Source organism: Mastacembelus armatus, chromosome 7, assembly GCF_900324485.2.
Source record: "Mastacembelus armatus chromosome 7, fMasArm1.2, whole genome shotgun sequence".
NCBI lineage: Eukaryota > Metazoa > Chordata > Actinopteri > Synbranchiformes > Mastacembelidae > Mastacembelus > Mastacembelus armatus.
The window spans coordinates 3,122,748-3,183,695 of NC_046639.1; the positions used below are offsets into that span (position 1 = coordinate 3,122,748).

The following is a 60,948-nucleotide window of genomic DNA, read 5'->3' on the forward strand; positions in this document are numbered from 1 at the left end:
TTGTTTAATGTATTAAATATGAAACTAAGCTAGTTTATATATTTTATGTTATTATCCAATAGAAAACCCTCCATATTTATAAAGTTTCCCCCTTTTTGATGCTGTTTACCTGCGTTTTTTCATCAGTAACCATTCATTCTATTCCAAAATTACCTACGTAAAGACTAGATTGATTTGTATTGTTAGTATTTGTATTGTCTTGTCCACTATTCCCACATTTGTTTGAATTTGCCTTCACACCCACAAAAGATTCAGAGCATCATACATGCATCTGCTGTAAGAGTTCAGCTATTTACTGCAGCTGTGCTAAAGGGTAATTGCACAGACTTTAAGTGATGCCACTGTTATAATAAGGACAAATTAATATGTGATATATGGATATTTGTCAGCAAACAACCTCTGGGCCTCCCTTCATGATGAGCTTCAGCACTATAGCGTCCTAGACTTTTGCTTAGTCATGATCAGAGTGAGTCGACATGTACAGTAGCTTTTCACTGTGTAACGGTTATGATGTGCTGAATCAAATCGATTTTAAAAGTTGCATTTCTAGCTTTCCCCTTTTTTTGGTATTTAGAGCTCAAGTGAGCCCAACCCCATAGTCACATTGTTTTAGAAAAGTTCATCAACAGGATGCACCAATGCAGAAGTCAAGGATTTGGTGTTTCATAACTCTTGAGATTGTTCGAGTTGCTGGACAACTTCCCATTTGTAAAAGACAGCTGGAGAGAAGATTGTGTAAACAGGCTGCAGAAAAGTCAACTATAGTCTAATCTGTATTCAATTATATTGAAGTAACATCTACCTTATGATCTTGTCTCTCTCTTTCAATGATTCTGTCTTCTTAGCTCAGTTTTTCTCTCTCTTTCTCTCTGTCTTTGAGAGAACCGTACAGCAGAGAGTGGGTAATTACTTTGTGCTCCAGCCCTAAAATAACACGACTGGCCCATTTACAGTGTGGGCCTCATTACACAGCTTTGCTGAACAGAGGCAGAAATACTAGATCAGTCAAAATAGCGATAGAAAGAGGAGATGTATGGAAGGGCAACATTTAGACAACAGGTGTTGATTTAACTTGTCTGAGAGAAAAGTCCAGGTGGCACAGTAGAGCAGGGTGTATGCCATGTTCTGTCCTCTTCTGCTAATATGGGTTCAAACCAGAAGTTGTTCTCAGTTCTTTTTGTTTTTCCATTTTGTTACCAACTTGTATCCACTATACAAAAGAAATGTAATTGACTCATGCTCATCTCTTTGAGTTTTTTCTAAAGCATCACTCTCACGTACACATATGTACCCATTTGACCCATAGCCTCTAGTGTGGTCAGGGTTGGGTCCATGCCAAAGAAGCCTGTTTATGCAAGACTCTTCAAAGAGAGTCAGTGAAAGAACCCTCTGTACAAGGGAAGGGAAGTGTAAATACAAGGTTGGTGTTGGCATAACACATGCTCAAAGCATATATATATATATATATATATATATATATACATGCATATAAAGACCTTTGGCTTTTTGAAATTGAAATGAAATAGAAAATGAAGTAAAGTTCTACTGGTAAATCAAGATGTATGCTCAGATTTAGTCTGTCCCTCAAAAACCGAAGCATGAACCCTAAATTCCTAGAAACCTAGAGTGTTCTGGTGTAGATGTGATGTTGTTTGACTTGCTGTTATGGTTGGACACTGCATCCCAAATTAGACTCACCCTCCTTTTTTTCTCCCTACTGACTATGGCTTGACAGGAAAAGCCTGCCAAGGCTTTCTGTGAGTATGTATTACATGTAATACATATTTGCAGCTGAGTGCATGTTGATTTATATGTGAACCTGCATGTGCGTACAGTATTTATATACAAAAAGTTAAGTGAAAGATCTTTTGCAGGGTACTAGACAAAAGGTTTTCTAAGTCTTTAAGTTTTAAAGCAGCCAATGGGGTCATGTGGCAGTGAGAGGGGAGGTTTGACAGCACGGCTGATCAGACAAGACAGAACATGGTTCTCACACTTACTCACACACACCTGACTAACTGACTGGGACCTGGCAGTGGGCCAAAGGAAATTTCTTGGGGAACTTTCAAAACACGTCTTAACATAATTTTATAAATGTGCTTTTGTGTCAACCTGTTGAACCCTCATGTAGATGACACTGGGGTAGAAACAGAAAAAAACTGTTGAGGGTTTTGCAGAAGGAACAAGAGAAAAGTTGTGTATGAAAGGAGGGGAAAACAGCAGAAGGAGTGGGATGGCAGAGATGGGGGGAGGCGTGATGGTTGAAAGGAGAGGGGGCGCTGTGTGTCTGTTTCAGTCATTGGCACAGCTTGGCCTTCTAAAGCTTCAGGCCACTCTCAGGGAGCCAAGTCTCCCCTGACCAATCCCCTCCCAAAGCACTGCCAGCTCCCTGTGGTGGTGTAGCTACATGTTCAATTATGCTCTGGAGCCTGCCTGTCTTTACCTATGCCTCATAGGAAAACATCCCTAGCCTCTGTGTATGTGTCTCAATGTGTGTGTGCTGAGAGAGGGAGTAATGAAGAGCTCACAGTGTAAATTTAAGAGCAGGAAAATTCACGTGCGTTCAGGTGTCATCAGAAATCGAACAATACCCAATTGCAGTTGCTCCTGCTGTTCTGTTTCAGTCAAACGATTTATGTTCCTATGGTACTGTATGAATTTTTATGTTGGTTTAGTCATTGGATACAGTATATGGGATTATGCAAAAAAATGTTCCTATGCTGTAATAGTTTCCAGCTAATTAAAATGGAACTCCAGGAGTTTTCACATACGTGGCAGTGCAGCATCTACAGTACAGTATTTTGGTATGTGAGTACTAAAAAACAAATAAAATGAAGATAGCCGCCTGAGTCTAGATCATCTGTCATCTAGAACATGTTCTCTTTAAAAACACCCCATGTCCACCTCTTACATCTGTTAGAGTTTTTTTTGGAAAGAATCACAAAGGTCTAGAGAAATTTTCATTAAACTGACCTGCATGTGTGTGTGTGTTTGTGTATGTGCTCATGTGTCTATAGGAGTGTGGCTACATTCCTGTGGGCATGTAAGTGTGTGCATGTGTGTGCCGGCTTGCTTTGCTTGTGAATCTGGAAGCATCCTTAAGGGAAGAGGGAGCAATTATCACTCCCAATAAAACAACAACAAACAAACGATCATTGTTCTGTGCCTCACCTTGTTGCACCACACCCTTCCATAAAACCTGATTTCACTAGGACAACTGACAGAAAATGTGCTGCGCTGTGCTGCCTAACCACTCTCCCTCCATAGCATTTATGGGGTTAGCACGCTGGTTCCACGTGTACCTGTTGGTGTGCTCATGTCAATTACATACATGCACACACATGCAGAGCCGTCCATGTATAAAGCATATACATGTACTGTACACACACATCCCAGAGCTGTGATTTCAATAAACACCATGGGGTAGCTTTCTCGTACTTACATCTTGTTCTCTGCACAAAAAGTGAAATACAGTGTCATTTTAGAAAAGGTGTGTACACCTTGTAACTAGTATATTCATTGCCACAACTGGACAGTGAGTAGAAATTGACACATTTATTTTTTATGTACTCTTTGTCTGAAGTTTGGTTAAACTATGCCTTAAGTGTTTCATTGACTTGGCATAGCTCCCTCATAGTAATAATTTGCTAAGCAAGTGATTTACCTGTCATTCAAAATTAAGCTGTGTTGTGTTGCATCCATTTGTACAGTACATACACAGAAAGTGACAGTATTTATTACAGTATTTATTTGAAATAGTGTAAGAAATTGTGCGAGATATGATAAAAAAGAGCACTTGGAGTTGCCTCCACACGCCATGTTATCAATGTTGGACTGTGGCTTTTGGATATTTACAGAAATGGTGCGATGCTGCCTTTATAATTCTGAAGTTCGAATGCTGTGGCAAGTGGTGGTTGTCAAAATCATACACTTGTGATGATGCATATTGGTGCCTTTATTCCAAGGCCACCCGCTCAAACACTGATCATTCTCCCCTTCAAAATGACCAATTATAATATATTATAATGTCGTCAGTGCTTAAAAAAAAAAGTAATAAATGGGAATAAATTTAGCTTATTGCCTTTTTCTTCTTCCTCCACCATCTGTCTTTTCATTCCTCTGTCTTCCTTCATTTCCCAGTTTAGCTAATTTGTTAGAACTTCAAGTGTGATCTCAGGAGACTACAAATGTGCACCCTGATGGAGATTTGTTTAAATTGCAGAACGGCAAAATGTCCCTTCGGAGTGTGTGTGTGTATTTTTGAAACACATTGTGTGTACGAGTGCGCCTTGCATGGATGCCGTGCCTTACATACATGCATGTGTGTGTTGTGTCTGTGGACTATCCCTGCAGACTACTGTTTATGTATTATTACCCCAGTAAGCCCAGTCACTGGGGAGCTACATTTGTAAACATCGTGCCTGGAGAGGCCTACATCATGTGTGTCTGGAGATGTTGTGTGCACACATTTGAACAAGAAATCTCAAGAGGTAATTTCACTTAGTTTCCTTTTCCACTTTATCAACATATACAAGTAAGTGTATGTGCATGTGATAGAGCTGAATAGTGTATTTTACTGCCTTCAAGCTAGAAGTGTAGAGTAAAAGGATAAATTTTAAATTTTACATCACGTCTGATTTTTATGGAGCCTTAAAATGTAAATATCATCATTGGCTTTCTGTGAGCTGTGATGTGATCAGAGAAACATAGTACATGGGTCTTAAAGGGTATATTGATACCTTATAAAACCCTAAATCAACATTTTAGCTTCCATGATGCTAATAGGATGGTAGAGATAAATGGGAACAGAGCAGGTTTATGGTAAATCACTTCAGACAAGTCAAATGTGTCCAGCTGATTTCCAGTGATTTATAAAATACAGCAGCGTACTGTATGTCTGGGAGGTTTTCCCTGTCTTTGCGTGCCTGAAGTGTTGAACTGGGCTCCTGCCGGTTTGTTTGGAGCTGTCCAGTCAGGCGTGTGGGTTGGACCCAAACTGACATCAAAGACATGACACTGCCACCATTCAGACTCATGGCCTACTTATCTCTCACTTTGTCTCCGTTTGTCTCTCTGCTACAGACTGTCACACAGAGCAAACAGCAAAACAAAAACAGAAAAAGAAATCATTCAAACATGTCCTTAATGTAGTGAAGTTTAAATGATAGTTAACAATGTAATAAGTTCTGATTTAAAATTGTTTCTTGGCGTTTTTTCACCGTTATGTGAGCAAATGACATATTTTCACAGACCTGACATTTTTCAATAAAAAGTATATTTACTATGCCTTAATGGAAGTTCTAACTGAAGCCTTAGTGACTAAGTTTACAGCAGTCTTACTCTGATAGCCCCATCTTCTGCTTCAAGTTGCTTATATCTATTCATCGGAACAATTTTTTATTCTTGTGACCAAACTCTGGGAAAAAGAACTGGAGCATCGTTCTTTGATAAACCCAATTTCTTCAGCATATGTGATTCTTTTTGTAAATGTTTTTTTTCTCCAGTTTTTTAGTAATATATTGGATCATGTCTTACAAGACTTGCACAGTGTAACACACTTTAGCTGGGCCACACAGTGATCATACATTTCCACTGCACTCCCACAGCAGGGCATAACCTCACTGACCTGCAATATTATGGTTTTGCTTGGGAGCCAGGCCACACAGCGACAGTCTCCACCCTCAGCTGGGCTGTGCCACTGCCCTAAACTGATGTGACCAGGAGACCAGAGAGAGATAGAGAGAGTGCCATTATTAAAGCTCTCACTTTCTTTTAGTATAATAACGTATCAAAAGATAATACATAACAATGGGACAGTGTGAAAGGCTTGAAAATGTATTTCTCACCCAGGAGAAAATAATCAACCAAATGTGCAGCTCCCTTTACCTGTATGCAGCTTTATCGTGAGTTTTAAATGTTTAGCTGTCCAGTAAGCAGCTTTAGGTCACTCTCACCACTTTCATAGCTTCACTTTTAGCAGCAAGCGGCTGTTGCCAGTGATAAAGATGTAAAAATCTACCATAGACCAGCTGTTCAAGACTACAATTAGTAACTGGCTGCTGACAAGTGAAGCAGCAGCTAAATAGACAGATAGAAAAACAAAATCATATTTTGAAACTGTAAGTTCTGCTCTTACTAACAAATATCCTCACTCATTTCTGATCTGTTCTTCTTTCCCTAGCTATATTTAGTTGCTCTGTAAAGAGACTTAAAATGTTCTTGTTGCTGCGTCAAATTAAAGGTATTCTAGCAGTTTGAGGCCCTTTATTGTGAAGGAGCTACAGGAAGCAACACCTTATATGCTTTCAGAGTAAAAATAAAAAAATAATAAATTGGTATGTACAGCATGCTGCATGATGTTTTGTGCACTCACTGGAGCTGTGAGCACCAGGTGCTTATTTCTGTTTAGATAAACCTACTGTAAATTTCCAATGTAGCATCAAGGTAGCTGTCACTACATTTCAATTGTGAAAAACATATAATGTTTTGTGCGATTCCCACACCTTAAGCTGTGGTAGTAGTTGCTTGCAGAACAACAACATGATTCTAAATGTTGACAGGAATCAAACACTAGAAAGAATGAACATCGAAATTGTCATATCAAAGGTGAGGAAGCAGACGTGTTGCTTGAGTGATCGTTTCACCGTCATCACAATGCACAAGACTGAAGAAGAAACAGTTAATGACAATGAGCGAATGATCTGTTTCACCCTGTCCTCTCTCTTACTCCCCGTCTGTCCCCGTGTCTATCAGCCCACAGAAGAGTCATGCAGCCTGTGACACTGACCAGCATTAGTGTGGAGGTGTGCGGAGCAGCACACACACTCCCAGATCTCAGACAGTTCCCACAGCAGGGTAGAGACCAGGCTGTTTATTTAACTTATTACCCTAGGGGATGGGAGCCCAGAGTTGTGTGAGCAAAGGGGAGACACATTACTTTTGGTAAAACAGCATTGTACACACATATGTGGACACCAACACACACTGCTTTAAATGTTTGTATTAAAAAGTTTAGTTTCATATTAAAACCAGTGAGGCCTATTGGCTACCGGGATGCTTGTCACTCCCGGACACAGATAGAGTCCTTTTATTTCTTCTTTGTCCCAAAACAGTTTTACTCTTTGGAGAATTTCATACAAAGTAAGCAAAGAGAGCATGAGTGACAGAAGTGAAGCTTGTTTTGCTAGTGAAGCCTCAATAAATTAGTCAGCATGAGTAAAAAAGTTACTCACTTTATTGAATAAATTCACTTCTATATTTTAACATCAGTTCCATAATTCAACATCATATTTTGTTTATGTAAAATGTTTGACAGCGCACAAACATTTTTCTGAATACTAATACTAATGTAATCATCCACACAGCTGGCATGAATGAATAAAACTATATGGCCTCTGTGGTGAGAGACAGTTGGTAAGGTTATTGCTGTTGCAAGTTTTTTTTTTTTACTCTCCAGCGATTATATCACATGGTCAATAGTTTTCATACTAATGTGATCTGAGGAGATCTCTATCTCTATATACTTTCAACAATTTAAAATGCGCTTCTTTCAGAGGAGTTCCTAGTTTATTAAATTGATGTGGTGATTCAGATAATAAAGTTGTTATTGTTGTCAGTATAAAATGTGTATCCTAGTTCTACCTGCTGTGGTCTTTGTTATATATCTGATGGCATTCACACTTGTGTTGTGGTAAGTGTGACTTTCACCTAGTAAGATTGTTGTCATGACTTTTACATGAAAGGGAGAGATTAGATTAGATTAATGGATATGGGTTCATGCCTGAACCTGTACACATGTAGCAGTTGAGGAACAATATTGTTCATTTAGAACCACGTTTCTAAGCACCTAGTGATTGAAAGGCAGATGTTCACTCTCTGTGCTCTTATTAGTCTCTACTAACTTCTAAAGGAACAGAAAGCAGAGCAAAGTTATAAAGTTTTTGAGAAATGTCTAAGTGCAATCAAATTGTGCCAAATTGTCCAAATATGTCCAGTACTTCTTTGGGTATCAGGTTTCTACTCCTTTTCTTGCTAGCCATTCTTTATTTTGATTTTCAAAATAAGAGGTCGCAGTATTGCTTCCTGTTACGCAGCACTTGCTGGGCATTGAGCAGAAGGACAGCTCCAGAGCCCATTGGCCGATTTGCATGATTGACACCTCTTTCGATGTCAAATAGACAGTAAGCCTAGCCAATCACAGGAGGCACTTCTTTGCTTGTCGCATTAGCATGTGTTTCATGGAATTTGTAGCAACACGTTTTAGGTCTTGCACCTTCGGCTTGTTTTTGATATGTGGCCATTTAACTGCTTGTTGTTTGAATTGTGTTTAGTTTTCCTAAAATTGGTTTTGATGAGATTTTAGCAGACTTTCTGCTGGTTATGTGGATGTATAGCACGTGTATATTGCTACAAACATCTCGTGTCAAAACAAATACGCAAACTTAAACAACTGAAAATTATTACATTTCAAATTACTTTGAAATGTAATTTTCAGTAATTCAGTCAAAGTAATTTGAAATGTAAGTAATTTGGGTTCGGTGGGGTCAGGTGCAACACAACGTCCTGCATGATGTACGAAACATTACTGTTATAAAGTATTGTTGTTAATGTTGTGGGTGGCATTGTGGGGCAGTGGTTTTCTCTGGTTACTGCTCTTGCAGTTTGGAGTTTGTGTAACTGGTGAGTCTAAATCTCCTGTATGTGTGAATGTGAGTGTGAGTGTTGGCCTGTCCTGTCTCTGTGTGACAAGCCTGTGATAGTCTGATGATCTGTCCAGGTAATATCCCACCTTTCGGTCAGTTTCATCTGGGTTTAACTGCATCCGTGTTGTGAAGGTGTTCTATAGTATCAGGATTGTTCACAAATAAATACGATCTCAGAAAGAAGTTACCCACACCGATTCCCACCTGTTCTGGGCGTGGGAATGTAATTTTATTTAGTCACACTAGTCCCTCTGCCAGAACACAAGCACACTGAAATGCACAATTAAAAAGTATGACACACATACAGAGAAAGAGAGAGCCAGACACAGAAAATTGTAGGCTACTCACTGGAGCTCCTTCAGCCTGTAATCCTTTCAAACCTAACCAAACTTCTGCTGCACTCTGACAAGTGCATACAAGGTAGTTTGGGCATCATAGACTCTCATGTTGTTGCAATACTTACAAGTCTCTTTTCGAGAATCCCAATGGGTCTTATGGGTGTTAATGGGTCCCTCTGAGGCCTCTCGGGGACTGTTTAGATGTGGGTGTGTTACTGGCCATATAGGTGTAGCGTTTGTCTGTTGAATTTGTTGAGCCTAATTCTGCTCGTTCAGACACGGTGTACCAGGTATGATGTTTCTGTGTGTGTTTGAGGAAGGGGAGGATGAGGAGAGAAGTATATGGTGCATAAATATACTGACTGGATAACAGTGAAAAGCCTCAGGCCAGCACTGACAAACACAGCTGCTTACTGACACAGTAAATCTACTGGAGGACTCTGCTCTTCTCAGCCAGTCTTCAAACACACACAAACACACACAAACACACACACACACAGTTGAAACTGTGCATGCTTGAGGGTCTGAGCAGTGCCACTGGGCTGTCTCAGGTTGGATAATAACTCTTGGCCTGTCAGAGCAGAGTGCGAGCTGTCCAAAAAGCTGTCAACATCCCACTTACCCTAAAACCAGTGCGACTGTGGCCTGTGCTTACGGGATCTTTTCAGGCAGTTTTCCTGACACACTTTAGCTGACACTGACACATGAAATCACATGGAGTCGCTTTTTACTGTAACTGAAAGAACAAAAGGTAGTTAGCAAAGTTGTTTTCTTATTTTAGTTAGACTTGTGAAGCTGATTCTATACAGGATAAGCAGACTTTATGTCTATCTTTATAGAAATAGATATATACAGACATATAGAATTTTCCTGGGCAGAGGGTCATTAGGAAAATATAATCACTCTGACTGGAGATAACAATAAAACCCTGCAGGTTTGCATAACAGTCTAATCTGTGATGTAACCTAATAATAACAATAATAATATCAGCTGCAAGCTTTTTTTGACCAAATAGTTCCAGGAACTATGGAACCAGAGGAAAAAAACGCTCAGAATTAATAGGCTCCTTTGCACATTCCTGTTAGTTTCCACTGCTTCTGAAGAACTGTGAAGAGCAGGCAAAGAGCATGATGGTGCCTGAAGCATCATTTTCACACACAAGAAAACAACACAGATTCAGGCGGCTCTTTGTTTCTTATTGCCTCACTCTGATGCTTGAATAAACAGAAAGATCACATACAGAAGAGCAAACGCTGAAGTAGTGGATCTTCTGAGTGTTTCTTGGTATTTATTTCTGATTTAGAACATAATTATATTAGCAAGTAAAGTGTTATTTCAATTATTCACCTGATTTTCTCATTTCTGCACCTTCTAGTATTCACGCACTTGTGTCTTTTTTGGCCAGCTTCAACTCTACTTCTTCTCTGGCCCATTGCAATATATCAGTATATCATTAATGCCAACAGTGGAATAGTGTGACATCCAAGTATGTGCACGTGCATGTGCCTCCTTGTGTGCATTCACAAGATTAACTAAACAAGGACCCACTCAGAGAAGAACAGCTCCATTGTGGTATAATCCGAAACTCCACAGAGAACCTTCAACTTTTAGACTAAACTTCAGAGTTGGTGCTACCACTCCCACAATCAACCAATGAAAAGGTACAAGAGGAAGAAAGGAGAGGAACGCTCTTCTTCCCTCATCCATCTGTTCACCGTTTCATCGAGGACGTAGGTGTACATTTGGAACAACTAACTGATAAAATCTTTCACTTTTCATGTAAAGTAACTGCTGCTTAATGCTTGTAAGAACTCATATTCTTGATGTGTGTGTGTGTTCACTTGTGCGCTCATGAGTTATTGTCATTAACTGATGTAACAACATTATGTCTTTTCCAAGCCTGCCCCCTCCCCTTCTCTGTATGTTTTTCCTTCACCACCCTCCCTCCGGTCTCAGTCAGGCCCAGATGAAAATATGAACTCAGAGAGAGAAGTTAATCTCCCACACAAACACAGAGCGGAGGCTGTAACTCAATACAGCCTGCTTTGTGGGAGGCCAACTTGTCCTCATCTTGAAGAATTAATACAAGTTGTCCACTTATGAGGAATGAGATTAAAATGCAGTTGGCTCTTATTAAACTCCAGAATGAACACGGGGATCAGGGTGTGAGAAGATGAAAGTGTGTGTGTGTGTGTGTGTGTGCGTGTGCGTGTGTGCATGTGCGTGTATGCATGCCCTTTACATTAGGCACAGTGTGTGTGTGCAGGGAGGGGCTTGAGATTCCCAAGTAGGCCTTATTGGAGATGATTACTCTCATAAAACCTCTAAACCTCTGCTCTCTAAATTGCCCCCACCTCCCCACACCCCACCCATCTGCAGTCTAAACACACTTAATCAAGCGCAGGTGTGTCTTGATGTATTTACAGACGCCTCGCTGGCAGACAATTTTCCACAGCAAAACAAAAAACATTTGACCATCTTTTCATCTTCTTTGCTTTCTGGATGAAGGGAGCAGATGACAAATCTGACTGAAAAAATAAATGAGTAGAAATATGTCACATATTGGTTTTCTTTTATTTTGCCTGTTAATTCTTCTCTCCTCTCAGTCATTCTCTTCTCTTCCCTCTGTCAGTCCTGTGTCTTAATTCACTGCTGGATCAGCCACTGTTGGGGATCTGTGGGTTAATACGGTTACCAGGATAACAATCTCCCCCTGCATGATCGATGGGCAAAGTGTGTGTATGTGTTGAGTGATTGAGCAAGTGGATGAGTGAGTGAGAGATAAAGTAAGCGTCGGCTGTGTAAAAGTGTGTGTGTGTGTGTGTGTGTGTGTGTGTGTGTGTGTGTGTGTGTGTGTGTGTGGTCTGCAAGCGAAAGTGTGGAAGCGGAGGGGGCTGTGGTATCCGTCAGAGGAGAACAATGGCTTTTAAATGAATCTGGGAGCTCGTAAATCACACAAAGAGAGTGCCCAAATGCAGCGTTGATTGCCTGGACGTCAGAGTCAGCGGACGACAGGAAGGAACGAATGAACGAGAGCCCCAGCGAGACACCTTGTTAACGCCTGAACAAAACGCCTCCATTAGGAACCAATGGCCTACTTATGCAAATGAGTCCACATACGCACCGTTTCTCTCCTCAAAGTTCTGTCCTTGGGAGGCACATGCAGTCAGTCAGTCAGGACAAATGTAAATAAATCAAAGGACAACACTTTTCCATTACATATTTTTCAGTGTGAGGTATAAAGAACTTTCAGGACTTTGTAGTTGTACCTGTTCTGGCATAACACTGTTGCCAAATACTGCTGAGCTCATCAAATATTTAAAAAAAAGCTCTGTACACATTTAAGTGTAAGACAAAGATGTTGGCAAACTTGCAATCTCTAAATATATATTTTTCTTAATCTTGCGTTTATATTGCATTTATAAAGTTATAATTTTACTGCCACTGGTAACGTCTGTAGCTGTTACTGCATGTGTTAATGCTAAGCAATTGTAAATCATTAGAGCCAGGCCTCATTATGGTTAGTGCAAGTGTTGCCTCAGAGAGAGAGATGAGTGGTAGGCAGAGTGTAATTACAGGTATGTGGGGAGACAACATGCAATTAGAGATGTAGAGGAGGCACTTTGCACACTTTTTCAGCTTGTTGTATATTTACCTCTACTCTCCCCAGTGGTGGAAAGCAACTAAATACATTTATGCAACAAAGATATGTAAATATGAATTTAGTTGTATTTACTTTACACTTGTACACTGCATTTTTAGGAAATATTGTTGGTAGTTTTGTTACATTGCCTTTGTCAGCTATAATTACTAATTATTTTACAGTTTAAGGTTTTACATAAAAAAAAAAAAACATAGGATAAGTTCAAATCAGATGGTCTTTGACCTGTGCCCGTTTAGATGGCAAAAAATAAAAAGTTTCAGCTATCGATCACCTGAAGAATTGATTTATTTGTTTATTTGATTGATGGTTTTATTTAAATCATTGAGTTACCTTTATCCAACATTTTAAGAAAATCTTGTCCAAGCATTTAGTAGCTTCTGTAAAAGTGCTTTTACTTTATTTTATTACTTTCTCTTTGTTTTACTTTTGTACTCTAAATCTCTTGATGCTTCTTTGAGTACTTTTAGTTAATTATTCCTCCTCACTTTTTCCCAGGCTAGTTGTGTACTGTGGCAGTCAAATAACAACTGGCAGTGACCTGGGGTCACTGTTAGAGTTGAAGTCAGGTCAGCTCATTTGGCCACCCAGAGCATCACAGCTGACTATCCAAGGTTAGAGATGAGAGGTCAAGGGTCAGAGCTTCTTGATTGGTACTCTCACCTGTCACAGGAAAGGAAACAACAGAAACAGTGGAAGAGGGAAGGACTGAGAAAGTGAAAACACAAAATTTAACAGGTGTCTTAGATCATGGTCTTTTTTTCTCCTCACTTTGTGTCTTTTTTTGGCTTTTTGTTTAGATTACATATAACAAGGCAAGAAAACAAACAAAAGCTCCACAACAGTTAGAGCCGTATAGCCTTTCTTTCTTTCTTCCTTTCTTGATTTTTCTCTTGCTCTTACTCGCTCCCTCTCCCTCCCTTGCTGTAACCATAATAGTGTGTAATGTGCTGGCTGATTAGGACTTTGACGGCGAGGTGCAGACCAACCACCCAGACACTGAGGTTAGGTAGTCTGGGTTTTGTGGCCAGACTGTTTGGCTGGGAATACCCTTCTGTTAGTTAAATCTAGTTTGGCCACAAGTGACATTCCCACATATGCACACTGAATGAACACACCTGCTTCACATAAACAATGAGACAACAAGGTTACAAAAGAAACTGAAACATGCATTTCTGATTTTGAGCTGTGTATTTTGAGATGTTGTATGTCGAATTGACTCTGGGAGGTCGTATGGGAGCAGGACACACAGAAGGTATGCTAAAAAACAAAAGAACATTCAAACCTTAGTGACATATTCCTGTGGCTACTGAAACAGAGGGATGCGACAGCTGCTCTGACCAGGACTGCAGTAAAAGAAATGTACAAGGTTATAAAACAGACTGTGTATCAAGGGAACGTGACCACCACTAAACACAAGAAAGACAGGTGGAAGTCTGTGCGTTGAAATTGGTTGAGAGAACCTACACAACAGTTTGTTCTCGCAAATCAACATTCCCTGTGTTTTTCTCTGACGTATGCAGTCCACATAAACATACAGCCCCGCAGAGAGACATGTAAATACAGAGATAATATTTACAATACTTAGGGTATTTAGTGACGGGTTACAGGAGGCATGACTGACCCCCTCAGTCATAATTAAGAGCCTAGAAGAGCAGAGCCTTTGGGCCTTAGGCCAGCCAGGGGCCCTGCCCAGACACACTCCCTCAGACTGCAGTGTTTATGTTTCATTAGAGCACAATTATACGTCGCATCCCTCTCTCACGCCGGCTCTCACTCTCTGACTTTCCCTGATTCTTTCATGTGTGTCTTGAGCATGTGTGCGTTAATGCTTTTTTTTGTGCTGCAGGATCTAAACAGAACAGTGTGTGCCCAGCTCCTGTGAGCGACAATATTTGTTCTCCCCCATCCTTATCACAGGTCAAACAAGCTGCTGAGAGGCCCCTCACTCTGCTGTACATACAGAACAGAAGGGGGAGGGAGGGAGGGAGGGAGAAAGAGACCAGAAGGAAATAGTATAGAATTCATTAGAAAAAGAAAATATTATGAGAGAATTATTGATGAAAGGATGTGGCAGGTACTGTTGCAGGAGGGTGAACTATATGATGGGGGGAAAGGAAGAGGAGGTGGTGTGGCTTCCAGTAAGAGGAGGATAGCTCAAAGGAAATCGAGCAGAGGTTTGCCACCAGCACAAGAGAGAGGAAGAAGGAACGGGTGAAAATGTAGAAGGTTCCTACTCGGATCCAGTTTTGCAAACTCGTAGTTGTCCCACACGTACAAATCTTGGTGCCAAAAACAGCTTGTTACAGCTTGTTACATTACCCCTGAAATCAACCTGTTCTGTTAATGTTGGACCCATGGCCCACAGCTGTAGGGTTCTAGCTCTAGTACCTACAATGTTAGAAAGCTAAAATCTTAATAGTCTTTCAGAAGGACCATACTCAACATCGGGGTGAAAGGCAAAGGGTCAAGAATCCACGCTCCCAATTTAAGAATTTGATTTTAATGTCAGAGATGTGGAGGGAGGGGGTTTCAGACACTGTTCAAAGTGCTGACATGCACTTCGTTTTTATTTTTCCCTCTTGTTTTTGGCCTTTTCCATGAATAGTTTACCCACAGTTCACCCACAATTAATAATAATTAAGAATAAGGAGTAAGAAGAGAAACTGATGGCAAACACAAAGAAGAGGGGAGAACCAGCTAGTTTTTCAGTCTCTGTCTTTACCTCAGGATAGAGGAGTAATTAGCTGCTTTCTATCAATAATTAGTGATTCATGGTTGTTTACTTCTCCACCACCACCATCAAACACATGCATGGACACAAATTGTGGAGTCATTTGGTCTAGACGGTCAGTTAGGGTGAACACACTGGTGCAAACTACATACCACAGAGCCACCTAACATTACCACACTGGCAACACAACGTGCAGACTGTAGGTAAATCACTTACATCCATTCAAAGCTGTGTATTCATTTGCTTTTAAAGTAATGGTAGTAAAGGTCAAGACATTTGCCTCAAAGAGGCCACAGACCCTAGTGAGGTTTATCGTGTGAGTCAATGACCACAGGTGGCAGAGGCAAAATGCAAAAAGTAACGTTGCTTATTATAATACCCTGCAGGTTTGCATAACAGTCTAATCTGTGATGTAACCTACAGTGGGGAGTCTGTGTGAAAGAGGCGGCAGAGGATAGGAGACCGTGATTTCCAGTCCTGCGAGTGCTGTCGTACAGATTATCTAAGCAGCAGGAGGTGTTTCCATGAACATCCATGACCTTTTCTTTGCTGCTGTCTGCCTCCTTCTCATTCTTCTGGTCTCAATCTCATATGATCTGGTTTGTTGTCCCATTTATTTTCATCTTGCTTTCCCCTCTCCTGCTCCTGGTTTCCCCCTCTTTTACCATTTCCTGTGAGAACAGGAAAGCCCCTTCAGCCAAACAGCCCAGGCCCATCCATCCAGTACTCTCTCACTCACTCTCACTCTCTCTCTCTTTCTGACGTGGTTCAGTGGACTGTGTAAACACACTGGGTGGACTACAGCTGGTGTAAAGGGAGAGCACTGGGACAAAGTGTGTTTCTGTGTGTGTGCGTAGGTGTGTACATATTTATGTGAGAGGATGCAGGCATACGTGTGGTAGAAAAAGGAGTGGTGAGGCATTGACCAAATGAAGGAATTGTGTGTGTGTGTGTGTGTGTGTGTGTGTGTGTCTGTGTCCGTGCGTGCATGACTGAGTGTATCTGGATCGGGGGTGTTAAAGGCATGGGATGCCAAGGGACTTTGACTCTGGTGCGGAGACTCACTAAGTCTGGACTTATGGGGATATCGAATGGCTCATTAAGTTGGTGTGTGTGTGTGTGTGTCTGTTCGTACAGTTGTGGATGGCAGACACAGGAAAGCAGGAGTTGGCCTGAGACCTACCCAATCTAAGAATGCATTAAATCAAAGTTGTACTGTTGACCGTGGCTGTGTATTTTTAGCATAATGTGTTGGATTATGTGTGACTGGCGACACGCCTCTACTGTACAGTCCCACAAATTTTGTGTTTGTGAAAGGAAATACCTTGACAGGTTTTTGGAACACCCAGCTGTACACCCCCTCTCCTTCTCCCACTTTGCTCCCACTCGCTTTCTTCATCTCCTCTCTTCCTTTGGTGTAGTTTTTGGTGTTATTTTACACTCATACACCCTTCCTCTGGCTTAGAGCAACACCCTCCCCAACACCAGTGTTGTGTAACTGCCATTTGGTGATCAGAAAACTTAACATTTTGAAGATGAACTGAGGAATAATTGTAAATCTCATTCTGTGATGCTACTGGTGCTCTTATGTCACTGGTTATGTCACTGTCACATCCTGAAATCAATCAATCAATCAATCAATCAATTAAGTTTACCTAAATATATAAAGGTGATTGTTAGTATCATTATTAGCAGACATTTGAAAAAGACATTAAATGTACCGGTAAATTTAACTTGGGCTACACATGCAAACACTTATAAACATGTCCTTACTGGTTGCACACCCACACCCTTTTCTCTCATTTCCCTCACCTTCCCTCCCACCTTTATTATTCCGATTTTCACACAATCAGCATTGACAGTTTAACATCACAGAGCGACAGATTGTCCCGGAATGATGAGAGGTGCCGTTACACAGACGACGCACAGGCAGGAAGTGCTGCTCAAGGGCCACAGGAAGCAGGAAGCAACCAAGGATGAGTCGTACAAGTCACTTATGGTTACTTAGGAAGTTGTCATAAGCAAATGCAGAACTGAAAAAGTAAGAAAACAAAAATACAGATTAAAATTGTGGGCATGATGAAGGCAAGGAGTGTGTGTTGACAAGCAGTGTAACAGGCGGGGAGAGACAGAGGAGCTGAGAGTGAGTCTATAACTAGTTTTGTGCTGAAAGGTCAAAGTCAGGCCTCGGATTTGAAATTGAAATGAGGTGTTGGTTTGGCACCGTTCCCACCTCAGTACTCTATGGAAAGAGAGTTTTTTTTTTTTTTTTTTTGTATGTGTGTAACACCATCTGTGTCCACATTTGTCCCCATTTCCTACAGTTTTATATACAGTATTGCATATTTGGATTTCTCAAGTATTATATGTAGTATACTGTTTATATTGCTATCAAAGGATTGAATATTACTTCCCTTCACTGGTATTACATGAGGATATGCAGGTCTAACAGACCCAGTAAGATGACAAATTAATATGGGAATCTGTGCATTTTGGTGTGTTAAAGAATATTGCTGGAGATAATGTAAACATTATTTATTAGTAACAGGCTTTCTGTAAAAACATGATTAGTGGAGACTGTAAGCAGAGGGGATACAGCTTTTTATTGTGAAGGTTACTGCTGTTTTTCATAACTGAAATAAGTTCTTCTGGCTGAGGTGGCTTAAGGTAGACCTGTCTTTACCATAATGCACTGCAGGACATCTGGAGCAAAATTTGAATAGACCCTCTCCAAATGATTTAAGAATCATCCTCAACAATTTAGACTAGATGGCTCAAATGCATGATAAATCACCTCCGTCATTCTCATAGTACATGACTCTGTACTCTGCATAGATGAAAGAAGTCTCTGTTCATTCATACCTTTTAAGCGTGCAAGCTAGTTTTATCACCCGGTAATTCAAAGGCTTTCTTCTTCTGCCAGTTCTCCTCCATGATTTAGCAGACATAAACAGCTTGTAATTGGATCAAACTGAGGCTAATTTCCCAAAGAGAATAATTCACACAAACACATTATTCACACAAGAAATTGTAAATGATTCGCCAATACCATTTCTTGATTATTAACATTTTTGGTGGGCCTCTCAGACTTGACTGTGTGTTCTACCCTGTGAATGAAGACGAACACAGAGGTACAGCTGAGTGAAACTAAGGTGCTGTTGAGGGGTGGATGGAGAGCACAGAGTAAAATGGGAAAGCAGGGCAATGGCTGCCTGCCAGAGCCCAGTGCCAGGTGCAGAATGTAGGATAGAGAGGTGTCCTTACTCAGCTCCCCCACGGAGGGCACTAACCCATACTGAGCATCCACTGTCCCAGTAGCCTCTACTGCTGTGAGGCCACTTTTCCTCATCACTCACCTCAGCTATTTCTCAAATCTTGCCCTCAATTGCTCCCTGTTTCCCTCCCAGTAGAAAACAACTCTGCACCAAACAGAAGAAAGAGACTGTGTCAATTAAATGGTATGTGCTGTACACCACAAATCACACACACATGTTCTGCACTCACAAGCCAACCCATCTCTGTCTCTCTCTATATATTAGAGAGAGCTACTGAGTTTTTCGGCTCATGTGTGTTGTGACAGTGTGAAAGGCACAGGAAGGAAACGCTGTGCTTCCTCTGATGCTCCTGCTGCTGTGGACCAGAGGAGATAAGAACACACACACACACACACACACACACACACATGCAGATTCACACAGAGCCATGAGGAAACAATCACAACACAGATCCATGCTGCCTATGCTAACACCCCCTCCCTCTCCACCAGCCCTGCAGAGCTTCCAAGTTTGGCCTTAATAAACCCCCTGCATACACCCCACCTCCACCTTCACCTCACACATTTTGATTTGTTCTTATCTCAACAATTTGCACTCCTCAGTCCAATTCAAAATGTTTGATTTGGCAGTGCTACATGAACACTGGAGGCTGTTATGTTCAAGTAGTCAAATAATCAGTGCTCAAATTAACACTACATTATTTGGGTTCATTTTTCAAAGCAGTCATCCCGTCTGCTCTGCTATAACATCCCAACTGAAATAGTCGATTGCATTTTTCTGTCTAGTCTGTGCCTTTTCTAGTGATGTGTATGCACTGAATTACATAAAGAAGTAAAGGACTTCCTTGAAAGTGTATATGCTGTACTTTCCAGGGTGAGGCTGCTGCTGAAAGTGTCTGTGTTGTTTTCTAGGTGTGAGGGTGTGTACCTATATGTGTGTCTGTGTCCGCTGACGTAAGCCCCTCTATCTGATGATGCCCTTCTAATCCCCACAGTGATGTGTCATGAATATGGAGTTTAAGACTCAAATCCTGAGGGATACACAGGCTATAGATAGCTTGGTTTCTCTCTCTCTCTATGTCTGTCTTCCTCTCTCTCTCTCTCTCTCTCTCTCTCTCTCTCTCTCTCTCTCTCTCTCTCTCTCAGACACACACACACACACACACACACACACCTTTAGTAAGAGCCCACTCTAGCGCACACAGAATACACACTGCTGCTGACCCCTATGATGTTGAAAGGGCAATACAGGGAAACGCCAGAAAAAGTGTGATTAAAACAAATGATCCAAATAAATAAATAAAATTTCAGTGGATAGAGGAAATAGCTAAGGAATGCAGAAAATAAAGAAGGTTGCTGTTTATATGTTACATGTAAAGGATAACTGTTATATTACAATTGGACTCATATTTGTAGCTTTGGCCTCCAATTTTTATTGGGAACTAGAACTAGAACTAATTGTCAAGTTAGTGGCTGAGATCTGTTAATATCAACCCTGTCTTCTAGGAAGATGGGGAATATAAATTGCATCTAAAGTGTTTTCCCAATTACAAACTAAAGATATAAATATTGTCTAGATTATGATCATAGGCCAGGTTCTTTTTTTATTTGATAGAATCAATGCATGATGTGCCACACAGCAGTCACAGGTAGGTGATGGGTGTAGACTGTGGGTGTAGATAGCACAGGGCTTTGACACCAGTGTTGAGTTTGCATTCATTTGGGGTTAAGGCAACAATAGCATGGAGGCTCATGGTTTTACTTGAATAATAATAAACATGTCTCTTTCCTCAGGTTACTACAGATTATTTTTTATATTCCTGCAGTGCTTGAACAAAGGTTTAGCTGTGTTGTAGGTGTTGTGAATGGCTATCGAATAGCAATATCTGATATTTTAGTGGAATACAAATGAAATGTGTAGCAAATGAACATTTTGCTGATATGTTTGGCTTTTTACTCAGCAGATGAATAAGTAACACCATTTTCCCATTATGTTAATAGAGCTTGAATATAACCAAAACGAATTTACTGTTGCCAATTAGTTGTAAATAAATATACTGTGTTATGGAAAGGGGAGCCAAAAAGAACTCCACTGGGACATTAAGTACTGGCACACAAATGATACAGGTTTTAACCAAATCAACTATGTGGGTAAAATAATTATCCAGGCTGTAAGTTTTAAGTTGTACAGTTTCTGATCATTGTCAACTTAGTCAATATATTTACTTATAAACCTTAGCATGGTTATGTTGACAGAGCAAATTTTATTGTGGTTCTCAGTAACAGTCGCACACACAGTGCAGAGAACTAATCTAAAGGTCAAACCAGACAAACCTATAGTCAAATAGAAGCAAACATGGATATATATACTGTAGTTTGTATGTGCAAGCAAGAGCTGGACACCTACAGTATTTATACAAGTGAGATCATTAATGTCTGCAGTGTTACTTATTGTGTTGTGTGCTTACACATGGATTATTCCAGACAGGTGCACTTGCTTTAGGTTTTATCTCCACATAAGGTGTTTTAGTTCATCCAGCTAAGTGATGTGCTTGTTCACAATCTGTCTGATCATCTGACTGTGTGTTTTGCCCTGTTAGATTTTTCTGTAGTGATGTTGCCTTGTTCCCAGAACTCAGCAATTATTATTCATTTTGTAGGGATGATTTCATAACCAGTAGTTAATAATGACAACAAATAGGAAAATAAGATCAAAATTGAAATAAACCTGAATTATCCTGGAATACCAAGTGGAACAGTATTATAATGTACTGTGTGGGACCATATGCGCGTGTGATTGTGATTAAATTGCAATTAAAACTGTTTATGTAGCAAATAGCTGAAATTACCAGCTTGTGTAAATTTGCTTATGTATGCATGTGGTAAATGTGTAGTATGCACTGGTATGTTGGCTTAGAGGTACTGGAAGCTCTTTATGTTTTATTGAAAGCACTAATCTGGAAGTGTGCTTCCTCAGGTTATTGTGGCCTGGAACACACACAGATACGTACTGTAGGTGATAAGAGACACAACGTGAGTATAATCACAGTCTCTGTCTTACTATTACACAGCCACAAATGTATCCCACCATGCGCCCAAAGCTTGCCAACGCATATGGCTTGTGGATAATAAACCGAGCAGCCAGCAACATGTCTCCTGTGCTACCAAGCTAGGCAAGCCAAAGGAATGCGTATCCCTACAGTTCACGCCCTCCCTGTATCTGCGTCGTCTTTCTTTTTTCTTCCTCTGTCTTTTCCTGCTTGACTCTGAGGCATTGAGTGAAGGACCCTCTGTTAAAGTGAAGAGGTATGTGTCTGAGTGTATGTTGGCACCCGAGTTTGTGTTTGTGTGTTTGAGGTGTGCCAAAGAAACCAGTCAGACGAGTCTGTGAAGAGCTTGCCCTTGGGATGGAGGGAAGAAGGGAAGTGAAGAGAGGGGAAGTGGGATAGAGAGACGGAGGGAGTGTGGATGAAAAGAGAAAATAAACAGTTATGTGAAGGAGAGAGAGAAAAAGGGGAGAAGTGATTGGGTGGAAGAGAGAGCTGGATTTAGAAAAGCTCTTTGCTTGCTGGAGTTTGCAATAGCTCTCCCCTGATCTCTGGGTCTGAAATGCCAAATGTTAATGACCAAACACACCTACCTTGTTTTTTCTGTCATCCCACTTGCTCGTCTCTTCCCAGGCCTCCCACCTCTCTGTCTCAATGTGGTGCAGTGGAACAGCCAGCAAGGCCTGCGGCAGGAGTGCTAAGCCCAGGCCTGGATTGGGAGCGCGGCTGCTCTCGGTTGAGTGGGATCCAGGCCCCCTGAGGGCTGCTGGGAGGGAGCAGAGGGTGGAGGGCGGAGGGGTGGAGGGGAGGAATGAGGTAGGGAGGAGAGCAGAGGCAGCTAGCAGTACAGTTCTGGATCACCTTCAAAGAGCTCCAGTCCCAATGGAGAGACTGGATTCCTCTGTGAAAAGGGGGAAAGGGGGGGAGAGAGAAAGGGGAAGAGGGAGAGAGAAAGGGCGAAAGAGTTGGGAGTCAAGAGACGAGGGGAAAGTGTGAAAACAGAAAGGAAAGAAGAGGTTTGGGTTGTAACTTCTTTCTAGTTTTTTTTTCCCTCACTGTTTTTTCCCCTCTCCGCAGCATGCATGCACTTGCCCTTCATACAGTAGGTTATACTCAGATGATCTATCTGTGTGCTGGGGCAAGGAGACATGGGAAATCTGGCCCGCACAAAGACGTTGTCATGCCTCCCTGGAGCTTGCTTTAGGGGCCTGTATGTATGTATATATGCCTGTGTCTGCACGTAACAAGGATGAGAAAGAGTTTGCTCTCTCAGACTCCCCACCTTTCTGAAGGTTTTTCCTAAGGCAGGCATACACACATGGTCCCGAATGTACCTCTAAAAATCCAAGGACCTTGCACAGTGCCATCTAGGCATCTCATTCTCGTGCATGTGGTGGTCGACTTCCAAGCTCTGCACTTACAGGCCTAAGCTTCTTATACAAAGCAAAAAACTTGACAATTTAGGCAACCTCATATGTCTGCTGCAGGAGTCATGTATATTCGCTCTTGGTGAATTCGAGGCAAATAGTATATTTTGTATTTTATAGTTGTGTACCAGTGTGTATTTCTGTGTGCATCAGTGACAGACCTTCATCCTGAGACTGGGTCAGCAGTTTGTTTAACATCAATTAGAGGCTCTGTGTTCCTCAACGCAAGCGTGAAGGGAGAATTAATGTGCAGTGGCACATTCCCACCAGCGTATTGTTACGCACAGGCCCTCAGGTGGAACAGTCCATGTGCGTTTGTGCATGTGGAGTCTCCGTGCATGTATGTGCAAGTGCTCATAGGTAAATGATTCAAATTCAGAAAGTACTTTTACTTTTCCCCCTCTCTGTCGTCCTCTTGCTTTGCTCTCCTCTTCTTTTTCAAGGACTACGTCTGACCACAGCCATTTTCCTTAGGCTGTGCTTTGCCTAGCAAAACACGACACATAGTTTCCATAGAACATGCGTCTAATGCGAGAGAAAATATATAGATACCAGGGAAAGTCTCTTGTAAAGACAACAGAGTCTGAAGATTTCCTGCTCTGCTCACACACCAAGTCTGAACAGCACATGTTCAGTGGCTTCAGTGCAGACTTTTCTCTGAAAGGCATCTAGGAGACGACTATTTGTACAATTGAGACTGAAATGGTTCCAATAACATCTTGAAAACAACATTAAATACAGGGCATGGTTATAACAAGTAAAACTCCAAATGAAACTCCACATTGCTTTGCTTAGTGGTGGTAGTCTGTGCTTTTATTATCATGCTTTTGGTTCAGCCTTTATAAAAATAATCAGAATGATTCAGAGTGATCACAATTTGAACTCTCCATCCTTTTGAAGCTGGTGAAACAGATCATTAGAGATGCAATGGCATTATTTCAGGCCAGAGCCCAGCCCGGTACAAGAGTTTTTTTAAACCTGAAGACCATGAAGCCTGAATTCAATTTAAAAGTCAACCAAAAAGTCAAACCACTTTGTTGTGAGAAAAACACAATGACTAAAATGTAGACCTAAAGTTCTCAAGTGCAGAGTTTCCTGACATTTGCAGGACTTGAAATGTTCTGCCTTACACATTTTTTTTGCTTTGTAACTATCTATCCAAAACTAGCAAGTGAGCAAGTTGCAACCTGACTTGACATTGCTCTTGGTGTGTGTGTGTGTGTGTGTGTGTGTGTGTGTGTGTGTGTGTGTGTGTGTGTGTCTGTGTGTGTGAGTGAGTAAGTGAGTGAGTGATGAGGATAAATTTATCAACATGCACTGTATTCAGTCTGTCATTGTAGTTCTAATACTGAAACCTCTTTTTAATAGTAGCATTGCCTGATTGGTCGTATTTATATTTTAGGTCTGAGGCTGAAAATGAGCCTGAGCTCAGCGCAAATCCCCTCAGGTTGTTGGCCTTTGGCCAAGCTTCAGACCTTGAATACCTCCATGTACTCTATGTTTAGAGAGGATCATATCGTGGTATTATATTATTATGTTATTAACATCTCTGTCTAAAAACAGTCAGTGTTGTGCTCATCAAATCATTTTGAAGTGTGAACACATCCAGACATGGTAATAGAGTCATTATATTCTTTGAAAACTACTTCCCAGAAAGATATGCATCATTCATGATCATTCAACATTATTATGTTAGAAGTGATTAGAACATGCCTAACCCTCTTAGGGATTATTGGATTGAATCCATGCCAGAAAATGTACCACACACAAGCACAACATTGCCAGAATCCTTCAATTTGGCAGTCTTTTTGTTGCTTTTTTCTTTACTTTGATTACAATCTTTGCATAAATATGGAATATAGTTTCATAGCTTTTGTGTTATTTGATGGGGGATGTCATTGGGCCTCTTCCTGAGAAAGGTTTTCTGGCTTTGCCAAGGTATGCCCTCCTCCCTGTCTCTCATGTGGAGCAAGGCTCTATACTTGCTTGTAAATAGTGAGATAAGTGTGGTTTACCCGTAGCTGGGGTGTGAGGTGCACTCAGCACCGCCCTGACATGTCTCTGCCAAAGCCCAATAGGGGTGTAATTACCTGAGACTGGGTCAGCACTTTATCCTGGGTAAAAATACCTGCCTACTTATAGAAGGGGAATAGAAAGGGCAGCTCCACGCAAAGGGAAGCCTGTCTTCACACATCCAGTCAGCTGCCCTAGTAGTTTTTCAGCTAATCCTTCAGTAAAGTCATTTAGCCACAATCATGTTAATGGTTAATGTACTGTATTGTTGTTAATGGGGAGTCCCAGACACAACCTTTCCATCTTCTTCACCCTGACCTACAAAACACGTCTACCACACGTCCAATTTTCCACTCCCTGCTGCTAACTGCAGCCGACTTTCAGCCCAGTACCTTTCCACACTCACTGTATTCCCCTACTCCGCCCCTTTCACACCACATCTGTCTCTCTGCCCTCCGAGTCAAGGGCAGAGAGGGCCAAGCAGACATGCAGAGGACAGCTCTGCACCAATCAGCAGACAGAGAGAGCTTGTGTCAATTAAATGGTATGTGCTTATGCCGCAAATCACAGACACATGTTCTTTTTTCCCCCTCCCACCCTGTGGCTGTTGCCTCTCTTCTCCACCACCTAATGCAGCATAATCATCCTCATTACCTAATGAGACCCTACTGTACACACAAACTCTCCTCTTTCTCTTTCTCCTCTTACATATGTGTATAGAGCAGCCCCATGCTCATAAAACACTGTACTGAATGCAGCCATCTGAACCTCTTCTACACTACCAACAGTGTGGCTCTCATTGCCACAACACTGTAAAGCCTCTAATACCACAGTAATACTATTGTACTGTATATTATCAACAGGACAGTGAGCACTGAATTAGGCTGGCAGCTGGGGAGGCGAGAAACCCCTCATTAGCTCCCTTCAATGTATCTACTTCCCCTAATCTTTTGCAATAACATAATCTCTTTAAAAGTTTTAGAGCCTAAATTCAATCTGCCTAAAACATGACACATGATTGAGGTCAGTCCCAGTAAATTCCAAACTGTTGGCTCCCCTCTGTACATTGAGCTATCTAAGCTTCAGTACAGTATGTGCAGGTATTGCTTTTATGTTTTCACTGTGCAGAATGTCACCCATCCCTAAGTCATACCCTGAAACATACAGCATGTATGCCTTTCAGACACTTTTTACCACCAGCTGTACACTTGTGCCTCTGATCCCAGTGCAGTTTGTACCCTTTTCACAGCCTCTGTTCTATCTAACCATGGTAATAGAGCACTGTTCTACTCTTTTTATTTTTTTGATGTTTTTCCATAGTGTCTCTTGCCTCCAAACCACTTACAGATGTTGGCAGCGGGGAGCGTTGTGGCAACTCCAAACGAGGAAATCTAAATAGAGATCAGGCTGTAAAATAAAAAAGAAGGCCCGAAGAAAGAGAAAACAAGGGGGAAAGCAAAGTAGCAAATGCGAGAACGAATGAATGGTTGAGACAGAAAGCAGAAAGCAGTGATTGAGCATTTAGTATAGAATTAGTAGTGTTGGGGCTAAATTACTTACTGGGCATGTAAGTGCACAGAATTGCCTCTTCTTGTTTGTTTCCCAAACAACAGATTGATATACAAAAACTTCTGTAAATGCAAAGTTTTAGTCTCAGTGTCTCGGTGTTGTTGAGTTTGAAGATAAAGCTAGAACAAGCTTATTATCAGGCAAAAAGTACAGGTTTTCAGCATACAACTGCAGCTTTTTAATAGCTGCAGCTTTGGTAATGACTCCTCTAAAAATTCTTTATACCACAAAACCACAACCCTCATATTCTCCTTTCCACTTGTGGGTCCCTTGGTAGGTTTTTCTATTAAATACCAGGTGTAATATATAAGAATAACGCTCCCCAATAGGGATTCACCTACTAGGATGGGTGTGAGGTGGGTTTGGCCAGGCGCAGTAGTAGTGCCTCCCTCCAGCTGTTTTACAGGAAGTAGCCTTGTCCCAGTGGATCAGAGAGGAAATGTGTTGAAATGCCACATCCCGCTCTGAGCTCAAGTCAGAGGTCAGTACAGCTAATGCTTATTATGCCCAGACACCTCCTAGGGAGAAACAGAACAGAGAGAGAAGTGGCAGTATGTTTGTAGTCATGGCCAGTGATGCACAGTGATTGTAAAGATGAGTGACCTGTCTCTCCCATTTCTCCTCTCCCCCCCTCCTCTTCCTCTCTTCCCCCTGCACTTTATTTATTAATGGATCCATTCAATTATTTACCTCACATCTTAGGGCGACAACAGGCCAGAGCACAGTACACAGGGTGGCGATGATACAGTACACATACACAGTGCACAGTGCTCATGCTAGGCAGTCCAGGCACTCTGTAGTTAATTGACTGATGTGTTAGACATCTGCCGTGTCCTGGTTAATAATAAACAATCCTTAAAGATTTTTTAACCTAAATAATTGGCTGAAATTTGTGGATTTGATAAAGGGATTATTTTTTGGGGTAATGCTTTAGTTTATTAAATGTCAGGCTCTGTTTATAGAAAGTTGTGAAAAAGTCCATCATTGATTCCCACGGCCCAAGATGAAATTGCTCGTTTTGTCCAAACCTCGGTCCCAATCTCAAAGATATTGAGTCTATGTTATAAAAAATGAAATGTGACACAACTGCATTTTGTGTAACTGCAACAAATAAATGTTCACATTTTTGTTTAATAATGACTTGAATAATTGATTCATTACGTTTTCATTACTTTTCTTATGCAAGTGGGATCATTTTTACAGCACAAAATGAATCAGATTCAGGCTTTGTTCTCCCAAGATAATCCTGCATTATTTCACTTTGGGGTTCTGTAACTACATAACTAAACACATCTACTTTGCTTAAGCCTAAATTTGAGATAGTTGTACTGATTGTTTCTATTTTATGCCACAGAGAGAAATATTGTATTTGTTAGTTTGTGTAAAAGATGGTAAATCATTATAGATTATAAAGAACAGAATGTAAAGTATTTCAAATCAGCCTTCCTGACTACCTAAAACACTAAAACGCTTGGTACAGATGAAAGAATTGTAATACAATATCATATATACTAGTATGTCACTCACACATCTTTTTGCCTTATGTTCACTTTTACTTTAAGTACATTTTGCTAATAATACTTCTGTACTTTTAATTAAGTGCCATTGTGAATGTAATTCAGTACTTTTATGTAGCAGTATTGCTGCTTTTTTTGAATGAAGGATCTGGAGGATTTCTTTGGCAGGGATTTTCAGTAAAAGTCAGCAGTATTTAATGACAACAAGCTGCTTTCACATGTGCTGATGAAATATGGTCTGCATACATCAAAAGTCACTATAGCGTTGTGTTTGCAGTAGAGGTTGATGGTTCAAACGTATCACTGACCGCTCGTTGTCTGCTCTTATCTTCTCCCTCTGGCCTTATTCCTGCAGCAGCCAGACATGGATCAATCCCACCCGGAATTTGGTTTCACATCCCGGAAGCAGAGATGTACACATGGGTCACTTTCATCGACTCACTGTGGCTATGGCCATAGGTATCTATCATACAGACCACTGAACGGTTATGACCATGAAGATACAACGTCATCACAAGGAGAAGCAGCGGTGGATGAGGTCGCCAGAAGGCAGTGACTGCTTCTCACCTCTAATTTTGATTTAATTACAGAACATGGACTTATAGCAACTTGTAATTGCACACTTTGTGTCAAGTATTGGGAAATAATTGATTACACGTAAAATTATATATTTTGCCTGTTACCATCAAAAGTCAGCATGCAAAACAAGTCACTACAAACTTTGTACTTAAATACAGGTTGGTTTGCATGTCATACATATGCATATTGTGTGCATGTGTGTTTGGGTGTATAAGGCGGCATGCAAAGGTCACATACTGTAATAGAATATATTCATCTGTTTGCACTAGTTCATGTGTTGTTATTGTTATTGGTGTGGTGTGATTATCTGAGACTGTGTACCTGTGTGTTTTGTGTGTGTGTGTGTGTGCGGGTGTGTGTGTGTGTGTGTGTGTTTGTGTGTACATGGTGAAACAGGCTGAAGATAAATAACAGATGCTGATGCTGTCTGGATCTTAACTGTCAAGACTGAGCTTGGCTGAGAATTGAAGGAGAGAAGATGAAGGGAACGATGGAGAGTGGGATGAGGGAGCGACAAGGAGAAGAAGATAGTGAAGATTGATTGCCATTGACTCAGGTCCAATGCGCGGAAAACTGTGAGATTCCAACACCCAGTCTGAAACATGCACACACACACACGCATTTATGAGATATTGTGAATACAAAACGCAAGTAAATGTTTGCAGTGCCAATAATATAAAGAAAGTCACAAATAGACAATGACTAATTAGAGCAATGCATTTCTTTCCTTCCCTTTTCTCCTTCTGTCTGTATTGGTCAGTGAACACTACACACCCACATAGACACTGGTTAGTGCTTTGAGTGTGTGTTTCATGGGAAAAGCCTCTTTTAATTTCCTGGAAAATCACTGTGATTGAGAGTAGCGGGGAAATCACTTCCAATGAAAGTCACTGAACTGCCAGTGTGTCTATGGCATGGTATGCTTGTGTATATGCCTCATACCAAAATGGAATAGGATCCACAACTGGCATGAGCTGAAACCATAGAAAAACTTAATCAACATAACTAATTATGACCCTGTGGATCAAGCAAATAGAGTGGAATTAGAAAAACAATCATCTCCTGCTTTGTTTCCAAATGATAAAAGATGCAGCTGAGTTGTGTGTCTGAATGTAAAGAGCAGGGAGAAACGTGCACACAGACCTAAGAGGTGTTGAAATACCTGCAGCAGGGTTGAGACTAACACTTGGAGAGTTTTTGAAAGCCACTGGCCTGTTGTAGTTGACTAGAGTTTAAAAATGCTGGGAGGTCCAGTCAAAGAAACAGAAGCAGGCCAGGTTTGGGGCTGCCACCCCTGGGCCCTTCAGTGCTGCTGTTGCTGCTGCTGATACAAGGAGGTGTAGGTGGAGGCTGGCAGAGCGGGCTGAATGCAGATAGGATCTCTGTGGGGGGGCATGAATGTGTGATCGGAGACTAAAATCATTACAGTATGCCTGGTCACTGTGTCCTTGGCTCTTCCGCTGAGCTGAGGCTGATGCTTTCCTCTACTTTTCCCCCTCTGCCTTTTTCCTCCCCCACTCTCTCTTTTCTTTTACTATTTTCCACAATACATTTCTGTGCGAAGCGCTACATGCTAATTCCTCCCCAGAAGAAAAACATGCTCTTTTTATGTTACAAAAATTTAGATGTTTCTGCAGGTGAGAATCTGGGGATGAAAAGAAAAGGGAATATAATATCTGCAACATGTAATTTAATAGACAGGTCAGCAATGACACAATCATAGTGCAGCAAAATGTTACAGACACTACTTCAGTAGATCCATTTGTCTGCATTGATTTACAAATAAGTTTGTAAAAATATTATTAGTTTCCACTTTTTTCAAATGATGAAATATGAATTTATGTAATTTATTAATTTATGTAGAATTTAGATGTAGAATTAGAGATTTTGTAGTGAAATTGTTGGTAGCTGTTTTAGATATTTTATTTGTTTGAGCACTCTGAGATTTTGGTAATTGGTTTAAGGTTCTTCCTCTTTCATTTCTGTGTGACCAGCAGAGTGTCTGCATGTGTTGACTTCATAATAGACCACAATGCACAAAGTCAGCTTTCTTCTCAAGCCTCAAACATCCACACAGCACACTTATATGAAAATCTGAAGAACAAGGTGAAAAGGATCCCCTATGGACAACTAAACACTTTGGGTTTTTTTAGGTTATTATCATTACAGTAAATATAAAGGAGTCTTTCTCCTGGTTCACCCCAGCTGCTCTCATGCCCCCAGGCTGCAGCGACGGATCAGAGAGAGAGAGAGAGAGACACACACAGAGAGAGAGAGAGAGAGAGAGAGAATGTAAACTAGACTCGCCCTCCATGGGTCTCATTGGTTGATTCTCTGCCTAGCGGTTTTGTCCTTGAGAATGTGCAGACACGGGGCAGATAATGTTCTGACACCAGAAACTCTAGACCGGGACCAGATCAACACTTACTCTCTCCTTCGTCTACTTCTCTGCTTCTGTTGTCACACTATCTGCACTTGCAGTTTTTGTGCGTCGGAATCGCGAATGTGTTTTCGTTCTTTAGGCTGTACCGGTACTTGAAAAGCCAATCAATAGATAAAATCCCTGAACTTGCTCTATTCTACTGTGCATATCTGCATACAGCGGTGATTAGAGACAAAGCAGCAGACACATAGCAATAATAAATTCCATTAATGTTATTCATTTAAATATGACGCCCCCAGGCGCGCGCAGAGGATTATTTTGAAAGCGAGGTCTGGTTCAGACAACAGGGTCAGACTTTTAAAGACTCAAACTAAGTAACAACCAACCGCATTTAGCCCTTTACTATATTCAAAGCCATGCACACTAAAAACTTATTTTACCACTTTCCGTAAATCTGAGGTTTTCATCTATTCCCCGTCATGTTGCAAGGTCAAAGATCTCCTTTTACCGTGCGCTCCTGTGACGGCGGGGTTTCTGCAGAAGTCAGCATGCCAGCAAAGGCCAGCAGCATGTACAGGAATCTCCCTGCAGCGCAACATAAACGGCTGGACTCGGTGATCTAATCACTGTAGGCCAACAGGCTGTGATCCAACGTTTCCATATCGTTCTTAGGTCTGAACATTAAAGAAAAGCCAAGGACAAATGAAATGTAAACAGTTTAGAGGTCGGTGCGAATTGGTTTTTACTAGACAGAATCATTTTTCCTGCGTGTTTGAGTACCTTGGCTACAATCAACAAACTTTTCCTTTTAGTTTTAAGTGAGTGAGTGTGTTCTCTCTGCAGTGTGTGGGATTATTAATTACTGTAATGTTAGTATGACTCACTCTGCGTCTGGTTTTGTCATCGTATCACAGATCTTTCCTATGGCGGGAGAAGAAAAAGTCTGAGAGGTAATTATTGCCATTTCAATGACTTTAATAAGCAAAATAGGAAACAATTTCTTCCAAAAACAACAAAAAATAAGACAAAACAGAAACCAGCCTGAATGGAACAGTTCAAATTTAAGTGTTCAACCATTATTTATATAAACAGGATTGAAAATTGATCCCCATCATCGCAAAGTACATGAAATTGGTGAAAACATAACAACAACCCGCTGCTGCAGTTTCAGTTCGATTTCAACACAGTTGAATCAGTAACAAACCAAAGATTGTTAAATGCGTGACTTTTCAATAATAGTTTCAAATGCAAGCACCATGCTTATTCGATGTGATCTGACAGTCTGTTAATTTAAATCATTAAAATAAAAACTTTAACTATGCATCTGGCCAGCAGAACCAGAATCAACAAATAATAATAAAACAGACAAAACCTTATTACATAACATAGATATTGTTTTCATTTTGAGACTTTGCACAACCTGAATCCCCTTTTTTACTGACCGGCAGAAAAAAAATCAGGAAAACATAGAGCATTAATAGTCAAACTTTGTCATAAAACACTTGCATTGTCGAAGTATTAACTATACATGAATCCCCTGACAAGTATGTTTTGCACCTTTGCTAAATATTATTAAACATGTAGCTCGTTATTATTAGGCCCAGTGATGCTAATGCTACAGTCTGAATGAGAGGATAAGGTTTTGTTGGCGTTTGATGTGGTTTGTTAGAGAGTTAATAGAAAAGCAGACTGCACTTTTATGAATTGGTGGCACAAAAGCCACGTTGATTTAAAAAGACAGAAAGCACTAATCCACTCTGTACGTGTTGAACCGTAAGTAGAAAACCTGTAACTACGTCGTGGTGCGCAATAGTCTGATATGTGCAGTCTGGGTCCACTAATGTTTGTTTTCAGCCTCAAACAACATGTATCCGAATATTACTCTAAAACTTTGCACTTAGGCCTGCCTCGAATAATATTAGAGTATAGTATCATAGTATGTCTTCCTGGAGGGAGGTCTGCACAAAATTCAAAATGAAAACTTAAAATCATTATCCAAAAGTGCACTTGACACACAAAGTTTGTTGTATTTAAATGCAACTGAAAAAATGCACTCCTCTCTCAATCCATTCCCCAAATGATAAAAAAAAAATCATACAAAATAAATGAAATAAAAACACAACACAAAGAAAGAAAGAAGTTTAAACCAGCCTCCTCAATCTTGTTGTGCAGTTTTGCGGTTGCATAATATTTACAAGCCCAAAGAAACCCACACCGTATGATACTGCACCGGCAGTCCTGCTGTTATGTCCCCGCTGCATTTCTCTAACCCCCCAAAACTATGGAGAAGCGCAGATCAACAACATGCTCTTAATATACACGAGAAGATGAAGGTACAAAATAGAAATTATTACCGTACATGTCCAGCATGCAGGATTAATATTTAATGCAGATTTTTTTGTTTCAATATATATTCGAATATAACCAAGCAGGCAATAAATCAATGAGATGTTGCATAAAATGTCCCCCCATGACGGGATAGCAGACAGAAGTTAAATTTGCATAAAGTGGAGTCTTGCGTTTGGAGATTTTCTCAGATTACGGGCCCACTTGTCGAATGGGAGTTTAATGGGTTGCCAGTTGCGAGGCCAGGCCTACTTGTTGTTTCATAACAATGTCATCATGTCGGAGAACAAAATTACAAGACAACTGCCTCGACGCCATCCCACACTACTTACAGAATATTTAAAAGCTGTAGCCTCAAAGGAGAAAAAAAAGTTCATCAGCCGATCCTCTTCTTTGAAGAAGAAAAAGTCTCTTCACTACAAGCAACTAATCTACAAAGATGCTGCGACTGATCACACACTCTACCTTGCTCTTTGTATCTCAGCTGACACGTGGGTGGAGGATGGATGAGAGATGATTATATATGAGAATACTATCTGATGGGTTATTCTTCTAATATGGATATAATTGTTACCGTTATTAGTATAATCATAAGGAGTATGGGAGGTGTGGATTATTATCGTTTGTTCATCAGCCAGTCAGTCATTTGTGGAGAAAGGAAAGGTGGGGGTGGAGGGGGCAAAGTTTGTTGTGAGGGGGTTCACAAGAAAAGTCTTATGACAACTCACATGAAAAACTCTGGAGATGAAGGGTTGTCACTGGTTGAGCCAGCCTCGCGGAACCCGTTATTGGCCCCTGACCCCGTCAGTTTCTCACACTTGAGTTTGTAGGCGTCCCTCTCTCTCGCCAGCCGGCTGATCTCTGCCTTCAGCTGCTCCACCTGGTTCATTAGCTGCGTCTTCTCGTTTTCCAGCACGTGCTTCTGCTGCACCCGCTTGAACCGGCAGGACTGCGCGTAACCCCGGTTCTTCAGGGTCCTCCTCTTCTGCTTGAGACGGATGACCTCGTCCTTGGTGAAGCCCCGTAGGTGTCTGTTGAGCTCTCTCACCGACATGGACACCAGCTGCTCGTCGGAGAAACGGTCCTCCACGTTGAGTCCGCCCCCGGTGCTGTGGTGAGCCGCCGACTGGCTCAGGTGGCCGTGCGGGTGGTGGTGATGATGGTGGCGGTGATGATGGAGCGGCTGGTGGGACTCTGGGGAGACCGGGGACGGGCTGTCGGTGTCCTGGCTGTGGTGATGGTGGTGCTGGCTATGTGGGTGGTTGTGTCCGCCTGGGTGCCCGGACAGTTCCTCGGCGTGGTGCGTGATGCCCCCAGCATATGGATGATGATGCTGCTGACCGTGGCCGTGGTGGCTGTGGTGATGGTGCGGGCCCCTGTAGCCCTCGAAAGCGCCTTGCTGCTGCAGCTGCTGCTGGACGTGCGGAGGCGGAGGGTGGCCATGGGCTGTGGCTCCAATCAGGGCCTCCACTGCGTCCTCTGGGGTCAGGCTTAGCGTCTGCGGGTCTATCTGCTGATGGTACCCGTTGTTTGGGATCCAATACAGCTCCTCCAGGTGGTTTTTCTGCTCTGTGGGGCTGAAGCTGGGTGAAGAGGGCACCGAGCTGCAGGGTGTACTGATGGGGGTAGAAGACACCGAGCCTTGGGGTTGGAGACGGTTGCACTGGCGCACCCCGTTGCGCTCCAGCCCGACCAGGCCTTCCTTCTTCACGTCAAACTTCATCAGGTCAAAATCATTGACATATTCCAGAGCCAGAGGGCTACTGGGTAGCTCCGGGCCCATGCTCAGCTCTGCACTCATGTTGCTGTCGCGACTCTTTTGCAAATATGCAAAGGTACTTGCGAGCGTCGCAAAAACTGACTTATTAATCAGCGTCTCTTCTCTCCTTTCTTGTTTCATGCAATAGTTCTTTTGACTCCTCCACCGCTGTGCACTGACTTGCTGTAGCATGAAACACCGTGTGATTGGTGGAAAAAAGCAAAACGAAAAAAAAAAAAGTAGTGGAGGAAAACTTTCAGACTAATGCTCTGCACACGGTTTGCGTCATATAGCCTACTTCTGCTGGGATAATCTGGCAGAGAGACCAGGCAGGAGGTAGTAAGCAATGCGTCTCAGTGCAAAAGTAAAACCTCAGTCCCTCCAGTAGAAGAGTATTCAAAAAATAAACATAAATAATAATAATAAAAGTAATACCACGTTTGTTCGCTGAGACGGGCACCAGTCCTCGTTGCAACTTCTTGGTTGTAAGTCCCTTTTTCTCCAGGAAAATAATAAAAGCAGAGTAAATAGGGCGTCTGATTTTCGCTGAGAAGCAGCTTTTCCAGCTCTGCACCGCAGAGATTTCAAGGCTCGCCTCTCTCACTCTCTCCCACTCTCTGGTATCCAGCAGACTGCGCTGGAGCCAGTCTGCGCTTTATCCTTATAGCGCACCGTGACGTCGAGCCGAAAGGCAGGATCCGTAGAGCTCAGTTCTCCAATGGGAGCGCTGAAATAAAGAAAGACAAGGGGGAGGAGAACAGAGAGCAGAGCGCACAATGCAGTCTTGACAGCTACAGACAGTCAGCTGACCGACTCTCCTAAAAGCAGAAGGTAGGAGGAAAGTGGAAGCGAGGAGGAGAGAAATACCTTCACTTCATGGACACTCTGCGCGGGTCGCACTGCTCCTTGTCTTCCCTTATGACTGGCTTTACTGCTGTAGGCTCAATGAAAATTCCCTGATAGGGCAACACTCCCTTAAAAAACAAGAATTTAACAAAACGTTTAATACTAAATCTCAGTTTCTTTAGGTCATGTGGAAAATTCTAACATTCTGTTCCTGTCGTTTCCAAATGCACTCAGCATCATTTTCCAGAAAACAGAAGAACAAGGACGAGAGATGCCATTCCCTTAAATTTAATGTTCATCTTTAATCTTGATGTTATGTATCATGAAAGTGCGTGAAACAAATTGATTTGGTTTGGAGAGAAACCGATGCTGAAGTATTTAAACGACTCATTAAGTTAGTTTGTTTTTCTTTTATACCTAATATTTGTTGCTGTGCTGCGGTAAGTTTACATCAAATTTCACAAGATGATCAATCATAAGTAAGGCTGTGTTTCGCCTGCAAACAGGAGTGACAGCAAAATGATATTGCAACACAGTTTATCAATTTAAGAATAGTGAAAAACTGAATGTTGATTTGCAGAAGGACAAATGAGTGTGTCACAAACACACTTGGCCTCCTGTCAGATTTTGAAGTTTACACTCAGCGACAGCAGAGAGACGTTCAAATCCTAATTCTTGGAGTAACCTACATTTGTGACCCTCAGTAGTGATGGTGAGCTGAACTGAAAGGATTTTTAAAATCATTTTACACTACCACACACTCCTGCGTGTGTTTGTCTAACCCTGGGTCATAATCATTTTGGGCTAAGTGTTAGTTCCTTCTGGTGAAAGTAAAGTTGACTTTGTTCAGAGTTTGTTATTACTCCCAGATTCCCACATCAGGCTCCTTTTGGCTCGGACAGTCAGTTTTGCACCGGGAAGCATCACAACAGGGGATTCATCAGAAAACAGGCTCAAGGCTGCCCCTGCGCGGGCAACACATGAACCGATGAGGCTGGTGAGAACCTTCTTCTTTGAAAAAGGTTTCTTTTTCATTTTTTTATCTTGGTGCTAATCGCTCGTTTTAAAGGTCACATCCTGCATTTATGATTGACAGCAATTATTCTCTATCACCCGAGTCCCATAAACACACAGCGTCACATGTTTTAATCGTATTTCTGACAGTGTCTAACAGGTAGTTTGGCCAAAATAGGATCAGATGATTCCAGATGTGTAGTTGATCTAATGTGTATTTTAATTATCACCCCAAAAAAGAAGTAATTTGAGCAAATGTCTTGTTTCCTCGCAGAAAGAAACTGCTTGTAAATGAGTCAATTTGAAGGATCGATAGGATTATCATTTCGGTTCAGCCTCATATCCACGGTTGAGTACAGCCGCGACCAGAGCCTATTGATCAGGCTGGGTGCGAGAGGAGGCAGCCAAAGATAAGATCCGATAATTAAGGGCTTATTTGTTTAGTTTAAATTTCTAATCAGTCTGAGTTCTGCGGCAGGATATCAATAGATGAACTCCGAATACAGCTCAAGTCATAAATCATAAACCGTACTCACCAAATCCTCTTATCCTAATATGGCTTAGCTGGAATTCTAACCAGAACTGCTGTGCATGGAAGCTATGGAAGTAAAATACATACATTCATTTACAAAATGAAAATAAAATGAAATACTGCCAAAAAACATTTTACAAAGAATTTTTTACGCTTTATGGGACACCTTTGTACATCTGAAAACTTTAGAGGAAAAACAGAATGATTTATCCACTATTTACATCTTTTTAGTATTTGTAACATTATTATTATTAGTAGTATTTATTATTATTATTATTATTATCATTATTATTTATCTATCAGAGACATTAAGCGCTTACAATTTATTAAGCTAAAAGTTCATTATAATAATTGTACATTTTTTGATGCGAGGCTGACTGAAGTGCAGTTTGGACTGGATTTATTCCTTATGTGATATTTAGCTTTTATAGATACATAATAGTCTTTCATCCTGAATCTGTCTTACATCTATTTAGAAGCTCGCAACTATTTTTCAGCCTCAGGGATATCCTCGCATACTCATACACTCAACTAATAATTCACTCATTTTTCCCCCTTGTGCACGATCAAAAACGTGCAGGTAGCGTTCAAGTTACGGTCTTCGTCTCTTTTTTCCTTCTAATTCTCAGCTCCAACAGCGCACTGAACGAGTCGTGCCGACCCGAGCCGCTCTACAACCTCTTCCCAGCGAGGCCGACCCGGCGGCAGCCCCATTAGGTCGTAATGCTGTCTAATATAGCCCTAGTCCACCGACTAATAGATCCAGGCAGGCCTGCCGGCGGCTCTCCCCCTTTAGTAATAACGGGCTGTAATGGAGAGACGAGATGTAAAAAAGCGTCCATGTCAGCAGCATATCGGTGGTTAATGATCTATTAAGTGATCCATGTGCTTATGGACAGCGAAAAAAAGTGTCGATGCTTGCTTATTCGCCCCTAATGAGAGTCCCATCCTACGGATTTTAAGAATGAATAACAGAAATAAAATCACCTTTAAAATGTTACATTTAACAGTTGACGCATGGAGGCTGCAGTGGCTGCAGAGCTTCCCACAGCTCACATCTCACACCTGCAACAGGCCCGCTGGTTTCACACAGGAGGCCCATGGTCTATAGGACGAGACAAGATTCCCTTCACAAATATGGATTTCTGTTCTGCTCCAGGACCTATTCATTCATGTGCACCACGGTGTCCGGAGGCCGGGGTGCACTGCCAAGACCCCCTGGATCCGACTGAACTCAAAGTGCGCCTGTTTGGAAGGAAGCAGTGACTATAAGGAATACTTTTTTCTTTCAGAGTCAGAATCACTCTTTCTTTCTCACTCTGAGGTGAACTAGTAGTTTTATTTGGTCGTCTTTGGCCGTTTGGCGTGCGCAATGATTAACTCTAATGGTCCCCCCGACCATTTCCTGGAAATGCTGCAGAACAAATCGTAGGGTATCCGAGTTTGAAGGCCCATGACAGAGAGATTGAGGGATGGAGATGGAGAGACGGGGCTTTCGGAAGTGCTGCTTTTACGAGCTTTGACGCAGGAGGGAGAGAAGAGACGCACAGAGCTTGTGCAGCTCCGGCTTCAACCTCAGAAAAAGTTTTACCCGCAACTGCTTTCGCTTTAAAACCTATCAGGAGTAGGTTTGTCACTTGGAGAACTTATAGTCTAAATGTAAAGTCAATTCCTACGTCTCATTACACTGCACAGCTGTCAAATGGTTTCTCTTCTAGCTGGTTTTTTGTGCCTTTTCTTAGAATGGAATCGCGGGAATCTGTCGAAAGAGATTTTCTTGTTCGCTTCCATTATTCACGCTCAGTTCTGCACTGAAATTTCAGCTACAACGTATTTGAGATGCATGTAATCAACATGTCCCTGAATCACTGTGGGCAAACGCGTTTGCATGAAAGGACTTTTTTTTTGGCTTATAATGAAAATAATGACAGCATTAGGAATATGACTGAACAGACATGTTTAAGGTTTTATTCTTGTCTCAATTTGATTATTCATACGGTGACCCTTTAATATAACATCATCGATTCACAACGTGCAGCAGTTACTCAGGCATTCTTGTTTACTCCAGACTGATCGATTATCTCTGTGAAAACATGTATTATTAAGACGTGTCGTCTGTAAACAGGCAGAGGCCAGGCTCTGAAGAAAGCTAACATCCCCCATCAGGGACCACTGACCGAGGAGTGTTTCAGGAAAACATCATGAGGTGGGGTAAGTGCAAATTCTGGCAATTACATTCATATGAAACGATTTAACAGTGAAAATCAGATGTTTCCAAAAATCCACTCAGCATGCTGTCGTCCTCGTGCACCTGCAGCCTCCCTACTACACTCACAGTCCTGCACCAGTTTTACCACAGCACTAACACTCACACCATTTACTCGCTAAGAAGGTAGTTGTGTTTGCAGAGCAAATTAGGGCTTATTTCTTGTGACAGGGCGCCTCTGGTGGCGCGTTTACTCATTGCTAATGGTTTGATGTGTATCATCAGTGACATGCAGAGTTGTTTTGGCACTAACTCCATGCAGACTGCTCCAACTGAAGAACTGAAGTTGTTTAGTGATTTTGAAATGACAGTGAGGCAGAAAGGACATAAAAATACGATGGGGAGGCCAAGCTATAATTGTAGGCCTTTTCTGAGATTAGATGTCTCTGATTGACATGTTGTAAATATAACAACAAATAAATGTCAGTTCACACTGTACTGGCTTAATCCTAGAAGTAAAGAACAATAAATCTGCCTTTTGCTGTGGTCATTTCATTAATGTAAATTGCAATGCTATGTACAATAGTTTGGCTTCCATCCAGCTGGCTCTTTGTTAAGGTTTATGCAGAACACTGGGTCTTATCATGAACTGAGGCTTTTTCTCAACCAAATATCCAAGTGCAGACATAACATAATTAAAGCTCATACACTCGGGTCATAATCACAATTTGCCTGGATATTTTCTAACCAACAACTGGATAATGTATTTCTAAAGAAACACATCCTAACTAAATGTTTACCATGTGTTCAATGTATAATTATCAGTGTTGATTCATGAATAGCACCTGGCATACATATATTATATTATATTATATTATATTATATTATATATTGGCATACATTTCATGTTGTCCATAGAATTGACATACAATCCTTTTTTAAATTTTGCCCAAAATCAGTTTTGTCTGTGAAATACTGTGTGACATTTATTATTATTATTTGCTATCCACACAGTAGATTCATAGTGCCAATGTGTTACTAAGATAAGAGTAAACAAAGAGTTTTAAACATCCTCAAATGGCTCTGTGTAATATCTGAATAGAAGTTTTATTTTCCCGTTCAGTGTGTAAAGTAAAAATATTTATGTTCAGTTTCAGGTCATTCTGACCGTCCATTTGTGATCACAATTAAAAACCTGCCCATGTGAATTAGCAGCCTGCAGGTCAGTTTTATGGCAGCCTGAGTGTGTGGGCATGATTGATCTGGAGGAGGTGGGTGGATGTTGCATCAGGCATTTTTATGGTTAAGAGGTGAACCGGTGTTTCAGTCTTTGGCGGTCTCAGACTCCTTTCCTCTCCTCTCCGCTTTCATTGTTCACTCCCTTCTTACCCCTCCTTTTCCTCCTTTCACCTCCTCAGTTTTTTCCTCCTTGTGTGTTTCTTCTTTACTCAGGATGGTCAGGATGCTCCTACTCACCATTTTCCCTGCATGTCATAATCTCTGGACTTGTTTGTCATTCAGCATGGATCTGTCAGTTTTATCAAACATCTCTACTCTCCACTTCTTTATGTCCCCTTTTTCTTCCTCTGTCCACCCTCCGTTGCTGGGTGACCTTCTTGCCTCTCAGCTCTCTCACCCCTCTCCTCTGGCCCTGGCCCTGCCCACCCTGGGTCATTTATCATGGGCCAGGAGGGGAGCCCCGGGCCTGCAGGCCCCTGTCAGCCTCTGCAATCGCCTCTTTGTGGCTCCCAGCAAACAAGTGTCGGATCAGCAAAAGTCTATTAAAGCCTGGTGGGCCTTTCTCAGCCAATTGGGTCCGGGTCACTGAGCTGCTCTCCTTGCTGCTCCGAGAGCTCTTTGTGTTGCCGCCGTTCGCTGACACAGATCCCCACAAGATTAATGATTTTTAGCAGCCGTTTGGGTCTCACTCGCAGGGTCCTTCTCTCATGCTTTCTCTTTGCCGCTTTTCCTCTTTTCTCCACTCATTCTGTCCTGTTCTTTCTTCAACCTATTTCTTCTGCTATTCCCAGTCTACCTTGTGATTTCTCGTGTTTTTGCTCTCCGCATTATTCTTCTCCTCCCCTCTTTCACTGCTAACCCAATCAGTGCTGACCATTCGTGTCGTCAGTTTGTAAGGTCTGCATCCGTACAAGTGTGATCACACTAGTGACTGTCTAATATTTATTTAACAGTTGTCTGTGATGCACAGACTTCAGGATACAAAGGATATAAATTTCAGTTGTAAAATATGTTCTTTCAGTTGTGGCATGATTTTGAGTGTTGAACATTTATCTCACAAATCCAAAGGATTTTAAGGAACCAGCTGAAGCATCCACATCACTTCCTTGCAGTGTGCCTCAAAAGACACTGTAATTTCAAATCTTCACGGCACTTCTATGACTTCCACATTGCCATGTTCTTAGTGTTGTTTCCAGTAATTACTGCAGGTTAAGTGCACGTCCCGGAGCCCAGTGAAGGCAGCTCTATCCCTCACCTGGGACATGACTCAGCACAGTTCAGGTCATCCGGCCATTTCCCTGACCACTGGACCACACCCCGACCTACTCTAAACCCACAGGACAAGCACTGTTTATGAAGGAATCATGTTCACTTACATCATCTAATGTAATGGTTGTTTTATTTACTGGCTGATATTTTTTTCTTGCAGGATCATGGTTCACGCTGACACATTTATTAGTTTATACTCTGCAAATACCGATTTTTTTCTTCATTTCTTCTTTAGCAGCTCTTCTTCAAACGAAAGAGCTGCGTGATGAATTACAGGTGATGCATTAACACATGAAGTTAAAAGCATCTGGTGTAACCTTTTAAGTAAATATTCCTCTTACTGTATGTACATTCAAAAACCTTCGGTTGGTGTAATTGCTAAATGATAATGTATGATAGACTGCATCAGTTTGAGATAAACACTGAGTGTGAATCATTCAATGTTACTACTGTTTCAGTACAAACATCCCTTTGCTTTATTGTCCCTTAATTGCATGAACACTGCAGAATAAGGAAGAAGTTTTGTACTATAGTAACTTTGGAGAGCACAGTTTTATAGAAGAACAGGACAGTGGATATTGTCTCCTGTCACATGTCTTTTTGGACAACATGGACAAGAGGTATAACTTTATCAGCTAATAATCTTCCAATGGGAATATGAGGGATATGGGAATATGAGTAGTGTTTTGAGATAGACATAAAAGTGACAAAGTGATGTTTTGAGATGCTATTTAACCTTAATTACAGCCAAGACACTGGCCTGAATGTTAAACCTGCAATAGCTGGTGTTTTTGGCCAGCTGAGGGTGGTGGAAACAATTTGTGAGCATAACACTAATATATCATCACCTTACAACTAAATATGGCAAACCTGTCAGCAAGCAGCCATTCATTTATGAAACCTAGTGGCTTAAAGTCCAATATTTACTCCCCTTTTACCTTTAATTCTGGTTGCAACCAACTTTTAGAAAATATTTAAATATCAGACGCTTTAGCTGCTAAATGCTCCAGTGTCTTTACCAGTTGATTCCTAACGGTTTCTGTGCTGTTTGGTAAAGAGCACCTACTGCAGATTCAGGCAGTGTTTCTCTGTATTACTACAGTATCATCACTGTGAGAGATCCTTTCACATTGTCACTTGATAGGTTTCTGTCATAAAAGTAAAACTTATAGCATCTTTAAACGACAACTTCAGCCATCTGTACTACAGCTTAAATACATAATTAATTGTCTACTTTGTTGTTAACGTTACTGGTAGTTACAGGACATGTGCGTCTGTAAGATTAGTCTGTGGTGAGGGTATGGTGAGCAATGAAAGAAACCATCTGCACATAGTGCATGTGTGTATAGATGGAAATATAATATTCTCTCACTCTTAGTGAAGCTGTCACTGAAGCTTCTGGTTGGTCAGCACGTAAAACTCTCCTTGTGTGTTTACAGTACATCTGTTTTAGGACTGAATGGATGAACCCAGCCTGCTGCCATGTCCATCCACCTGCCCAGTTTCCTGTCTGATTAATCTGCTGTGTGTGTGTGTGTGTGTGTGTGTGTGTGTGTGCGTGCGTGCGTGCATGCATGCGTGTGTGTGTGTGTGTGTGTTTGCTTGCATGTGCGGCTGTGTGTAAATGGTTATAGATGGGGCGACACCACCACACTGGCAGTCTGAATCATTACTCACACAGATAGGGAGAGACCCAGGGCTGAGGAACCCCTAACATCCTCCTCCTTCCTACACAGGCGCACACTCACACACACACACACACACACACACACACATACACACATCCCCGGGTTATTCATTTCTAAGCAGAGTGCCTGGCATTTCCACCACATCCACCCCCTTTATTAAGAGACTGAAGCTCTGGGTTCCCTCTTGGAGAAGAGGAGTGAGGGATGGTTTTCAATTGGGCCTTATATATATACTTTGTTTGCGCCTTTCCTCTTTGCTTGTTCTCTCATCATTTCTCTTAATCTTTCATTTCCATCTCTTTGTCTCTCTCTCTCTGTCTTCTCTTCTTTTCTGCTTCTTTCTAGGAAAACTGTCCGCCCCCCCGACAGCTATTTGTTTTGCAAGACCAAAATACGAATGAAAAGAAGGTGTTTGCTAAAGTACACCATGTGTTTATAAAACCACTTTAAGTCTCTTAAAGGATAGATTCCGGACTCTTCCGAACGATCTTAAAACATGTACATCAGAATAGGTCTTAGTCATTCACTCCAACCCTGAAATTCAACTGTACTGTAAAAAATGAGGGCCGAATACACAGCTCTGGTTCTGTGCACGAGATAATAAGCACAGCAGGGACCACTGTTAGTTAAGGCAAGACATTCAGAGAAACTGTGATATACCTGAATTTATTAATGTAGAATTGAAGTTTCTGGCACATTTATAATAATCATTTGGTATTTATAGGGAATTTTTCTTTGTTGCACCCTTATTTTGGTGCTTATTTTCTTTCCTTCCAGGCTGAGGAGGATGACTTGCTTTGTGGAATATATGAGAGCAATTATAGCCCCATCATAAGGAGACTGGGGGCCTAAGCAGAATGGTAAAATGGCAATTTTGTTGAATATCCTATTCTATAAGTACAGTCCTGTAGCACAGTACTGTAGCACAGAGACAAAGAAATGTGTGTGCGTGTGTGTGTGTGTGTATTTATGGTAAGGTGTGTTTGCGGTCCTCTGTGCTTGAACATGTCTGCTGTTTATAGCATATATGCATCAGTATATGTGTCTGTAGCAGTATGTATGCATGTGTTGGAAGGGGGTGTATATGTACAGGAAGAGAGCCTGTAAATAAATCTGTTTGGGGATTGGGGGTGTGGGGATGAAATATGGTCCCAGGGATGTGGAGCAATGTGAAAAACTCGGCAACGCCTGGGAATAACAAATCTCCTGATGTCGCCTGGCCGCAAAATAAATACACTCCCCTGTACAAGTCATCCATCTGGACTATGAGTCGCAACAAAGACGCCCCCAATACATCCCGAACACACCCCAGCACACACACGTCCACACATAAACCCATTCCACAGAGCTGCCATATTTATTTGCACATTTATTTATTTGTTTGTTTGTTGAATTAAATGGAAACTGCTAGTGAGTTGGATTGGAAAGAGGTTTTTTTTGTTGTTGTTTTTGTTTTTTGTGAATGAAACATGAGCCCTCTCATTCTTAAAATGCTGTCTATGTCTTAATGGGTGGTATGTTGTGGTGGCAATGAAGGGTTGTGTGTGCGTGTGTGTGTGCGTGTTTGTGTGTGTGTGTGTGTGGGAGGGTGTGGGGGTGTTTGTAGGGTTTGTGGATCGGCGTTTTAACTAATGATCGATCATGAGGGATTAAATAATTAAATTTCAGCCTTGACAATTTAAAAGTCTCCCCACACAAAGTCGACTGAATGAGGAAAGAGGGAAAGATGAAAGAGTGTGCCTGCAGCAATGTATCAGACGGATTCAACATCTAATACATTACAGGGAGAAAATATGTGTGTGTGTTAGCATAAGGGTTTATGTGCATTCACGTACATGCATAGACACACAGTTTCTCCCACTGTCTTTTCCTGACATTCAGGCTATAGTAAGTACATTCACTACATAGACCCACCAGATTCTTCTTCATGGTCCTTATCTTGGCCTCTTCTCCTATATTACTACAAGCACCGCCAGACTAAAAGCTCATAATTTGGACAATATTTATTTGTACTTTAAAATTTTTTTAAAATAAATTACAAAAAATTACAGCAACAACATAAAGGTATATAATTTTAAGGTCACAGGATGAGATGCAGTGTTGTTTTCTTTTGAATTCACTTTTTTTCCAATTAAGGTCTATTCTCTTGGCTTAATTAGGTCATGGTGAGTCGTGTGTGTGTGTGTGTGTGTGTGTGTGTGTGTGTGTGTGTGTGAGAGAGAGGGAGAGAGAGAGGGAGAGAGAGGGTCATTCTGTCCCTCCCAGGGATAAATATTAGCCCTCGTTGTTTGCAAATAGGTGATGTATGGTGGCCATATCTCTCAGTGATGAATGTTTTTTAGAAATTTCCTCTCCTTTATCAATTGACTAACAAACCCATGTATCACTGCCACTCTCTCCCACTCCCCACATAAATTAAATAACCAGCTCGCTCTTTCTTCCGCTCTCTCTCCCTCTCTGCTTCTCACTTTTTCTGTCATCTGTGCCTCCATGCTCCCCAATTCCCTTTTCATTACTCCTTTTAGCTTTATTCGTTTTATTACATTTTGTACATTTTATATCGGGTACCTCTTAACAAACACACACACACACACATACACCCACATCAAACTCTCAGCAGTCAGCACTGATGTTGGGGGAGTAATAATAATGCAGTTGTTACATATATCTCAATCGCAAATTTGCCTGTAATGTGATGGAGAGAATAAAGGTGCTTGTCGCTGCTTACCATGTTGCCTCCAGCATATTGTTTGATGTACTCATCATTAGGGGATGTGTGACATACTTACGGACAGATCATCATAACTGAAAACATGTTTACTTGTTCCTGTTTATCAATGTGATGCTCTTTAAATCTGCTGTCTTTCAGATGGACGGCGGGTAAAGAGCTACAGGCTGGAGCTGGGCGGGTTCCTCTCTGTCACAAGATGATGACAGGAAGCCGATTATGCCAGAGTGCCATATTGTAAACTACTCATCATTAGCGGGCCCATCCCGGCTAACGACCGCACTGGAGATAAACAGGGGCGATGTGGAGAGCCATCTTAATCAGGAGGGCCGTTTAGAGTGGGGCTCTGTCATTAAGCACAGCTGTATCACACCAGGATATGGGAGATGTTGAGCTGTAAAGCTGTAGTATGAAGCCAGCTCAGATCCCTGCCCCGAGTGCCGCAGGGGTGCAGTATTGTTCTGATAGGCCCTTTAAATCCGAAATGATCAAGAATAGAAAGATAAGTGCCTAAAACATCCAGCCAAATTAAATTATTACATACCATTGAAGGTCTTTAGTCACAGCCTCCCAGGGACACTCTCCAGCTCAAATTTGTAGTTCATGTGAATCTCACTCCCTCAGTCCTTCTGTCTCCTCTCCTATGTTTATCCACAAAACTCCCTTTTCGCCTCACCTCCCTCTGCAATAGCATCAGTGACTTCAGAGAGAAAACAAAAAGCTCTCTAATCATGTGAATGACACTCTTCTGTAGCACACACTAACACAAACAAAAATAACTTAAAGGAGGATTTGATTGTCTTTCCAGGCCAATAAACTTTATTTTTATACAAGTATATAGAAAGTAATGTCTTAATTCTTTTGACAAACATGTTCATGCCACCTTATTTGCTAAATTCCCTCCCATAAACCTTTAACTTTTATTTTATACAATATGTTTTACAAGTCTGATTTTAATACCAAATGCTGCTTTAAAGCTGCATTTAAGGCTTAAGGTTTATCCAGCTGTGGGTACCTTCTGTCACTCTCTAACTCAATAGCATTCAACATTCAGGTATTCTCTCCTTCTGTCTCCTCCTTTAGTGTCTTTAGTCTTCAGTGACAGTTCAAAATGTTCAGTCTGATGTTTAAAGTGTTAAAAGCAACAAATGATTACATTTAAGAAGGTGTAATAGTAAATGGTTTGTGGTATTTTTCTTGGTAAATGTCAAAGATTTTTTTAAATTGTTGTAGATTAATTTTCTAATAGTAATCTAATGAGCTTGGCATGTTTTCCAGGTGTGATGAGCTCCTCTCTCATTTTCAATCTTAACATTTTAGTTTCTCACAGATTTAGATCTTCCCTTGTTTGATGTGTTTCCCTCATCTCAATCCTTCATTTCCTGTGTTGTTGTCATCCAATTCAGCCAGCGTCTCTTGCATGCCTTCCAATAATCCACTCTCATGTCCCTCAGATGGACAGACCTTAGTTGTCTGGACAGGCCGTAGCTCTCCCAACAAATGCTTGAACAATTGGAGGTAAATACGTTGGAGACAGCCCATTTGTTTTGGGCTAGCGGTGATGCATGCTTTTGCAGTGAACAGCACATTTTTACCACGCAGCCCAAAGCAGCTGTGAGTAATGGACTGCTCCGGCCTGTCCACTCATACTGCTATTTTTATTATTGTCTTCCTTATAGTTTTCATTTTTCATATCAGGGAGAGGGGAGAGAGAGAGAGAGAGAGAGAGGGAGCGAGTACAGCATTCCCTTCAAGTATGTTCTTTCCCCAAAAGAGTGCAGAAGCAAAGGCCCCACATCCCCTACTTCCATCCACTTCATCATCTTCCATCAGTCGTCCCTCGCTTTTCTAGTCAGACTGGCAGATTTTGTTGGATGCCAGGAAGAGACAAATAAGGGATTATCAACAGACAGAACAATAATTCAGGTTGGACAGCTTCATAATAATTTTCCATCGATCCATCAATGTTTTTGTGGTGTGTTTTCTGGTTCAACCTCTGGGGTTTTTTGGAAATCTTAGGGTAGTCTGTGACAAAAGGAGCGAAGAAGAGGAAGCTATCTCGATCTCAAAAAACACAAATGAAGTTGCTGAACAGGACATAGTGTAAGTATGTGTCCTTCCTGTCGAAGCTGCAACCACAGAGCTGAAAAAGCTCAGCTCCAGCTTTGAAGATGATTCACTAAGTAGCTAAAATTATCTGCCATCGCCGGCCCCAGGGAAAGGACTGGTATTTTGCATTGAGGCACTTGTATGGGCACCTATAATGGGTGCCTCTTAATTCCACTGACAGCTTTACAGGACTGAGTTATGGAGCCAATGCTATGCTGCTCGTTAGGCCCTCACCAGGCTTCACACTGGGTTACACTAATACACCTCCTCTCCCCTCCCCTGTCCTTTCCCCCTGCACACACACTGGCATACATCAGCCATACACACACATTTATGAGGGCTAGCACCTCCTCACACACCCAGAGAGTACTGGCCCACACAATTCCTCCACACACCTTTCTTGTGTAATGGGGGTTATTTGTTCAAGTTGTTCAGCGCAGATTTATTTCCTTGTGTCTGCCCTTCATCTTGTGCTATTCTCTTCCACCTACATTTTCCACTCCCCTTATCCTCTCTCTCATCGTGCCCACCAGGTCAACACCTTCTCCTTCTCCTCCCCTCTCCTCCCCTCTCCTCCCGCCTCTTCTCCTCGGTTCCTGTACCAATCGTAGCACGGTCCTGCCAGGTGATCCATCTTTGTCAGCCTGCTAAAATGATAATGCCAATTAAAGCAGAGGAGTAATTGCCCTCCGCTGCCTCTGATCCCCTGCAGACCCTCAACAGGAGACATAGCCCCAAATATGAATGAGACCCAGGCCCCTGGAGGCCTTCCTCTGGGCTAGCATCAAGACAGGTGGGGAGGGGAGAAAGGGGACGAGGTGGGGGAGGAGGGGTGATTTGTAACTTTTAACCTCCACTGATCACCAACGGCCTTGACAAGGAGGGGAGAGGAAAAGATATCACACACACAAACACACAAGCACACACAAATGGAGATGCTGGTAGTTGTTGCACATGGATGAATGCACACACGCTCAAATACGCACACACACATATGTTCAAGGTCGCTGTCAGAGGACTTATGGCCCTTGCCTCTGAACACTGACTCTCAGTGTGAGGAACCTAATAGGAAGTGAAAGGACTACCCGGCAATGAACTGTAACAACACTGATCACAGGTGACATAGCTGCACTCTCAGGTCAGCCAGGCGGCAATTATTACCACAGTCCCTATCACAAATTCACTTCTGGGGTTATCGTCTTTCTTCTAATAACGTGCATAACCCATGGTTTGGTCCTCAGTACCTAACCAATAATCTTTAGACCTTGATGTGTCCCCTGTCTTTCTCAGACTGGAATTAAAAAACATGGATTCACTTTGGGTTTTGGCTTCTTATACCAACAACCACAATTGGATTGCCTCAAGGTACAGTGTGTTTGTTATTCATGTTGGTGTGCATTCATTGTACATGTTTCTTTTACGATTTTCTTCACTACATTGTGTTTAATAAGAGTGAAGTGCCATACTGAGCTGCAGCTAATAATTATTTGCATTATTTTGATTGTTTTCTTTATAAATAATATGTTGCCTAGAGAATAGCTTTACAGATTGTCAGGTTTATCTTTAAACAACAGTTGAACCAGGTCTGACTTCTGATGAACAGCAAGAAGTTTACAAACTTCTTGCTGTTCATACTGGCCCTCAAGAAATCCCTTGAGTGTGGGGGGACAAATTCCACAGTCCTAGGTATGTATCCAAATACTTTCCAAAGAATATAGTAGGTTGCAATAGAAGGAATTTTGTATTAAAAAACTGCAACATTGCAAATCCTCATAATAGTTTTAAATAAGCTTTTGAATTAAATATGTGCACCTATAGTCCTAAAAACCAGCTAGTGACTAGTAAATGTTTTGCATGTTTGATCAGTTGTTGACATTAACGTAGTTTTTCATCAGCTACTCAATTACCCGACTAATCAGCACTTGGTTATGTAGTGATCAAAAGTAAAAGTCGGTTAAAGGCGACATCTCGTCAACATGATATAACAAGCACAGGCCTTCTGCCTAAGTTCACGACCAACCAGGCAGCCATGACAGCCCATGCATCACAGGATACTTATGGCAGGTCTTATGTTCAGCATGTGGTATATTATTGCTGCTCAGTTCCTGGAGTGTGTGGGTGGAAGGCTGAACGCCGGACGAAGTGTGTAGGTGGTTGTTAACACAGGCTTCGTCACCCTTCATGAGTAGGTGGTGACCTGTGGTGCAGACCAGCGGGAGGGTGCAACAGCAAGGAACATGACACAAGGCCCAGAGATGAAAATCTGCTGATCCTTTTCAAGTTTCACAGGGTTTAAATAGGTGAGCACGTTATAAACAAACAAGACTACCGCTGTATTTTAACTCTGTTTAATCTGTCCAATCTGTGGTGTTTCTCTCTGGTCTAGAAGCACATTTAGAATATGAGAGACACTTGTGTGCTGTACGATGGTTGAGGCGTTGACAAGAGGGAGATTCTGCTGCCTGAACATCAGGAGAGCAGCTGACGAGCTCCACCACAAGAGTAATGATCATTAGAGCCTCAGTGTGACAATAATCTCCTATAACTTCATCAACACAGTTTATGCCAGCAGGCCACCAAATGCCTTCAATATGTTCGGCATTATGATTGGCCTCTCAGCTAAAATCATTGTTACAGTAACAATAATAAAACAAGGAAGCTCACATTGATTCTCCAGGAATGCTATACGTTGTGTGTCGTAACACCACGTCGCAGGCAAGATGCTAACATTGACTTATTACAACGGAGCATGCCGCCAAATCCATAATTAGACTCCTTTTGTTGCCCCCGTTGTTGTTGAAAATGTAATTATGAAAGATGAAACACAGCCTTCAATGAGATGGCTGTAAAATAGCATAATTAATATGGGCTTTTGCGAGAACAATCCCCGCTTTACAGCAGCCCCGTGTTGGCCGTGAAATTAATTAAGTGTGCCAGGATTTATGGCCTGTGCTCGGAAATGAAGAGAATTAATCGCAGGCCGAAGATGGATGGTTGCTGGAAAATGATGATGCTCAGGACCGTGTGGGGGGAAGGTGTCTAACTGCTTTAGGGGGCCACTTTTGGAGAGGAATAGAAGATTTTGACACAATTACACACCCCCAGACAACAGCTGGGCCAGTGGTGGGATGGTGTACTTTTTGGGCCAACTTGGATTTTATGAGATTTTTTTACACCTTCATCCCACCTGCACCTTGTTCCTGCACTCTACATATGGTCTAGAGGTGGAGTTAGCTTTGACAAGGTGGAGATTTCTTGGACAGCAGAGTGTTTTTGCATTGTTAATGACTGTTTTATCACAAATGACTAATGTCTCATTTTCTACATCCCCTCTGATGCTCTTCATTCAGACAGGTGAACAATAACCATGTAATTGGACACAATTATTGCTGCAACTAATCCAAAGATAACAATATGTGACAAGCAGAAAATTGTGTGCACTGCTGGTTTAATGATATAATGAGTTATACATTTTAAAACGATTTCTCTACTTAATGGGAACAAAAGCCACTTCACATAGGAAACTTATTGAACTTTGGTATTTGAAATCTAACAGAAACGTCACATTCAAACTAGGGGTTGTAACTACTTTTAAACTGTTCAAGAGTTTTCTTCATTCCACAGTCAAGTATGTAGACACTGTTAAACAAATAAGAAAAATGAATATAGAAGGTTAACAGTGAAGCATATTGTTGAGTAATTGAAATGAACACAACACAGTACAAAAGGGAATAAAATAATAAGTAAATATCAACATGTACATACAGGTACATACATATCAGGAGCAATTATTGTGTCTTTCAAGACAGCATGCTACATGGATGAAATATGTACTAATCTCACCTCTGCTGTTGAATGAAAGTGAAGAATATGAGCACATCATGTAGCAACCAATATTAAACAGATGTTAACTATGACCTCCTACGCTGTCCACAGACCCAAAACAAGCCCTGAGACACACACTCCCTGACCTCCTACTGCCCCTACAATGACTTTTTGATGTGTGGGTGTGTGTTATATGTGTGTGTGTGTGTGCGTGTGTCTGTGCTGTAATAATGGAAGGCTAATTACCCACCTCCCATGTCCCTGGACAGCGCCACAATGTCTGGGTTAGGTCTGTGTGTGGGATGGTTCATGGTGGTAATTAGCTTGATACACACATACACTCTTAGACAAGATAAATGAAGGCTGGGAGGGTGTCTGTTGTTGGACAGTTGATTGGGCAGGTACTAGGGGAGTGTCTTGGGTCTCCCGAGCACGTCCGCTCTGATAATTATGTGTGCCTGTGTGCGTACGTGTACACTTCTCCACTGAGAAGAAGCTCTCAGCCCAAATTGCTGTCTCTTGTCTCATTGTCAGGGTGATTATGAAATATTGTTTAATTTACTGGGTGGTAGAGTCTTGTGTGATTTTGATGAATCTGACCTTTTATTTCTTCATTCCCTTTATTGTCTGGTGGTTAGGTGTCATGTGTTTGTGCACTTGAGTGTGTTGACTGCTCTGTGGTACCCTTGTGAATACTACTACAACATACAGTGTTACAAACCACTGCAACAGAATTGTGTGTACATGTGTGGAAGCCCTGAGTAGCGGTACTGTAAGAGATGCCTTGCTCAAAGGAAGAGGGTTGTGTGCTGTATCATATTGCACAGAAACCCAGTGAAATCAACCACTCTGTTATTAGCTTTTAATGTAAATACATAACTTTAGTTCATTTCAAGTTAATCTCTAGTTTTTGTGTTAAGATAAAGTGCATTGGACCAAAACTCTTTTGACTTTACCTCTTGACTTGAATTAATGTACCACTCAGGGTTTTTAAAAAAATTAAAATGAAGATCAGCATGTTAGTAGACTTCCTGCCATGCTGGGTTTGGGTGTTAACACTGTCCACACACCAATTTTTTGTATGATTAAACTTTTCTGTCTGTCCTTTGAAAGTTTTTGAGATAAGTCATAGATCTTTCAGTTTATATTGAAAACAGAGAGAGCCATAATTAAGGTTAAATTCAGTCCATCCTTGTACACTAATCCCAGTAGAGCAGGAACAGACTTAGACTCATTAAAATCACAAGGCATAAATGAGAAACAAACCTGATTGTAACATCTAAAGAGTATGGCCATGTTAAGCTGATTCTTTTTGTTAAAACAGCTTTTCCATCTATTTCAGAGATTTTTCAGAACTGTCTCCAAGGTGTGTAAATCTGAAAATGCTGACTGAGGGTTTCTATGGGGTAAACCAAGCTATTGCAAAACAATAAACTACAGTAAGTTAGCCCACTGAGGATTGGGGATGGTGTGGCAGTAAAGACAACCTTTAATTGTCACTAACTTTCTTTGTGATCGTTCATTTTAAATGAAAATATAGCCGAATACACTGCAGAGCTATGGTTTTTAACCTATGTACATTTATTTTGTCAAACAATGTCTGTTTGGTTTATAAAATAAGGATTTTATCAATGCGGCAGGTTGGGAATGATTGTTAGTAATGTTTATGGGCCATGACTAAATTACTACATACTAGGGCAGTTGTGTGATAACAAAAATACAGAAAAACAATATGTAAATTACAACCAATGTATCATGAATTTGGCTGCATTACAACACAGTAGGGAGCCACAGAGGGAAGGAGGATCCTGAATGGAGGTAGAACGACCTGTCACCTGGCACACGAACCAGCTCTTGGCTGCTACTTGGCTCTGTAGCAGCAAAGTTAAGAAAACAACTTTCTACTTATTTTTATGTAATAGATATATTATATATTACATAAAAATATTATGTAATATATGTATATGTAGATGATTATAGCAAATGATATGTTGTCATATTCATACATATTTATTTTATCAAACAGTGTCCTAACGATTTAATAATGATTTCATTACTTGGGCTGTCCTTCTTCCTACCACATGCTGACTGTTCAGGTTTGACCATATGCTCAGTTTTGTCGTATGCAAACTGAAAACAGGACAAAGAAGAAAATATTTAGCTTTTTTCCTGTTTGTCCAGTGTTTTACATATAGACAGATGTGTGAAAACAACTGGCCATGTTAATGTGGAAGTACATAGTGGTAGTAGTACTTCATAAACACATTTATCTCAAGGTTAAAAGTTTTACTGGATATTACATTTTTGCAACTCATAAGACGACTATATGACGACTACGACGTTCTAGGTTAGTTTACAGTTTAAAGACAGCAGGGACACACTTGAAGTTGAACTAGCTCAAATATTCTGAACTTAATGTTGTTTTATTAAAACTACAAATTGTATTTTCCATCCTACATGAATCTATGCACTTGTTAGTCGGTGTAAGGAAACAGTGAGAACATCGTAGGACAGAAGACGAATAGACAGCAATACAGACTTCTCACACACCAAGCCAGTGAAAGAGTGTGTGTGAGAGAGAGAGAGGGGGAGGTCTAGTAGGCCCACTCTAATTGATTATGCCGCTATCGACAGAGACCCAGAAAAACAGGCACTCACTTTCCTCTTGATTGAATTAAACACCTTTTATGGGGCAAATCGATGGGACAGAGATGATTGGGGCAGGGGGGTAAAGGGAAAAGGGAGTTGAGTGTTATGATATGTATGGACACATTCACATTCAAGCAACATGCAAGCAGCCTCGGCACAGACAGGTGAAAGTTCTGATGTCATGTGGTAATTCAGGACTTCCATGCTTTAAAAGCATTTAGCCATGCCTGGTGATGAAGTATAGTCAGAAGAGGCTCACCAGGTTATTTATGTCCCAGACCCAAATCAATCATAATTATAGGGCCAGGCTGGGACAGTGCAGTGAGTGGACAGTGGGATGTCTGGACGTCACTCTTTCATTCTCTCCTTTTATAGTTTGATCGAAGATGAATAGTAAAAACAGGGTTGCACATGACACAGCCACTGAAAGTCAATATAGGACAGCATCTACTTATTTCTGCTCAGGATGGTCTGAGACCTTTTCCACAACAGATATTTTACTTGTTATAGTAGGAAAACAAAGGCAACAATAATAATGTCAACAATGGCTCCGTGTTATTCAGGCTTTCTTGTTAGCCATGACAGTGTGGCACTGAATCAAGATGCTGAAACTGAAGCAACTGGAAAAAAAAAATAACATCACTTTTTAAATATTCATCATTAAATGTTACATCTTTGTCAAAATGTTTAACTCAGAAAAGAAGATGATACATGTCCTGTTTGTAACTCGAATTCTTCCAGGTCAACTTGTAGTGGATTTTCAATGTTATGCTATGAATTCCTACAACCCTGCACCCCCTCAGATTCTTTATTAGTCTGATGACATAACATGAGGCATTCTATAAGCTTTTGCACAGCTCAACTATGAAGCCACAAAAGCCTTTATACAACCTTTTTTCAAATACTGGAACTCCCCAGCACCTTCAAACACATTTTACTAAGAAAAATCTGTTACAATTCCATTTAAGTTTGGTCCACAAACTCCAAGGGAAACAGAGGAAACTCATGTCGGAAAGCATCAACACCACACCTCTGTGATCACCAATACCAGTCATGACAACAGATACAGGCAAAAATGACATCATCCCCAAAAAACTGGCATAATCAATACAAAGCATGAGCCTGATCACTTTAAAACTCAGCTATTCTCTAATCAGTACACACTAACCCACACCTCCTGGCCTTGATTTCCATAGACCTCAGTAGTTAGGGACAGAACAGTATGACCTCATGTTGCCACAGGGAGACCCCATGCCTCCGCCCACCCTAATCATCTCCTCCGACTGGACACTGGTTCTTCTGTGACCACATTACTCACCAACAGCACCCAACCACTGACCCCCACAAACCACCACAGTAGCTCCTTAGTCTGGCTTGACCAATCAACGCTGCTGTCAACACTGGCCAAACCAATTAAAGTGTCTAATGAGCGTCTTGTATAACACTAACATGACCATTAAAGAGAGTTTAAAGAGAGTACAGGGGTATCGGGTGGAAGGCTGCGGGTTATGGTGTCATGGCTTATTAGTATTCAGGCTGCGTTTGGTTTCCATTAAGGCAGCGTTCACAAGCGCCTCAGGTGTCTCAATAGATCCAGAGTTGGTATTGTGATGATTCACACATGCACGACTTTATAAAGAGTTTTCATGCCGACAAAAAACAATCTCCCCTCATAAAGAACGCTTTTCGTTTAATTTGTGAATACGGAGATATGCAAGAAAAATAAATAAGTAATGTCCATGTGGAATTAGTTTGAGAAAAGAGTGACTTGACAGTATTACACAGGCACTCAGTTTAATACTCAGCCATAATATTGCTGAGGGAACAGGCCCAAGGCGCTACTCTCTTTTATTAGTCATTCACTGGGATTATGGACACATTGCTTCCATTACCTAAGAGAGAGGAGCAGAAGCCCTCTCCCCCTGGGGATGGCCAAATAACTCTGTCTGTCTCTCTCCCTCTCACACACACACTCACAAACATTAACATACACTCTATGGCTTAAATAGATTTGAGCGTCAGTGTGCAGACATACACATAAACACTCCATCATTAAGATGAACACAGGCTTCTACCAACCCTTTTTACCAGCAGGATAATAGAATCAATACTGCATGTAAATAAGTGGCAACTAAATAGATATATAATAAAGTTGTTGAACGGCATTAAATCATAAAGACTTTGTGAATAACCTTTCTACCTGTGCTTTTGTTTTGTCTGGTTGTTGCACTGAGGATATTTGTGTTCATGTGTTGTTCTGTGTCTTTTTGTTTCCATCATACTGTTAGATGTCTGTGCAAACATGCAGCCAGCATCACACATGGTGGTTTTGTCAGTGGAGATGCAGTGAGAGTGATGGATGATAGCAGAGAAAGAAAGGATGGACAGATGAATTTGATTTGTCTCGATGCAGGCAATGTGCAGGGTGGTGGGGCCCTACAGCAGCTCATTACTGGTACAGTCATGAATGTATGTATCAAAATAAATCAATAGCTAATCAATATTATTCTCCTATTTGCATAAATCTGATTGTTTTAAAGTATAAGGCTTTTTATTCCCTAACATTAACTAGCAAGAATGCTTTTCACGTTCAGGCTCTCAGGCTGTCATTCCTCCAGCTTTCCACGTAAGCTCCTGGACTTTAATATGACATTGCTTACAAACTATAATGTTCTCTGGGGACAGAGATCCTCATTGGTCTATAAAATTATGGTGTATTCAGTTCAGATGAACATGCCTCTGCTGGCCTGTAGCAAATGCTGTTCCCAGAAAAGTTCACATTACATAAAGTCTGATCTGAACTTTTCAGGTGTGAACAAATCGATTTGTTTTTTTGTTTTTTTTAAATTGGATCTGGTTTACTTTCCATATATGTTCCTACAGCTGACTAGGTGACCCCTATCAGAATGATCAGATCATAATTCAGTTCTTTTTTTTTTTTTTTTTTCAACATTTCTCTCCTCTACAACTGCCCATTTGGCTCGTCGTTACCATTCAGTTGGGCAATGGGATTTGTTGGACATTAACATTAACATTAGATTTAGAGTTAAGTTTAGAGTTAATGGGAGTTAACATGAACTGTGCCTGGTCAGATTAAAAACAACCAAAAACTGACTTAATGTGTCCAACATTCTCTCCTACATTTGATTATTATGACAAATAACTATATGCAGTTGAAAAGCTGGATCAAGTGATCAATCAGCAGTTCATAGATTCATACGACCTCACTCCCTCACATTTGTGGCCTATACACTAAAAAAAGTAAAATCTCTACAGGCAGAAAGGAAATACAATTTTCTTTTGACGGCCCAATTAAATCATGAGCTGAAATTCATGTTCAAACATTTGTCATTTAATAGAGTCAAGATGAATAAGCAGGAAAACATGAGCGGGGGAAAGTAGCTGCCTGTTGACATCAATTCAGAGAATTAATGTGTCCCAACAAATCTTCTTGTTTTATTTCCACCGGTGCCTCCATTATGCACTTTTAGTCATTAGGGCTGATACTTAATGATTGACACCCAGTTAAAGTGCACCTTCAGTGCATCGCTTATCATGACCTGCTCTCTTGCACAGCACACAAATGCACATATGTGTGTATGCACACACACATATTAATATTTACTCCCTTAAACACACAAACACACAGAGCCAAGCACCCACTCTCTTGAAACCCCAGCGTAGGCATAAATTTCTCCAGCTGTGACTTAAAAGACAAATAGCCAATAAAAGTGCCAGGGGTGTTCACACATGCGTTTCTTGCACAATCAAATCAATTTCCTCTAAGTAGCCATAAACATGTTCTCTTTTAAAAGGTGTGAGAGGGGTCCCATTATCTTTGGGCCCCCTGGTCTGTTTCTCCACCCCAGAGGTCTCCCCACAGGGGTCAGTATCAAGGCCTAATCTGTCTAAGTCTGCTAGACCCATGTGTAGCTCTCAGACACAGAGAGATCAGGACCTCAACCATGTCTGAGCCTTTCTGATCATAAGACTACATCCATTAATCAGTAGCAGGCAGCACCATGACAAAGAGATTGCCTGGCAGGGGGTTAGGATCCAGTGAGCTGCCCAGCTCTGCTGCAGGGCCCAGTTTGTGCTCCAGCCCTCTGGAGGTCTACATGAGGGACCAGACAAGGGCCTCCGTTGTGTTTGATGTTATTAATCAACAACTGTTGTGACAGCGGCAGATTTATCAGAATTCCAAAATCTCTTAGATCTGTTACTTTTACCCATCATTTTTCCCTCATCCTTCTTGCACCAGTGTTTGCTCCATTGTAATGCAGTTACTGCAGTGGCTTCAGAGGGGGTCCTGCAGATACAATTACCCTGGTTGTCCTTCCTGTGGTGAATGATTGTAATTGTAATTGACTATAACCACTTTTGCATATAAACCCCATGTAAAACACTCCATCTTCCCCCTCTTTCCTCCATATTCACTGTCTGCTAAACCTTGGGCCTCCAGCTTACACTCATGGGAGTTGACACTCAGCTTCTACAAATCCAGTTAATATTCAATGGCTCATTAAAGATTGATTGTGAGCTGTAAAGGGTGAAATCACACATATAACAGTGCAAAATCCAGCCTTTATCTTGTAATTGTGCTTTATGGTGGGGCTTTGGCTCTGCTGCTCCCCTGGTCCTGCTTAGTGAAGGTTAGAGATGTATAGACCTGCAGGGTGGGGACCATGGCCCGCCTAGGTGGACCCAGACCTACCTAGGTTATAAACACCACGACAGGGCAATCAGGTACAGCATTGCACCCCTGAGAGAGCAGTTCATTTCTAGTGCTGAAATATTTAGGAGTCTGAGCATTCCCTAAGAGAACGGAAGTAGCAAATCTTAGACACAGCCCTGTGTATGTGCTTGAAGGAGTAATCCCTGCATATTCTAACCAGGTGAGCTTTGTTAGTGTTCTACAGATTACAGCCAACGCTGGCAAATGCGTGTTTTGCCATAATTTAAGTAGTGTCAAATGCTGCTTAGTCCGAATAATGATCCATATGATGCATTTATTCTACCTTGTTTTTTACCTTTTCCACTCTCTCGCTTTTCTCCCTTTGTGCCTGACCCCCATGACCCCGCCAGTGTCCCAGGAGTCTCTGGGCAAGGCAACGTCACAAACACAATTTCTGTAATGCCATTCACAGCATAGATGAAGGAGAGAAAGTCATGGCTGTCAAAACCACCTCAACCTTGCAGCGAAGAAAACACGACCCGACACATGACAGATTCTTAGGTTTGTACAAATGGACAGCTCCCCAACTCCCCTCCCGTGCACTTCTTCTCATTCACCTCTCACCTCTTCTCTCTGCCGCCAAGCAGCACCTAATTCCTCTCTCTCCTACTCTTTTTTCAACTGCCCCCTCACTCCCAACCACTCTAAAAAGTCTTTCCCTTTCCCTTTCCTCTTAAGAGTGTCATTCCTTCACTCGTCTCATGTCAAATGGGCTGAAATTACTGCATTATTAAGTGTGTGGTGGCCCAGGTAATGTCA

At 41.4% G+C, this 60,948-nt stretch overlaps 1 protein-coding gene and 1 long non-coding RNA gene across 2 annotated transcripts; one reads left to right on the forward strand and one right to left on the reverse strand.

Moving 5' to 3' along the window:
• Positions 1-32,193: 32,193 nt before the first annotated feature.
• Positions 32,194-36,001, reverse strand: mafba (MAF bZIP transcription factor Ba). Its single transcript, XM_026332077.2, has one exon. The coding sequence runs from the start codon at positions 35,539-35,541 to the stop codon at positions 34,315-34,317; it is 1,227 nt and encodes a 408-aa protein (XP_026187862.1). The 5' UTR covers positions 35,542-36,001; the 3' UTR covers positions 32,194-34,314.
• Positions 36,002-38,764: 2,763 nt separating this feature from the next.
• LOC113145397 (uncharacterized) lies at positions 38,765-47,707 on the forward strand. The gene is made up of 3 exons (XR_003297237.1): positions 38,765-39,400; positions 39,867-39,952; positions 47,013-47,707. It is a non-coding gene; the product is annotated as an uncharacterized LOC113145397 (long non-coding RNA).
• Positions 47,708-60,948: the final 13,241 nt, after the last annotated feature.

Bases quoted from the DNA above. Each gene is read 5' to 3' on its own strand.
- mafba (XM_026332077.2), bottom strand. From the start codon at position 35,541: ATGCTACAGCAAGTCAGTGCACAGCGGTGGAGGAGTCAAAAGAACTAT.